Source organism: Nycticebus coucang, chromosome 3 (genome assembly GCF_027406575.1).
Source record: "Nycticebus coucang isolate mNycCou1 chromosome 3, mNycCou1.pri, whole genome shotgun sequence".
In the NCBI taxonomy this organism is placed as follows: domain Eukaryota; kingdom Metazoa; phylum Chordata; class Mammalia; order Primates; family Lorisidae; genus Nycticebus; species Nycticebus coucang.
This window is the reverse complement of record NC_069782.1, coordinates 46,046,579-46,118,667: the sequence shown is the minus strand read 5'-3', so window position 1 is coordinate 46,118,667 and position 72,089 is coordinate 46,046,579. Positions and strand designations below refer to the sequence as shown.

General features: G+C 39.2%; 1 protein-coding gene across 4 annotated transcripts; it reads right to left on the bottom strand.

The window, feature by feature from the left end:
- Window positions 1-11,772: 11,772 nt before the first annotated feature.
- On the bottom strand, window positions 11,773-47,060 carry NAP1L1 (nucleosome assembly protein 1 like 1). 4 transcript variants are annotated; one of them, XM_053586543.1, is made up of 16 exons: window positions 46,760-47,060; window positions 36,328-36,365; window positions 30,209-30,294; window positions 28,752-28,854; window positions 22,026-22,167; window positions 21,580-21,660; window positions 20,547-20,675; window positions 19,023-19,094; window positions 17,835-17,974; window positions 17,134-17,279; window positions 17,018-17,037; window positions 14,722-14,844; window positions 14,198-14,227; window positions 13,642-13,692; window positions 12,563-12,634; window positions 11,773-11,901 (listed from the first exon to the last, which is right to left on the bottom strand). In XM_053586543.1, exons 2-15 carry the CDS (start codon window positions 36,342-36,344, stop codon window positions 12,599-12,601), a joined length of 1,176 nt encoding a protein of 391 aa, XP_053442518.1. In that variant the 5' UTR covers window positions 36,345-36,365; window positions 46,760-47,060; the 3' UTR covers window positions 11,773-11,901; window positions 12,563-12,598. The 4 variants fall into 4 exon arrangements, with proteins under 4 accessions (XP_053442518.1, XP_053442519.1, XP_053442521.1 ...); XM_053586544.1 differs by having other exon boundaries at window positions 12,591-12,634; window positions 46,760-46,969; XM_053586546.1 differs by lacking the exons at window positions 28,752-28,854; window positions 30,209-30,294 and having other exon boundaries at window positions 46,760-46,915.
- Window positions 47,061-72,089: the final 25,029 nt, after the last annotated feature.

The following is a 72,089-nucleotide window of genomic DNA, read 5'->3' as shown; positions in this document are numbered from 1 at the left end:
ATTCCACTTACAGTCCGAGAATGATGGCTCACTCCTGTAATCCTAGCACTCTGGGAGGCCAAGGCAGGTGGATCCCTTGAACTCAGGCATTCTCAAGACCAGTCTGAGCAAGAGTGAGACCCCATCTCTACTAAAAACAGAAAAACTAGCTGGGCTTTGTGGCGGGCACTTGTAGTCCCACCTACTTGGGAGGCTGAGGCAGGAGGATCTCTTGAGCCCAAGTGTTTGAGGTTGCTGTTAAGTTGTGATAACACAGGGTGGGAGGCCAAAGCCAGTGGAATGTCTGAGCTCAGGAGTTCAAGACCAGCCTGATCAAGAGTGAGACCCCATCTCTAAAAAATAGCCAGGAGTTGTGGTGGGCGCCTATAGTCCCAGCTACTTGGGCAGCTGAGGCAAGAGAATCACTTGAGCCCAAGAGTTCGAGGTTTCTGTGAGCTATGACACCATGGCTCTCTACCAAGGGCAACCAAGTTAAGACTCTGTCTCAAAAAAGAAAAAAAAAAAAAAAGATTCCACTTAAGTTTCTGCATAAGTTGTTGTCTAAACCTCATTTGTGCAGTCCTGAGATACTTAATACACAAGATTATTTTAAAAACCATGGTTGAAAGCTACGACTCTGACTGTAACTCATCTTTTTGGGTTGTATTCCTACAACTTTCTTAGGCTTTACTTATACCTGAAAGTTATTTGCCATGTTTCAGCATATCCTTAATCCAATAATCCTTTTCTAAATCTCAAGTTCTTCAATATAATGTACATGGAAGATATGGCTGGCATCCTAACTTTTGTTCTCCCCATTTCTAAAGAACTCTTTATTTTGAACGAGATGGCATGCATGCCCTGTTTTTACCAGTCTCCCCTTGATGCGGTTAAGCATCAATCATAGGCTCTGCTTTAACAGGTGGTTATCAGTGCACTTTGCGCATGCCTATAAGCTGGACATAATGGATAGACTCCAGGACCCATTTTGGGTGGTAAAGCCACTGAAAGCAGATAGATGAAATCCTATCTTTGAGAACCATGAAGCTCCCAGAATCTAAGTCTAAGCATAGTAGAAAAGTAAGCCACATTGTATTTGGGTTGCCCTATACAACCAATATGTATGTACAAGCTATGGAGGAGAGCAGGGAAGAGTATCTGAATGCAGTTTACAATGGAATCTATTCTAGATTAACTCTGGTTTCTAAAATACTTTACATTCTGAAAGATATAACCTATAGTAAGTGCCTATTTAACCACTAGTGCACCAAGAGTGCACTGGTGTGCCAGAGCAGGTAGAACTGAAGTGTTGGCTCCAAACCAAATCAAATGTGTCTTTTGTTAAATTATGTATAAAAGGGAAAGTTATGCTCAAACAAGTATGAAGATTCATTAAAGCATTATTTGTATTATCTAAGTGATTAAACTAGTAAGCATTTAGTCCTCAAAACTGCTGATTAAGATTTATAATGATATAAAACTAAGTCTCACAGCTTGGCACCCACAGCTCAGTGAGTAGGGCACCAGCCACATATACCGAGGCTGGCAGGTTCGGGCTTGAGCCCGGCCTGGGCCTGCTAAATAACGGCAACTTCAACTAAAAAATAGCCGGGTGTTGTGGCAGGTGCCTGTAGTCCCAGCTACTTGGGAGACTGAGGCAAGAAAATTGCTTAAGCCCAAGAGTTTGAGGTTGCTACAAACTGTGACGCCATGGCATCTTCCGAGGGCGACATAATAAGACTGTCTCAAAACGAAACAAACAAAAAAGAAACTAAGTCTCAGTTCAAAGAATTGCAGTGAAGTTTTTCTCTGAACCCCCACAGTAATTATACCCTACCTCTGAAAACAAACCTATACTTAACAGTTACTTTATACTTAGCATTTAAGGTTCCTTTAGCTATCAAGCTTGACATTCTTGCCTCAGAATGAGCATATTATGTATACATGAGAATCTTAACTGTCCAAAAATAATTCAAATAAAAGATTCCAATGTCATGAGTAACAGTAAACATTTTTTCTCATTAAGGTATGCATATAATACCTAATTTAATCTTCTTGATGTTTCGGGTCATTTTGGAAAACTGTCTATTGTGATAAACTGTATATTGCAGAAAAAGACAGTTTATGGCTACTAAAAGACTCCGATTCCTTTCAATTTTCCAAAATTTTACCCCTGCTTCAGCAAAAGTCCTTTCCCATTAAACTTGGGTGGGCTTATGACCAACTTAGCAGAGTACAGAAATGACTTGAGGATAGGTCATAAAATGGATAAAACTTCTGGCTGGCTAGTTCTTGGAACATGGCTACCAAGCTGTGAGACCACATACTGGACACACCCCAGCTGTTTCAGCCATTAACCACCCACCACCTATGCATTAAAAACCTTCAGATGATCCTACTTCTTATCCTTCAAGAACTCTAAGCACAATGAGCAAAATAAATCTTGATGTTTTAAATCAGGGATGTCTAACCTGTGGGCCGCGTGCAGCCCAACACAAAATCGTAAAACACTGTCATTTAAAAAAAATTTTTTTTTGGTGGAACTTGCATGGTTCTCAAGCATGTTATAGATGTTGAAACGTCATGCAAAATAAACATACATACACGCATGTGCAGCTTTAGTTTTATGGTGGTATGAGGCTTCTGGTGTTCTCTTCCAAGCACACAAATCGACATCATATGTTGCATGTTCTTGTGGGGACTTGGTGAGACAGTGATTATCAACATCCCAACTTTTAACACTTATAAGTCAGGTAAGCATTCTTACTTGAATATAGGCACTTTCACACCTCTGCAGAGCTTCACATATCACCTACCACTCTTCAGCCTCCGCCTTGCCCTGCATTGGCGGCGGGTCCAAACCTTGCTTTCTATTTTCCTGTCAATTTTCATAATAAAAATATAGTCCCTTAACTATTTTTTTATCCCAGCATGGCTTCTATGTCTTAAAAGAAAACAGAATCCCCCAAAAGAAAAACTACAAGTGAAGACAGATTGTTCACTGAGAAATGAACAGATGACTACTTCTTTGTCAAGGCAAATAGTATAGGCACTCTGCGGAATTTGTAGGGAGTTTGTGTATGTTTTCGAACATTATCATTTGAAAAGGCACTATATGCAAAAACACTATCATTTGGCACTATATGGCCAAATTCAGTGCCTGTGAAGGACTGTGCCACAAGGACAAAATAGAACTGTAAAGTCTGCTTCAACAAATAACTTTATAAAGCCACAATGCCGACGAATTCCATCGTAAAACCTATAGTTATGTAATAGCATGTTTAATAGCAAAAAAATCAAAACCTCTGATGATTTAAGCAATGTGGAAAGCACGGCAGATATAATTTGCCCTGCAAAAAGGAGAGGTATTTCTAAAATCAGTTTATCTCACCAAACTATAACCAGCAAACTGAATTAGAAAAGTTTTGTAAGTTTGAAGAAAACTGCTAATTTTAAACTTTATACTTTGGTGATGGATGACAGCACTGAAGGACAAATACAGCTCAACTTGCTGTTTTTATTAGAGGTATTGATGACAAATACAATGTCACTAAAGAAATGGCTTCTTCAGTGCCATTAAAATACACAACAAAATCAAGAGATTTATACAAAGCATTAAAAAATGTCAGAGCGATTTTGTCCATTGTCAACATACCTGGTATAGTTACTGATAGTGCTCCTGCAATGGTAAGAGGGACTTGAAAAATTAAAGGAGATGACGCAATTGGTGCCCAAAACTCACATTTAAGTATCATTGCAAAGTACATCAAGAAAAATTTATGTGCAAAAACTGTAAAAATGAATCATCTCATGCAAATCAACACTCTGAATTTCAGAAGGGCCAAAAGGGAATGAATCATCACCTGTTCCAGGAATGTATTAAAAGTGTCAGTGCTGAGGGCGGTGCCTGTAGTTCAGTGGGTAGGGCGCTGGTTCCATACACAAAGGGTGGTGGGTTCAAACCTGGCCCGGGCCAAATTGCGACAAAAAAATAGCAGGGCACTGTGGTGGGCGCCTGTAGTCCCAGCTACTTGGGAGTCTGAGGCAAGAGAACTGCCTAAGCCTAAAGAGCTGGAGGTTGCTGTGAGCTGTGATGTCACAGCACTCTACCGAGGGTGACAAAGTAAGACTGTCCCTAAAAAAAAAAAAAGTATTAATGCTGACTATGGCAACATCAATTATTTTTCAGAAGATGGCTAATCAAGGCCAAATGTCAAAGATTTTTTTTACATATTATCAAGTCATTTATAGTACCCAAAACCAATTTTGTGCCAGAACTTGATTGAAAATGGAGTGGACTTATCTGTTCATTTAAATGAGTTAAACATGCATCTTATAAACTTACTATGTCTCAAACCATAACAGCATTCCAAATGAAACTGAAATTATGGCAAGCTCAAATTAAGGGAAACAATTTTACCCATTTCAACATGTTGACTACACAAAGAACTGCAAAAAACATACAGCCCTGCTTTTTGATTCAAGAACTTAAAATAAATTTCAAGATTTCCAGGAAAGCCAGTAATGGTGGCTCACGCCTGTAATCCTAGCACTATGGGAGGCTGAGGTGGGGCAATTGCTTGAGAACAGCCTGAGCAAGAATTGAGACATCATCTCTACTAGAAAGTCACGAAATTAGTTGGTTATTGTGACAAGTGCCTGTGGTCCCAGCTGAGGAGGCTGAGGCAGAGGATCACTTGAGCCCAGGAGTTTGAGATTGCTGAGCTGTGACACCATAATACTCTAGATAAGTCCAGACAACAGACTGTCTCAAAGGTCCAGGAAAATATTTTGGTGCATTTGTGACTCCACTTTCAGTCAACATAAATGTTACCTGCCAATTTTCAAATGGAATATAGAGAGCTGCAAGCTGAAAAGAAAAAATTTGATTACGTCTTTTCACTGAAGTTTTATACGTCCTATCTTCCCAGAGACAAGTATTCCTCACTTCACAATCACACTTTATTCATGTCATTGCTTTCTGCCAGCACATACACTGTGAGCAACTGTTTTCAAGAATGAAGGATGTTGGCTTGGAGCCTGTAGCTCAGGGCTCCAGCCACATAACACTGGAGCTGGTGGGTTTGAATCCAGCCAGGCCTGCCAAACAATTACAACTATAACCAAAAAACAGCCAGGTGCTGTGGCAGGCGCCTGTAGTCCCAGCTACTTAGGAGGCTGAGGCAAGAGAGTCACTTAAGCTGAAGAGTTTGAGGTTGCTGTGAGCTATGATGCCACAGCACTCTACCCAGGGCAACAGCTTAAGACTCTGTGAGACTTCTCAAAAAAAAAAAAGATGTTAAGCTTAAAATTAGAACCAAACTATTTGATAAGCACCTTGAGAACTGAGAATTCCAACCACTTCCATTAAGCCAGATATTGATGCATTAGGTTTCTCAAATTCCATGTCAAATATCCCACTATATGTTATCCACTTCTTTTATAACAAAAAAAAATCAAAGACATTTTATTAGATACACAAATTTTCTATATTAGGGATCACAAACGTAGGACCTACTTGACGATTTTAAGACTCTCTGAACAGGCCGCTGTTTAATTGGTAATACGTGATAACTGTTTTTGCTTGTATGGTGGTGGTGAATACAAAAATTGTGCATAGACCCTTTTTTCACCCTCATGTGCCCAAGACGACTCTTCTTTTTCCAGTGTGGCTCAGAGAAGCCAAAAGGTCGGACATCTGCTGTTTTAAACCATGAAGTTTTATAGATGGGTTTGTTATGCAGGGCTACAAGACCTATTGATATGCTCTATACATTCTTAGATACATTGATTTTAGGACAGTTGACTCTTGAATAACATGGGTTTCAACAGTACCAAGTACACTTATGCAGATTTTTGTCTTTGCCACCCACAACAGCAAGCTCAATCTCTCCTCTTCTTCCTCAGGGTACTCAAATGTAAAAATAAAGATGAAGACCTTTATGATGATCCACTTAATAGTATGTTTTCTCTTCTTTATGATTTTCTGTAACTTCTCCAGTTTACTTTAAGAACAGTGATAAGATACATGTAACATATAATAGTTACAGTGAGTTCAGTTAAGGCTTCCCGTCAATATTAGTCTAAGTTTTGGGAAGTTGTATGCAGATTTTCAGCTGAGTAGAATCTCCTACACCACTGTACTGTTTCAGTCAACTATATATACAATCCAGCTTTGTTTTCATTGGTTTTCTCAATATGTAGAATATGACAACTACAAAGGACCATGGAGTATCTTGGTTCATTTAGAAGACTGACCTACTGAGAATCACTCAGCTTGCTGCATGTTCCCATATGGTTATTATGACTGATAGGATTTCCTAACTGATCTACAAACACAAAAATGAACTGTACATCATGTTCCAAGCCTAGTGCTAGTTACTTCTTGAACTGGCACAGCCTGTTCAAACTGAAGAACCCAAAACAGTAGGTATTATCTCAATGAAAGAGATTCTATGCTTGACTGATGAAACATGCACAAAAGCCCAGTGGCAGAAAGTGAAAGGCAGGTGACATAGTACAAATCCAGGTTAAGACAGATTAACCTGGATTTGCAGATCCACTCATCAAGCCAAATGAACAGTAAAGACAACAGTTCTGGCCTGTAGTTTAAAAACTTGTTAAACTAATTTTAAGTCTAAAATCTATGACCTCAAGACAGACACCTGTTTCACTGCCCACAGGTGTCTGAAAATAGCCCCCATGTCTAGAGTGCCAAGTAAATCTTAGGGATGGAGAGGAGTAATGAATGACTTGGGTGTTCTAAAGCATGAGAAATCTAGTTAAGATTTTAATTTTACCTTAGATCATTTCTGAATTCTGCCAAAGGCCCCCCCAAAATAAATTAGCATGTGAAAATACATGTTGCTTTTTTAAAGGAATGAGATCCTCTAAATCTAGCTGACTTTTGGTTAAGAGATATTTTAATTTTAATAGATACATATATTAATTTTTTTTACAACACGAAAAACATTTCAAAATAGGACATATTATCCTGACTTCTTATGTACATCAAGACACCTTTTATCTGGGGGGAATTTTGCCAACAAAAAGCCTCAACTACTTTCAAAACTGTCAAAATCAATTCTAAAAGTGATCCTACTCACAAATTCTAAGTTTTCTTATCTTTAGGAAGCACATTTACTTAATGCCCATTTAGTGGCCTTTTTTTTTTTTTTTTTTGCAGTTTTTGGCCAGTGCTGGGTTTGAACCCGCCACCTCCGGCATATGGGGCAGACACTCTACTCCTTTGAACCACAGGCGCCGCCCTTAGCAGCCTACTTTTTCTCATACATACACATTGCAATTTGATGGTGGAGACATTTATTTAGAGGCCACAGAGTTTTAATCTAAAATTACCTATTTTCCATTTGTATCCGTATTTTCTTATTCTGACAAAACCCCTCACCTGTAAGTCCTAGTTGAACAGATAATTCCTTTTATTGGAATTGTTCCAGCCATAAACTGGCATTAGCTCAGGTAATCACAGAGATAAAATATATTAAAGGAAAAAAATAATACAAACTGGAATTAAGACTAGGAAAAATCCTGTTAGATTCAACTTCAAAGTATTCACTGTATATTCAGTTAACATACTTGTACAGATTTTCTACATGAAAGCCCCTAGAAATACCCCAGAACAAGCATACCCAGCATCCAGACTTGAGTTTCTAAATGCTAATCCCCATTATAAGGATCCCCATTATAAGGATCTTTGGGAAAGGCTGCTCCAGAGCTGGGAGAGAAAAGGCCTCTGATAAGCCAAAAGGTTATGATGATCAAAATAATCAGGAATTCTTCCAGCTATTATAATCGCAGAGTTAAAGCTGCAAAGCTGCAATAGAAACACCAATCTGAAATTGACTGAGGGATTCCTTACAGATAAATGTGAACCTATTTCCTTGTTTTGTTCTTGGTTAAGTAAAAGGAAATTCTCTTAGCTCTCTAACACCATCTTTTCTGCCCCTTACACCAGTCTCTTAACCTATGGGACCCTTATTAGCCTCTAGCATGTCATGGGGCCTGCTTACCTCAAACATTCTTTCCTTCAAATAAATGGGTAACTCCATTTATCATGTCTTATTTTAAAAATTAACTTCATGGAAAGGTCACCCTTACTTGAGATACTCTGAAAAAGTGGTTTTCTGTATTGTAAGCCTTTTTTTAAAAGGTCTTCCGTAGCTAAGTCTTCTATGGATTGGCCCCTTTTAGTCCAATTCCTTGAATATGCTCTGGATTACTCCATTCTGGGACCTCCACCTGTATTTCCTCCTGTTCCTCTACCTAACTATTCAGAGGCTCCTCCATTCACTTCACAAATTCCTACTTGTTCTTGAAATATCAACCCAAAACTCTCTTCCAAGTATTGAGTATCCTGGCAGACCTATTTTACAACCTCATTTAGTTTATCAGAGCCACAAATGCTCTGTAAAATTATGAATACCACCACTGATTCTGCCAACTTCTGGCACTTGTAAGTTTGATCAGTCCCTTCAATTTTAAGTTTAAAACATACAAGAAACTAAAAAGCACTGCTTTTGAAGCACAATTTTTCCTTCGTGTCAAAATAATAAAATTCAAAAATAATGGAGTAAGTCTACAAAAGCTATAAACTCTTAGTTCCTAATATCAAAATTAAACAAATGATTAACTTATTCCCTGCTGGCAATCCATTATTTCTAAATTAATACTCCCCATTTTTTTATACAGATGATCTTAGACTTACAATGGGATCACATCCCCATCGCAAGTCACAAATATAATTAAATGCATTAACACCCCAAAAAACTCATCATAAAGTTGAAAAATCTTTGATTAAGCCACCTTAAATCAAGGACCGTCTGTACTTCATGTCAATCAATAGCTTATTTTTTTGTTAACTGAAAACCTAAGAGCACATTATGTCAATGGAAACAAACACAAGGTACACAGTATAGTGTATTTTTAAAAAATATAATTAACTGAATACATGAATTAAAATTTCTTGTGGATAGCGCTTATCCTTAAGTAATTCATACACCAACCAATTTCATTTCCCTGAAGTCATATATGTAATCCTTAATCAGTCCAAGAACTTGGCTTTTTATCCAGGTTATATTTTAATATCTGGATTTTTAAACCAGTATACATAAATCACCATTATACATCTATTAAGTTAATTTCAGTATTATTTCACCATTATCATTTACATTTACTTTTCAGGTACCAGAGGTTTTAGTGCTTTAAATAGCAAATTACCTAAATTAAGAACACATTTTCTAAACAAAAATTTAGCTCACAATTACCAAGTATATATACAGTGCAGAAGCTTAAAAAACTGAAATAGTATATATATTTTTCTTCTCTGAAGTTCCTACAAAGAACTCTTGTTCTTCTTAACCATCTATTCTGTACATTTAAACAGCTCTCTACATTTAAAATAACATTTGGCTTGATTTAAATAGTTAAAAATATAAAGGCTAAAATTCTTTTAAGACTAATCTGTAAAAATGGACTCAAATTTTAAACCAAGCCCTGAAACCAAAGCATCCAAAGAATAATTGAACATTAGTTTATTTCCGCATAGTGTGGTAAGGTTTTCACTAATAGTAACTCAAAGTTTTGTTTTTATTTTTAATAATGGGAATGGCCTAAAACTCAGATAAAAATTCATACTGTCTTATAAGTAGCAGTAATATAAACTGTTAGTTCAGTTATCTTAGGGGCATTACCATACACAATCACTTATTAGCCTAGTCACAGAATAAGAGAACATTTCTACGAATGCTAACATACCCTTTTCATGTTTGTCTGTTAATGAGCTAAAAAGGGTATAGGTAGAATCCCATTTTTCTTAAGTACCACTCTGTAAACCAATGCCACACAAAATATTTTAAGGATCTAAAATAGTAATGTTAATAATGCTACAGTAAGCTAGACAAAAGAATTATAAGATTTGTATAGATGTGACTTTCAGGCATGTATTAAACTATTAATGATCAATTTGTGAGAGTACTGTTCTCTACTCACTCACCGTTATCTGAATGACCATAAAGTAACAGGCCTGAAATTTCTTTTATCCAAGTTTTTCTTTATAGGTGTCTATATGTGACTATATGACATTTTACCATTTCAAAAGGGGAAAAAAGAGAGAACTTAGTGGTCCAGTAGTACTACAGACTGAGAGTGTAAAGGCAAATTTTTGAAGTGTCTCAAAAATGTTTGTAGGTAACTCAGAATATAAAACCTGTCAAACTATGAACTCCTTTCTTGTCTTCCAATAACAAAATCTTACATTAGCAGGGCTGGGAAGGCTGCTCTTAAAATTATACAGATTTTATAGGTCATAGACAGTGGACAAAGGACAAAATAGCCTATTCTACACATCTCTACTCTTCAAAAAAAATTTTCATTTTTACCAAAAGCACCCAAAATATCACCAATACATTTCATAAAATTAAATTCAAATTTTATTAAGGATTTCAAATTACATATTTCAGACTTCTAGAATGAATAGTACTATTTTAGAATTGGAGACATGGCATAAACACTGACATCCCCTGAAACTCCAATTATAATGAAAAGACCACTGCAAACCCTATCCCCATTAGGTAACAAGACTCAGTATTTATTATCTACCCCTTCCTTCACTTTGGCAATAGCTATTTCCTAAAGAAATGAAAAAAATAGTGATTTTGCTACTTTAAGTTCAGTAAAAATGGGATTCTATCTTTAGATAAAAAAATTTTCAAGTTCAGAAAAAGCTGTGTTTAGATGAGCTATGGTTACAAAAACAAAAACCAGTACAGAATGTCTAATCAAAGCAACCAAAAATCATTATGAAAATAAAGAGAAAAAAACCTATGATAATTGGTTAAGGATTTCCAGTAGTAAGTTAAAAATCTCAGGAGAGGAACGGATAGCACTACACAAATAACAACGTGTTCACATTCTAAGACCTTGTATCACCTCTAAAGAGGAATTCAGTATTTTATTAAGAGAAGGAACTCTATCTAGACTTCCTCTAATTATGGTCCGATTAGTTCACTGTCAAAAAAAAGTCCACCCCAAAAAAATTAACAGTAATTAGCCTGAGGTATTTTAAATGTGGCTCTACAGACTCAAATTTAATGGCTCCCCACCCCCCAAAATGGTCTCATTTCCACTTTAATTCCCATGATCCCTACAGTATGATCACCAAAAATACCTGAAAAAGATCCTTGGACCTTTTGACATAAATAAGAGCCACACAAAGATCTGAAAGAGTGTTGCCTGCACAAATCCAGAATAGAGGTACTTAACCTTTGTTTTCCAGTTTAATTATCAAAGCACGGTATGAGTAAAATGCTGAATATCACACTATGTTATACAAAAAGGCCTAAAATTTCGAGCTTTTTATTTTGAGAAACGTTTCATAAGATTTAACTTAATAAGCCTTAACGTATCTGTGAGGTAGTTAAGTAAAACAGTACTACCCATTTTAATAGAGTAAACAGATGCATGGGTAAATATATACTTTAAGCACTAAGAATTAGTATATACCACAGGCTTGGGGCCTTCTCCCTAGTTCTAAAATCAAAGAAAATGAAATTTAACTTTATAATTTTCTTTTTAAAAAAGCATCACATCATTTAAGATTTTGTCTTTTTATTTTTTAACACTTGCTTATTAATAGATGTAATAGTACCCCTCCCAAAGTTGATACCTTTTTCCTTCAGTAATATAAAACTGGGTACAACCCCTTAATTCAACCTAGGCCTTTGCTTCTACCTGAATTAATACAAAATTAAGACATTATCTTGTAAGAACTAAAAGTGTATTTGACATTTTTATTGTAGACTGCAAAAACAAAAACAAGCAAACAAACAAACAAGAACAAAAAACTTGAAATAGGCTTGTCAAAAGATGTAAATTCATCCTTTCCAGGGAAGCAGAAGGCAGACCCTACCACAAAAAAAAGATACTTAGTTAATGGAAATAAAATTTATAAGTACAGTTAAATATTACCAGGCTAACTTTCGAAAAGCCTAGGTTTTATTCTTCTCCCTGTGGTTTCGGTAACTGCATTTAGTTGCTTTATACTTCTTGTCAACTAAAATACAAAATTCAATAATAATCTAACAGTTATCGGGTATGGTCATACTGGAAATTCTTAACCATAGAGTGGATTCATCAATTTTTTTTTTAAATAATGAATTATCTTAGTTTATGTCACTGTATTTCTGTAACAAAATAATGAAAGGCACAGCTAATACAAGTGGACTTAACCCCATTCAACTAACAGCTGAAGAAATACTTTGGTTCTTTAAGGACAAAAATTAGGGGGAAACTATGCTTCATTTAACAGTTAATTCCACAGCTGTGTTCCAATAGCTACAAAATGAAAATAATCCAAAGGAACCAAACTATGTTGCAATGAAGGAACATGCTGAAAGAATTTGTGCATTCAACATATATGGCAAAAAAAACAGTTAAAATGCTAGGTAGAACAAACTGGTTTTTAAAATATTAGTTCCTATTCTTTAAAAAAAAATTACCTAAGTCTACCAAGAAAATACAAAAACATAAGGCTGTAAGTAAATAATAGTTGTGTTTAGGCTATTACAGTGCAGATTATCCTCAAGGCCACATACATCCTGCTTCACTGCTGCTTGCACTCTGCTGGATTTTGATCCTTCTGTTAAAGGAAAACAACAAGTCAATCTATCTTCTTCTACCTGCTTCAGTGAATTTTTCAACAGTAATTAACTACCTTAATTATCACAGTATCTCATTGTTTTGTCAAAGATTTTACCAAATTAAAAAAATGGTACAGGTCATAGGACAAGGATGGTATATTATTTATTCAATATTAGCAAGTCACTGAAATCCTAAAATAAACTCCAAATTTTACTTACATTGTTGAATTAACTCCATAAAATGAGACACACTGTAACAATCTTTAAAACACAAAATTACTAAGCAATTTATGTTAGTCATATTATCAATTAGTTTTGCCTTTTTATAGATCATTGTATTCAAAGACACTAATTCCATTCATATTTAGATGGTAGTAGTATTTCATACCTGCTGGAATATTTAACTTGATTTTACTTATTTTTTCCTACTTGCTAAGGTAAATCATCAAATTTTATAGCATTAAGCAAATGAATGAATGCACTAAGAGAAAGCTGATGTTTCAAATGAATCCTATGATATACTATATACTTTGTGGAAGATAAAGACCTTTACCAACCCTGTAAACAGTAGACTGGGATTCTATAAAGGACCCAGGAAGAGAGATGATTCCCAACCCCTCTTGCATTCAGGTCTTTTAAAAACTGACGTCTGTTTATAAGCTTTCCTTGGAGGAAAAACAAAGAACACAAGCGATGAACTTTTAATGCTTAAAAACTGTTTGAAAAAAATGCCCAAGACAATGTGCCATTAAAATAGAATCCAAGGTTTACTTAGCCTGAAACTATAAAAAATAGAGTCAGAACTAAAAAAATGTTTCTTAGGAAAGGTCCATTGAAATTATGTGTACTGTTCAAAATGCCAGTGGGATTGGGGGGAAAAATTATGTTACCCAGTCAGGGGGCTTTATTAAAGATTTTAATGGAAAAAAATAAATAAATAAATTTTTACCAACTTTTACATTAGCCTGCCTTAAATTTAATAGAAAGCAGCACTAATTTTGCTCACCTTCGGGTCATAGTCTGGATCATTTTCCTCATCTCCTTCTTCTTCCCCTTCCTATATTAAAGTTCAAAATGCATCCATGAAGTAGGTACACAGTTGGAAAAATTGGCTTATATTGTATGGAAAGTTTAATACAAATTACTCTAACGGGTCAACAGATTTTTCATGATTACAGAGTTCGGTGATAAGAATTTAATCTGAAAGCTTCTAATATGAAAAATTTCCCAACACAACTTGAGACATCCAAACAGCTTTTATTGAAAATATTTACTGCAGCCAACGTTGAAAAAGTTTACTGCAGCTTTTGACTTCTTCAAAGAGCTGATAACCCTGCAGCAGAACAAAATTATTTGAAATAAAAAAAAGTTGCTGAGTTTTGCAATTTATTTATTGAAACCTCATACATACATTGTTTGGCTGTAGAATTCTAAAATCATAGTTTCCAAAATGTTTTTATCCCAAATCACAGAATGATTATAGCAAATATGTAAGTCATTCAATTCACTTCTCAAATGGTGTTTAAACACAGAGAATTATTTGCTCATTTGGTAAACATTACCTCATCTGCTTCTTCACCTTCTTCATCATACTGAAAGGAAAAATAGCAAAAAGTTATGAGTGAATATAACACACACTTGAGAATAGCATTCTCCACTGTATAAACTAATATCTAAAAAGAGAAAATGTTTTCCCGTAAAGTGACTGATTATCTAACTGCCATTTAGCATAAGGATATCTAAAACATTTTTAAGGACAGCCTAAGTTTTCCTTAATCATGATTTAATATTCGCTTGGATGTTCCCTATGCCTCCTAATAAAGGTTAAAGCACTAAAAAATGCTCTAGCTCTGTGTAGTCAAAGATAAGAGCATCATAGACCTGCGACACTAACTCAGAGAAATCTTCCTATTGGAAGTTTAAAACTAAGAAGAAATCAATCCAAAGATCCTTAAAGTCCCACTTAATAACTCGGAAAAGCTGATTAGCCTAATTTTGAATTACTCTATGCCCTACTTTTTAGAAATTAAATCTAACTTCTTACCAATTCTGACTACCATACCCTCACCAAATTATTTTCACTCACATCATCGTCATCATCTTCAATAGCTTCTCCAGTAAAGTATAACACTGATCTTGGGATTATACGCTCACGTAAAAAGTGACCAATTTCAAAGTCTGCAGCAAGAATAGCTTCAGCATCATCGTCCTGTTTTAAGAAGGAAGACAAAAAACATAAAACTTATTAATAACTTATTTAATTTGGCGTCTGTGAGACTCTTTGGTGTAATCAAGAAGTTACCTATAAGTCCTAGTTTATTAAGTTTTTAATAAACAGCAAGTCAGCAGCTTGGAGTCTGTAGCACAATGGTTACAGTGCCAGCCACATACAAGACTGGCAGGTTCCAGCCCTGCCCGGGCCAGCTGAACAACGGTAACAACTGCAACAAAAAAATAGCTGGGTGTTGCAGCAGGCATCTGCAGTCCCAGCTACTTGGGAGGCTGAGGCAAGAGAATCGCTTAAGCCCAAGAGTTTGAGGTTGATGTGAGTGATACCACAGTACTCTACCAAGGGCAACAAAGTGAGACTCTGTCTCAGAAAACAATAATACATAGTGAGTCAGCAGGCCAGCGTACATAAAAATGTAGGAAATAAAACTTAGAATTGGTTGCCTAGTTTTTTCTGGTTTAAACAACAATGGGTGGGGGGAGGAAGGGGGGAGACAGAGTCTCACTTTCTTGCCCCCAGTAGAGTGCATGGCATCATAACTCATAGCAACCTCAAACTCTTGGGCTAAAGTGATTCTCTTGCCTCAGCTTTCCAAGTAGCTAGAACTATTGGTGCCTATCACAATGCTCAGCTACTTTTTTAGAGATGAGGTCTCACACTGGCTCAGGCCGGTCTCGAACTTGTGAGCTCAAGCAATCCACCCGCCTCGGCCGCCTAGAGTGCTAGGATTACAGGCCTGAGCCACCACACCTGCCCATCAACAATAAAATTAAAAAGCAAATTTGTCACATGACTGCAGTTTTCCTTTTAAATTATTATTGACAACACCAAATGGAATAATCCTTTGAATCATAGGACTGAGTGTACTAGGATGAACAAGAGGATCATTTGAGCACAGGAGTTTGGGGTTGCAATGAGCTATGATGACAACACTGCATGTCAACCCCGGCAATAGAAAGAAACTCTATCTAAAAAAAAAAAAAAACCAACACCTCCCCAAACCCGAGTCTTAGGTGTTCATAAATAACATTAAATATTTGCCAAATAAAAGGACATAAAAGACCACAGAGGATCACTTCATACTTCCTAAAGCATACCTGCAAGTAGCTTGCAGTTTTAAGTCTACTTAATGCCAAGTGATAAAGACAACAAGCTCAATCTACGATTTCCATCCAATAGCAAATACAACACAGAAATGGTTCTGACATCGTAATTAAAATAATTGTATTTAAGTTCTGTAATACTAAACAATGAGTACCACCATCTATGAATTCCATGAACATTTACTGTGTCATCAACATAATCTAACAAAAAATACAAAAAGGGGGAAGGTAAATGTTAAGGGAAGAAATTCAAATTACAGGGTGGAGGTTTTTACCTACCCATTGACATGAAAACAATGTGAAGCTCTACCTTAATACTTATAAAGTAATTCTTACTTAACTTCTACACATTGCTTTATACTTCCATTTTTTGTCTTATAAAAGGTATTCTGAACTAAACCTTAGTTATTACTCTCTTAAAAGACAGAAATACTCACCTTTTTCTCTAAGCCTTAGCCAAAATAATTCTAATTCAAAAGTATTCAAATTAACATAATTTCTAAATCTACATATGTATAAATCTAATTAAACACTTCAGTTAATTTAAACTCAAAAACCTGGCCAAGACCAAATTCAAAACATACCTACCCTACCTGTACAGACATTTTAAAGGTTGTTTGAAAGTACAGGGTATATGGTAGGTACAGTTCATAATTCTTTATTATATACCACAATCTAAACATATATAGCTACAAATATACAACCGTATCTCTAGTGAAATAACAAGCACAAGAAAGAGTTCTAACCATAATGTGGCTAAGAGTTTAATAAATGGTATAAAAGAACGCATTCTGGTTTCGTTAAGGAAAAAAACAATAGTTTTGACAAGTTAAATTCTTCAGAGAAATATTTACAAGTCTCAGAAGAAAAGAAAATGTTCAGCCTTTTATTTCACTGTCTTTTTCAGTGGAGGCACTAAAACCATTTTGAATGGAACAATTTTTCAGATCCATGCAGGTCAGTCGAATGCATAACAACTGTCCCTTCTCCAATTGAGGACTCGGTGCTTTTACACAGTGAATAATTCAATAAATAACAATTCAACTTACCAGATCTCCACTTTCAGGAACTATAAAAACACAGAAAAAGAAATTCAAATGAGTAAGAAATTAAACAAAGCTTATTACAAAACAACCATTAATACCCACACTAAAATAGTACTTACCTTCAGGAGGTGCAAAAAAATTAAAGAAGGAGTCATTGGAAACAGTTTTAGTCACAGTACGAACTGTCCCACGTCCCTTATGTTTCTGCTTTTTCTTAATGGTTTTCAAAGTGACATTCTTTCCTTTTTTCCAATCTATCTGGCACCTTGCAAATCAAAGGAGAAAATCTGCTATTACATTTAGCACATTTATAGTTGCTATATTTTTAGAAGTAAATGTTATATTTACGTTTCAAATTTTTAGAAAGGAAACTGGTTAAAAGGTTTTCTGTAGCAGTATAAAGGGAAAAACTATTTCTAAACAAGTTTTAAAAATGAATGTGTAACAAATTTAAAGAGACACTCCTTTGCAAAAATGTTATAATTATGGGCCCAAGGAGAATTGTAGGAAAATGGTTAAGCCCGTTTCAGAAAATAAAATGTCTAGAGATAAACTATGTACATGGGTTGGTCACTACGAACGTTTTGAGAAAGACTGTTACGGTCCATTATTTCACTTCCAAGAAACACAAGTCAACAGCATCCTTTCTGATCCACCCATGCAACTTGCCCAGCTTACTGGTATTGCTTGATTTTTGGGATCTCAAAACTATCCTAATGACCCATATATATAAGCAACTGCAAATACCAACTATCGCAACTCATAAGTACAAACAAAAACTGATGTAACTTTTTGTTTAAAGTAGTAACACTAAACTTACCCTGTACAACCCATAATTTCTGGTCCATCAAAAGAAAAGGGATCAGAATCATCCGGTTCTGACCTCATCCTATATGTCTTTGTCAACACTTCGTTTGTGAAATATTCATTGGGTTCAAAGTGAAATTCTAAGACAAAACTCTTTAAAACAAAATAAAGCATAAAAATTAGTTAAATTCCTAAACAATAAATGTTGCCAATGCTTTAAGTAAATAAAGCATACCCTGTGTTTTTTAAAAACATACATAAAATTCAGAACAACATTAAAAGAATGGAAACATTTCAAGAATGGAAAGACTGTCAGATAAACTCTAAATTACGTTAAAAGCAAAACAATGTTGAAATACAAATTAAGTTTTAACTAAAGGAACAGTAATTTGTAAAGTCAATTGTAAACATATTTACACAATAGGATGGGCACATCTTAACTAACCAACTCTCCTTTTCTCTCTACCTACCCCACAAAGGGGGTGTTTAAATAGTAAACTAGAACCTGAGCTGAACACAGAAAAAGCCCAATCATAAACATCTACAGCCTAGTTTAAGTATAGTAGCTTTGTACATAGCTGACTAGTAGTTTGGGGAGGAGTTTCATCATGGGGGAGTAGAGGCCCTCCAATACTCCAGGCACATGTCTTTTAATACAGAATAAGTATTTTTTCTTGTTCCCTTGCCATTATTTTTATCCACTTTAATCCAGGATCAAGGATTGTCTGAATTTTGAAAATAGTTTATTCAGAAAGAAGAAAAGGAATAAATACTATAAGTACTTATTTAATACAATGAAAACAGTACCAAGTATCAATTTCTTATCATCTCCATCCCTCATTCTTGCGTAATAGTCACTTTTTTATTTTTTTAAAAACAGAGCCTCAAGCTGTTGCCCTGGGTAGAGCGCTGTGGCATCACAGCTCACAGCAACCTCCAAACTCCTTGGCTTACGCGATCCTCTTGCCTCAGCCTCCCAAGTAGCTGGGACACAGGTGCCCGCCACAACGCCCTGCTATTTTTTGGGTGTAGTTGTCATCGTTGTTTGGCGGGCTGGGGCTAGATTCGAACCTGCCAGCTCTGGTGTATGTGGCTGCTTAAGCTGTAGGCACCAAGCCAACAGTCACTTCTTTTTAAAAAGGTCCATTGTCTACCTGTAAGCATCTATTATAATACTGTAAATATTTTTAAATTATTTTACCATAGGCTGGCCAGCATCTGAGAATTTGACTTTAATATCTTTCAAGTGCTTCAGGATAGGTTCATCGTGTTCCTTCAAATTAAAAAATAATAAAAATTAGTACCTAACATGACATTTTGGGGTTTGTATTACTACAGACACTAGCTGACTGAGATATATACATTTTTAGTGAAGTTTTATATAATTATGAACTTTAAGACTTAACTATACAGACTGTGGCTTATACTGAAGCTAGTTTTTACTGTGGGTCTGCTTTCACTAGTAGACAAAAAGTGACTAAGTGGAGAACTACACCGTTATATAGACTAAATGGGATGAAATATATAAAACCAAGTCTAAATTGGGCATATCTACTTTAAAAATATTTCCTAATTGTAAATGCTTTATTTTCCAGCTGCTGTTCCTTTCCTCCTGCTCAAGACTTTTCTACTTTGCTAAAACAGAAATGCAAAAAGAAGCAATTGTATTGAGGTCATTTCTTTTTCTTTTTTTTTTTTTTGTAGAGACAGAGTCTGACTTTATCGCCCTCAGTGGAGTGCCGTGGCCTCACACAGCTCACAGCAACCTCCAACTCCTGGGCTTAAGCGATTCTCTCTTGCCTCAGCCTCACAGGCGCCCGCCACAACGCCCAGCTATTTTTTTGTTGCAGTTCAGCCGGGGCCAGGTTTGAACCCGCCACCCTCAGTACACGGGGCCGGCGCCTTACCGACTGAGCCGCAGTGTAACTTTCAACAGTCACAAGATAAGGCAACGTGGATACAAGACAGATGGCAGTGGCTCAAGAAATATTTGAAAGGCAGTTTTCCAAAGAAGGTGACATGTGTGATGGTTTCAGAGAATGTTGACGACTGTGAGTTAAACATCTCTATAGTATTCTTTTAAAGTGTAAATTTCTTGTGGAATAGTTTTGGTTTCAGATGAAAAGGATTTTTTGAGGAGCCAAACAACTGAAAACTAAGATTGTCTTCCCTATCCTCAACATGTAAACACAGAAGACAGAGGGCTATTAAAAAAAATGCCGGTTAATAATGAATAATTAACAATGGAACCATTTTATTATGTAATTTTTGGAAATAACTGTAATTTATTTGATTGCATTAGTCAAAGCTATAATTGTTTTACTACAGATATTAGTTGTTTCAAAAGTAAGCAATCATTCTAGAAAGTTCAACACTGGAGAAAAGTCATCATAGCTTTTTGTTGATGCTGTTGTTGAGATATGTTGCCCTGGGTAGAGTGCCATGGCCTCAGCCTAGCTCATATAGCAACCTCAAACTCCTGAATTTAAGAGATCCTTCTGCTTCTCAGCCTCCCAAGTAACTGGGACGATAGGCATATGCCACCATACCCAGCTAGTTTTTGCTATTTTTAGTAGAGACAGGGGTCTCACTCTTGTTCAGGCTGGTCTCGAACTTCTGAGCTCAAGCATCCACCTACCTCAGACTCCCACCCAGTCCATCATAGCTATTTCTATTTCAGATGTTTACCCTTGACATAAACTAGTGTTTTTATGAATAAAATTACCTGAACCATATCACTGAGCAAGTCAACATTCTTAAAAACAGTCAACCAAAATTCAGGAATTCCCTTGGGATCTTCTTTTTCTTCATCCTTTTTCTCATCTTCAATCTTGGCCTTTTCTTTCAGCTCCTCCTTATAAGTGACAATTCACATTATTGAATACATGGATCAGACTTCTTGATAAACTCTTGTAATTCCCCTTAACCTACACGCAGTGGCAAAAGTATAGAAACCCCCAAATCCACGATCATCAATTATAACTTTCAGCCAGAGAAGTTTTAATCTGATTGTGCAAAGACTGCTGTTACCCATAGCAAAGCTAAATTTCATCAAAATTACTGCTGTGTCCCTCCAAAGAATCACTAGGACTATAGTGATTTTTCCTGTAGCTACAAGAAAAACGATTGTAGAGGTAAAAAAAAAAATGAAAACCTTCTTGAAAAACAAAGACTTAATTAAACAGGAAAAGCAAAAGGAAGATAACTTTGTTCGGTGCCTCACCCCAAGTTATTCTAAATCAAAATATTACATTCTCTTTAACAATCACCATTAAATACAATGCTACAGAGTTGTTACGGCTCTGCCATTTTTCTTTGTGGGCAAGTCAGTTAAAAGCCTCCATTTCCTCACTTGAAAAAAACAGGAAAAACTCTACACCTATCATCATGAGGTTCAAAGGAAAAGTTTGTATGAATTTATAAACCTTAAATACTATACAAATATAAGAAAAAAATGATACTGGGTACAGATGGTACCAGGTTGAGCAGTAGCTTAGCTACACAATCTTACAAAAAAGAAAACATTACTTGGGCGGCAACTGTGGCTCAAAGAAGTAGGGTACCGGCTCTATATGCCAGAGGTGGTGGGTTCAAAACCCAGCCCCACCAAAAAAAAAGAAAAGAAACCATTTCTTAGGTATAATAACACCGCTCATTATATAATACATGTATTATACTCCATCACCAAATACTAACTTTTCAGACAACTTGTAAGATTATATCATCAAAAAACACATTAAAATAAAGTTGATACTAACCGAAATTTCATCTTCTTCATCTGCTTTCCATTCACATTCTTCTTCCGTAGGTTCGTAAATCGCATTAATAATCTCAAATCGCTAAAATGATTTTTAAAAAAGGCTTGTATGACACTGGCATCCACACTAGTCATATTTCATTAAGCACTCCTATAGATTTAATTACAACCTTAATTGCTATTGATAACTTTCCCAAGTACCTCCAATAACCATTTCAGTGATAGGTCTAAAGACTAAACACTTGCAAGCTTTTTTTTTGTTTTTGTTTTTGTTTTTGTGGTTTTTGGCCGGGGCTAGGTTTGAACCCGCCACCTCTGGCATATGGGACCGGCGCCCTACTCCTTGAGCCACAGGCGCCGCCCCACTTGCAAGCTTTTTTATATGATGTATTTCCAGAGCTTGTCTTCCAGAATGTCAGATAAATTAAAGCAGTAGAAAGCATTTACCTTGTCAAATAGAGGTTGATAGAGAACAGCATACTTCCTCTCAAGATCATGAACTTCCTCATAGAATTTGGCTTCTATCTGTGCACATTTAACTTGAAGATTTTTCAGAGCATTCACTCGTCTTTTAACTACCCTAGGCAAGCTGAAAGGTCAGAAATCAGTTACACAGCATCACAGGGAAACAAGTCCTACTTCCTTTGTCATACTGAAATTGAAGCATACAAGTTAGTGAATGACAGATTTCCTATCTGAAACAAAAGTTATATTCAAAGTAATTAAAACTCAATAGATATAAATATATTGATCTCTTAACCATAAAATATTTCAGAAATGGAAAGTTAACTAGGTAAACGCATAAGAAAATGTAAATAATACTGTCAACCTTCAATCTTTAAAGTGTAATAAATTTCAGTGTTAAACCTGTTATTGCTGGCATCTCAACAGTAAAATACAAATAGCTATGACATTAAAAGTCACGGACAAACCACCTTAACAGAATAACAATGTTTGCTTGAATTTTTCTTTTAATACCTGTATCTCACCTGTACCAGTTATTACAAAAAAGCAGGGGAGCATACATGTATTAAGGAAAATGGTGATGTCCTACACAATTATTTTCTATTTGAGTTTTCCTCTTTAACTTATAATTTGAAAATACATTAAATAGGAATGTACTATATTATGAAGAAAGGACATGGATCTTTAAAATAACAGCTTTCTTGAGATATAATCCATATATCATACTCACTACGGGGCACTGATTTTTAAAAGGTTATACATTCTAGGTTATGAGTCCCTTGAAGAATGAATCCCTCTACCATCCAAAAAATATTCAGACTCAAAATTTACCTAACTTTAGGAAACTGATACATCAGATACAAACTCCAGGATTAAAATATGCTGCCACAGACAAATTTTTGTAAACCAAATAATTTTTACTATGATTATTGGAAAGAAATAACAAACACCTAAAGACTTTATCTTCTACTTCCCATAAAAGTAAAAAACAATGCTCTGTCAAAGTTAACTAGCATGAGCTTGACTTTCTTTGCCACCCTGTCCCAAAACTAACCCTAGAAACTTTAGAATTGAGAAGGAAACAAGTATTTCTAGACTCACACACACACACACACACACACCCCCGCATAAGAAAAGTAAGACTGAAAGCTGTCTTTGGTACACGTAAATGGCAACCAAGAAGCAGAGGGTATGACCAGAGTAGGTAGCAGTGAGGACAAGCTGGAAGAAGGCATTGTTCCAAAAATGCTTTCTGAGTTCTGCTGTGGCCCTGCAACAATCATTGTCTCCTTCACTCATCACAAGAGCTCAAAGTCAGGGTTCCTAGAATAACATGAAGAGTTGATGAAACTTGGATTGCCTTGGAGTCCTCAAGTAGTCACGCCTCTACCTTGTCCACTCAGTTACGTATAATGCATTAGGACAACCAAAGGGACCAGGAAAACTGCCTGGAACTGAGTTGTACTTAGCCTCATCCTGCCCTTTTCTCCTTAAACTCACTAACTCAGACTGACCTTCATTTCTTCCCTAAATACTCATCATTATGCTTAACTGATATATTGCCCAGTGTGCCTGAACGCAAAGGCCAAAATAACTAGACATTCAAGAGTATAATTTCTATGAAAGAATGAAATAATTATCAACTGAAGAAGCATTTAGACAGATTAAAAATTTAAACAAGAATGCAAGATTTAGAAATGAGGAAAAATATTAATATGAAACAAGACCAAGAAATCTAAAACAAAGTAGGAATGTTAAGTATGAAAAATACAGCAATTAAGATAATCGACAAATAAGATAAACAGGATAGATTCAACTGAAGAAAAAGTCCATGAGGTTGAAAAGTTCTCCCAGAAGATAGCATGAAAGACAGAAAATAGAAAATCTCTGATATGAATGACAAAAGTAGCAATAGCTAATAAACAGAGAAGGGGGAGATTATCTTAAGAATTGAGAATGACAAATTTCTCAGATTTAAAGCAATACGAAAATCTTTACTCTATCCTCAAATATATTAATTAAATTTATAAATAGCAAAGATAAAAGAAAATTTTAAAGAGGTTCAGTGAAACAGCAAAGAACCTACAAAGAAAAACAAAAACAGACTAACATCGTTTCAAAAACAAGAAAAAAATAAATTATATATTTTAAAGTTAATTAAGAAATTTCAATTTATGATTTCATAGCCAGTTAAATTCTTAGTTATATATGAAACCAAGATAAAAACTGTATCAGGTATACCAGGATTCAGAAGGCATGCCACAAATACTTGTTATATTATTAAAACCAACTTTTGAAAAGGAGGGGGGAAAACCCACAAATCTAGGAGATTATATAGAATTATAAAGGTATGGGTGTGATCAAATATCTTGGTAAATTTCACTGTTGCCTTGAAAGAAAAAATAGAGGACCAGAATAAATACATTTATGAACAATACAGATATTAGCAAATTTAAGAAATCAATAGAAGTAAATAAACTTAGGTATTAGGTTATGTGCCACTACCATAATAACAAAAACCAGAATACAGTAACTTTAGTATTGTTGGCATCACTGCCATTTTTTTTTTTTTTTTTTTTTTGTGTAGAGACAGAGTCTCACTTTACTGCCCTCAGTAGAGTGCCATGATGTCACACGGCTCACAGCAACCTCCAGCTCTTGGGCTTATGCGATTCTCTTGCCTCAGCCTCCCGAACAGCCGGGACTACAGGCGCCCGCCACAACGCCGGGCTATTTTTTTTTGTTGCAGTTTGGCCAGGGCTGGGTTTGAACCCACCACCCTTGGCATATGGGGCTGGCGCCCTACTCACTGAGCCACAGGCACCGCCCAGAACACAGTAACTTTAGAACTAGAAGATAATCTGATCTATCCAATGGAAAGCAGAAAAGGACTAAAAATAGGGGCAAAGCAAAATAAACTTAAAAATAGAGAAAAGATGGCATACAACCAGTATGACATACAACTTTCAAGAAATGTGAAGAAGCTGAAGTTACTAATAAAGAAGCCAACATTCATTCATACTAGGAGATAAAAGAATTTATGCCCACAATACTCCATAAAATACAGAGCAAGACATTAAACATCAGTAAAATGAACAAGAGAACAAGGTATGTACATCACACATCATATACCTGACAATATGGCTTCAAAATGTTATCAATCCACAATTAATAAAAAAGGGAGAAACTAGTGATTTTTAACATACTATTCCCAGAAACTATAAGATGAGACCATCAGTAAGCAGAAATAAAGGGAACCTGAATTAATAATTAGTAAGCTTGAGCTATCAACTTCCATATATAGATCTTCACACACATTTATAAAAACCAAAGTATTAAGTAACACAGATAAAAAAATAAAAATCAAATGAACCACTCAATTTTTATTAGAAACAGGAATAGGGCAAATCTAAAGAGAGGAAATAACATTAAAGCCAGAAATCATTAAGTTAGAGCAACAAAAAATACAAAGAAAATCAAAAGCAAAATTAATGTTCCAAGAAACAATAAGATCCAAAATAACAAAAACTAGTTATACTAGATATATAAAACAAATTTAAAAAAAAAATCAGATTTTTTGAAATATCATAAACTGTAACCAATCTTAGATCTAAATAAAATGCATGCATGTTTAAGAATATAGAACTACAAAACCAGGTGGTGGCTGTGGCTCAGTGGGTAGGGCACCGGCCCCATATGCCAAGGGTAGCAGGTTCGAACCCGGCTCCGGCCAAACTGCAACAACAAAAAAAAATAGTTGGGCATTGTGGTAGGCGCCCGTAGTCCCAGCTACTCAGGAAGCTGAGGCAAGAGAATCAAGCCCAGGAGTTGGAGGTTGCTCTGAGCTGTAACGCCACAGCACTCTACGGAGGGTGATAAAGTTAAGACTCTGTCTCTAAAAAACAAACTGCAAAACTGACACAAGACAGAACTTGAATAGACCAGTAAGTATGTTTGGGGCGGGGTGGGGGGGGTGGGGGGTGGGGCGGAATTCTATAGCCAGGACCTCTAATTCCGAAACTCCAAAGAACCAAGTAAATTCAGTAGAGTCCACCAACCATCCAAAGAATCATTAATTCCTACCTTACTATGCACAAATTGCTGAAGAAAGGCTGGGGGGAGGCACTGTAAAAGCAGCTCAATTCATTTCATGAGGCACTTCAAACCTTGACTCTAGAACCAATTATTACCATACCTCGAAAAGTACACACGAGCTCACTTCACTAAGGAATAAAGACTCTAAAATATTAACTACTCAATTGTGTAACAATAACACGTCCTGATCAAGTTTATTTTAGGACTGCAAGGCTAATTTGATATCCAAATACTTCCAAAACATACACTATTTGCTTAATAGGAAAAAGTTCAAAAGAGCACCTTAATTAATACAGAAAAATCAGATTAAATAATAGTAAATAGGCATAGAATTTAATAGAGATTTTATATTCATTTGCAATACTAATGGAAATAAGACAAAGATGCCAATTTTTAACTGGCTATGGTGTAATAAGTATAAGACCTAGACAATGTTATAAATGAAGTATGTGGTGTAATGTGGAAGATGAGAGCTAAAATTGCTATTATTTGCTGATGAGATCTTGGGGAGGGAGGGTCAAACAAATTGCTTAAATAAATTTAGCAAGGTTACTGGATTCAAGATCAACTTCATCAACTTAAAAAAAAAAACATCAAAAGTACTCCTCTATATATTGGGAACAGCCAACCAGAAGATAATAAGAAAGATACTATGCAAGATACTAACACAAATAAAATACACAGAAATTAACAAGAAAATGCTTAAACTATAATAAAAGACACAGAATGTGATCTGAATAAATACAAGTATATGGATCAGGCAGTTTTATAGATATAATTTTCTGTCAATCTAAAAATTCAGTGTATTCTTATTAAAAGTTTAGAGGTTTCCTTGTTTTGTTTAATGAAACTTAGCTGTCAAATATGTGCGATGACGGTCTACCTATAATTAGGTCAATCTTAAGATCATGGTTTGGGGTGAGGGGTGGGGAAACATGAACAGAAGCAAGTTGTCCTGGCAAATATTGACATACTTTAAAGTCAATTTTAGTAATTAAATGTGACAATGACAAAAGAGACAAAAAGACCAATAAAAAAAGAAAAACAACAACAACAAAAGACCAATGAAACGAAGAGCTCTGCTCAATGACAATCACAGCTGTTTGTAAGAACTTGATATGCAATGAAGTGGCACACTACTAAATGGGGAAGAATTGGCCAGCCCCATATACCTGAGTGGCAGGTTCAAGCATGGCCCCCACCAAAAAAAAAAACTGCAAAAGAAGGGGGGGGAGGAAGAATTAAGGAGGGGGAAAAGGGGAACTAGATGCTTCCCTATACATACAAATACAAACATGGACTCCAGAGGCTTAAAGTACTAAATATGAAAGGCAAAACTAGGCAAAAGGAAATACAGAAGGAACTAGGAAGAACTTAAACTTGAAAAGCACGATCCACAGGGCAAAATATTTCGCTAAAATAAAAATTAAGAATTTCTGTTTATCAGAGGACTCAATGGATAACAGAGAAATGACACAATATATTATTTACAATGTCTTAACGTGATAATGGAATTAAGATAAAACATTAAAAATATATAAGAAAATGGACAAAAAGTAAAAATGGGAGGCCAGGCCCAGTAGCTCCTACCTATAATCTTAGCACTCTGGGAGGCAGAGGCAGGTGGATAGCCTGAGCTCAGGAGTTCAAGACCAACCTGAGCAAAGTGAGGCCCTGTCTCTACTATAAATAGAAAATACAGCTAAGCATTACGAGGGGCACCTATAGTCCCAGCTACTTGGGAAGCTGAGGAAAGAGGATCACTTGAAGCTGCTGTGAGCTATGACGCCACAGCACTCTCTTTACCCAGAGTAACAAAGTGAGACTCTGTCTCAAAAAAAAAAAAAAAAAGGGAAAAACAGGCAACCTAAAAGGCTCACAAGCTGAAAACTCATGAGAAATCAGCAAATACAAATAAAATGAGCCCCTAACTTTTAGATTGTTTTAAAAATAAAAAACAATGAAACAACAACACTGGGTTGATGCCAACTGTTGGTAGAGATGCCCTTGGTACAATATTTCTGGAAATTGTGCTAAGAGTATTGAAGGTTTGTACATCCTATAAACAGCAATCCCACTGCTGAGTACATTCTTCAAAGAAATTCTTACAGTTCCTTAAGAGGACACACACGAGGATATCCGTCACAATGGAATTTACATTGACAAAGATCAGAGTCCATTAAGGGAAAAGCAGATACTAGAACATAGTGAAAACAATGCATAGAATCTGGCAAACATTTAGAAACTACTAACTAGATATAGACAGAAACCTGAATGAACCTTAAAATCACAAAGCTAAGTTTTAAAAATAAATTGTGTAAGCTGAATAAGGCTATTAATGATTTTATAGCATCAATGAAATTACATAAGGAATCTGAATTTCTTCTAATTTTGTGCTTTTATGACAAACCTCTAAACAAATTTCAGAAATGGTTAAGATCAGTAAACTTCCCATAGATTTGAATAAAAATCAACTTTAAAGACCAGTGTAAACAGGTAGATGCTAATTAATAGACATTAGGTTTCCACTACTATGTATACAAATTCTAGATGGTCTTAAAAACAGATAACACCGGCAATGTTGATCACAGAAAGATAAATAAGGACTTGTACCTTTCAATGTATCCTGTTGGTGTTTCTACCAGACCATCAAGTCTTTCTTGAAGGGCTGCAAGAATCTGAGGATTTTGCATCATCTGAACAGTCAGCTGACGCGCTTTAAAAAAAAATAAAAGGGCATCGAAAGAAGGATTTTATGAAAATGTAATGCTTTTTTAATAGGACAATCCAATCTCATGAAGTTTTCCCTAACTAACCTACAAATTGCTGCTATATATGAGTAGAGGTGGGCAGAGCAAGCTAAATACACTCTAGGTCAGGAAAACCCAATGTTCAGGAATAGTTCAGATTCCTAATGATTTGTAAAGCTCGGCATTTCTCAAAGCCACTTACGAACAATATCCTTTGTCTTCCTAATATCTTGTGTTCCCCCACCTTGCATTTTGGAAAGCTCAAAGCTTCACCCAGATGCCTATCTAATAACCGCTGGCAGTCTTTTGAAGGCAGATAATACATATTAGAAAATTGTAAATACAGTGACAGTTTTAAGCTTGGGGAAAAGACCAAATAAGTGACTTGAATTTTTATGTTTAATGCTTATGTAGTACATTTATAGGCGTATGAATGTTAATTGTTGAGATGGTCCAAAAAAACTTAGTTATCAATGGCCTTTCAATACTCAATACAAATATAATCTTAAATTTACACAAAGGAAAATTTATGTTGCTATCTTCTCTAAGCTATTACACAAAATTGCTATTAATTTTCTCAATTATGTTGTTGAGGACTAATTTACTCCTGATATTAATTCAATTATAATGATGTACAACCATGATAATTAAAACAAGCATTTGGAATATCAATATTGGTCACTGAGGACATAGTCCTGTATCTGTTAAGAAATGTTGCAAAATAAAAGCTAAATCTACAAGTTCAAAATGTTTTCACAATTAACTTCCATCTGGCTTAAAAATTAGTTGAGTCATCTGGTACCTTAACATTCTTGACTCGTATCTACAGGGAATAACCTAAAGCAATAAGATTCCCCACCACCACTACCACTCTTTTTATAAATTATCTGCTAAATTTTCAATGATTTTTGCCTACATTTAATAAATGAGTTTTTCCTTTGGATGACTGAAAAGTTTATTTTTTAAAAGACAGACTACATGTTGTCTATAAACACAAAACATACTGTTTAAAAGCAAAACTCATGGGTAGCTGTGTGACACTGCTACACCATGTCACTCCAGCAGTAGAGAATGCAAACAGTGACTTTGGTGATTCACTGAAGGTTCGAAATCCATACCTTCCTCCCTTATTACCACTCCCTCTCTTCCCACCCACCAGACACACATAGACACACACATACTGGTACTAAACTGGAGGTATGAACCAGTGGATAAAGTGGACAATGAACAAGGGTCCAAACAAAAGGAATGGTACTTATTACTACCCGCTAGAAGATAGTGCCAGCAGCCACTGGCTCCTGAAGTAATTTAAAATAATACCTTTGATTTTTGTTTCTTCACCAGTTTCTTCTTCTTCTACTTCTTCAACATCATCCAAATCTTGATCAAGTTCACACTGTTCTTTGCTACAATATCATAGTATCACACCAAGGTTCAAATGTACCAATAACCAAAAGGAAGTTATAAAAAAACTTAAATTCATTTTCTAAATTAGTATGCCTCTTTCAAAGGTATGAAATACAAAATTCAAAAGGTTAACTGTTTTCTAACTTCATATGTAACAAATTTCAAGTACTTAAAACTTTCATTGAAAGTATCTGGTCAAATAAGTTCATACTTTTTAAGATTTAAAAATTGTGCTTTGTGCGTTTTGGAGGAATCTGACATCAGAAAGTATGTGTTTTCTACCTAATATCCACTGATTCCACTATTCCTTCTTAGTAATAACATCCTTATTTTATACGGGATTAGCAATACAGTAAGCTAAAAGTCTGTATTTCCTAGTCTACTTTTTATTAATTTATTTTTAATTCATTCATTTATTTATTTATTTTTTAGAGACAGAATCTCACTTTGTCAGCCTTGGTAGAGTGCTGTGGCATCACAGCAACCTCCAGCTCTTGGGCTTAGGCGATTTTCTTGTCTCAGCCTCCCAAGTAGCTGGGATTACAGATGCCCACCACAACACCGGGCTATTTTTTTGTTGTTGTTGCAGTTTGGCTGGGGCTGGGTTCGAGCCTGCCACCCTCAGTATATGGGGCCGGCACCCTGCTCACTGAGCCACAGGCACCGCCCTAGTCTACTTTTTAGCTAGATCTGGCTATATCCTAAGTTTTGGCAGCAAGATAAAAAAGCAGTAGTACAGAACTTTTATAATAGCCTTACAATATCGCTAGGAAGCCTTTTTGATCTTTTTTTTTTTTTTGTAGAGACAGCGTCTCACTTTACTGTCCTTGGTATGCCGTTGCGTCACACGCGGCTCACAGCAACCTCCAGCTCTTGGGCTTACGTGATGCTCTTGCCTCAGCCTACCAAGCAGCTGGGACTACAGGCGCCCGCCACAACACCCGGCTGTTTTTTTGTTGCAGTTTGGCCGGGGCTGGGTTTGAACCCACCACCCTCGGTATATGGGGCCAGCGCCCTACTCACTGAGCCACAGGCGCTGCCCAGCCTTTTTGATCTTAATCTCTCCTCTCCCTCTAGAATATAAAAGTGCTGGCTAGAGCTCCAGCAAACACAATGGACCAAGGGTCAGCTTAGAGCAGTGATTTTCAACTGGTGTGCCATAATTTTTTTTTTTTTTTTTTAGAGACAGAGTCTCACTGTACCGCCCTCGGGTAGAGTGCCGTGGCGTCACACAGCTCACAGCAACCTCCAACTCCTGGGCTTAAGCGATTCTCTTGCCTCAGCCTCCCGAGTAGCTGGGACTACAGGCGCCCGCCACAACGCCCGGCTATTTTTTGGTTGCAGTTTGGCCGGGGCTGGGTTTGAACCCGCCACCCTCGGCATATGGGGCCGGCGCCCTACTCACTGAGCCACAGGCGCATGAAACAGAGTCTCACTTTGTCACCCTTGGTAGGGTAGAGTGCTGTGGTATCATAGCTCACCACAACCTCAAAATCTTGGGCTCAAGTGACTCTGTCTCAGCCTTCGGAGTAACTAGGACTACAGATGCCCACCACAACACCTGGCTATTTTCATTTTTTTTTTGTTTTAAGCAGGCCTGGGCCAGGTTTGAACCCACCAGCCCCAGAGCATGCGGCCAGCACCCTAACCACTGAGCGAAGGGCGCCCCCATGAGGGGGTAAATGAAAGACAAAATTTTTAAAGATCATTAATTAAGGGCTGCACCTGTGGTTCAGTGGGTAGGGTGCTGGCCCCATATACCAAAGGTGGTAGGTTCGAACTCAGCCCTGGCTAAACTGCAACAAAAAAATAGCCAGGCATTGTGGCGGGCGCCTGTAGTCCCAGCTACTTGGGAGGTTGAGGCAAGAGAATTGCTTAAGCTTAGGAGTTGGAGGTTGCTGTGAGCTGTGACTTCACAGCACTCTACCAAGGGCGATAAAGTGAGACTGTCTCTTAAAAAAAAAAAAAAAAATTAGATTAAAAAAATAAAAATCATTAATTAAATTATTTTCAAAAGAAATTCAAAGCACAGTAAGTATATTTTTTTTTGATCATTATAATTTAAGAGGGCTTCAGAAGTTTAACTACAGGTTCAAGTGTGCGGTGAGATAAAGAAGGTTGAAAACACTGGTCTAGAGAATGAAAGTCACCAACTAAGAATAAAAGAGTTAGGAAAAACAAAAGGATGGGTTTCAAGCAACCATTATCAGGCTATACTGTCTTTCTCCTTTTTCAGTACTTCATTGTAGAGATAAGAAAGAAGAGTTAAAGAAAAGACCTCTGAGTCTACTTCTTGCTTAAGAGCAAAGCCAAGGAAGCAGTAGCAAGATAAGCATCCTTCCCATCTTAAAAAAATCGCCAAAAATTTCACTGTTGAACATGAGATTATATTTAGCATTAGAAAGTAGATGGGCTAGATGTGGTGGCTCTTGCCTATAATCCTGACACTGTGGGAGGCCAAGGGAGGACAACTGCTAGAGCTCAGGAGTTCAAGACTAGTGAGATCCTGTCTCTACAAAAAATAGAAAAATTAGCCAGGCATGGTGGCTTGGGTCTCTAGTCCTAGCTACTTGTAAGGCTGAGGCAGGAGAACCACTTGAGCCCAGAAGTTTAAGACTGCAGTGAATTATGATGCCACTGCACAGGAAAGGAAGGTCAAGAGGAGGATAAAGACACCTAAGTCCATATATAGGGTCATCATTTTACATTAACATTTAGATTAGCGAATTAGTTGCTTGTGTCTAAGCAGCATTTTAAAAATGAATTTTCACATAAAGACAAATACTAATTAATGTTCACACAGGAACAAGTACCCATGTGGCATTGGTTCCAGGAAACTCTAAGGATACCAAAATCCTCAGATACTCAGTGTAGTACATGAGTATATATAACCTAAGCATATCTGCCCACACACTTCGAATCATCTCTAGATTACTTACAATGTAAATGCTATGTAAATAGTTGTAACACTCTATTTTTAGTTTGTAATTTTCATTGTATTATTTTGTATTGCTTTTTTATCTGCAGTTGAATTCATAGATATAGAATCCATGGATGAAGAACCCACAGATGTGGACTACTAACTGTAGTTACAGTGCCTTTAGATTGCCTAAAATGTTTACTATCAAGCCATTTATAGAGAAAATGTACTGACTCCAATTTAAAAAATAAGAATCCCCTCTTTCCCTCACGTTCCCAGGGTTAACAATCAACCAAAATTAAGTAAGGGAGGGGAAAAAAAAAAAAATCAGTTGTTGTCACAACTAATTCATCCTTTAAAAAAAAAGAAAATAAAGATTCTGAGGTTAAGACGCCAGATCACACGAACTCGTCTGATCTTAATCCTTCCAAAATCCCCAAAAAAATTATATTGAAAAAGTTTTTATAACAGGCAAACACTAAAGGGCAAGAAGACAGAGTGGCAAACTTTTCAAAGCTGGAAAACAAATGAGTGATAGTCAACTTCATTGAGAGAAGTAAAATCTAAGTTAGCAGTGGGGAAAACTGAGAACCAGCCCAAACACAGTCTTCAAAAAAATAAAAACTGGAAGCAGCGGGTATATCTATAGAACTAGGGCTAAAGGGTAAAGGTGGTTAAAATAGGAAGGACTAAGTAAAAAGTGACAAGCAGTTAAATCCTTAGATCTCTTCCACACCCTAACAATATGGTGGTTTCTTTTCTAGAAAGGGTAAAACTTGGAACTTAGTCTAGTCTAGGGCACCACAGACATTTAAGACTATCACAGATATAGAACGGGCTATGTACACATTACAATACTAAACACAGAGATCTCTTCCTACTTATCTTCTCCCAATCTGGCGCCCATGATACTGGAAGTCAGATCTTTACCCAGACGCTGTTCACTGGAGAATACCAGCCAAGAAAAAAAATACCATTCTGACAATGAGGGCTTCCGTAACAAATGCCCATTCTGATGAGTCTACACTAAAACCCCAAATTAACAAACCTCCCCCTTCAACACTCAGATTTTCTAATCAACTTTTTAAAAACATCCCTCAATTGCCTTTAATCCCATCCCAGACAATCTTAGTGAGCAGACAACCAAGTATTGCCTCATACTTGAGGAAAGCCTTTTACAGAGACTAAAACACAAAAAAGGATAAGAAAATTTCAGAGCAAAAAAGACTACACAAGAGGAAGAAACATCCAGAGAAAACACATTACAATCAATGAAACAAGAACAGGATGCTATAAAAAAAAAAAAAACAGTAACAGAGAACAAAGGAACTCTTGGAAATTAAAACAATGGAAATTTAAAAACTCAATTTAAGAGTTGAAAAAGATTCTTCAGCTCTGAGCAGAAAGAGGAGCAAAGAAACAAAGATGAAAAATAGAACAAAAGAAAATTAGAAGACCATTCTAACATACAGTATCTTAACAGAGATTGCTCCAGAAAGAGAAACAGAACAAAGCAATCATCAAAATTAAGTCAAGAACATTCCCCTGGAACTAAACTGAACTGCTTGACTGAAAAAGTCTACCTCTGAATGCCTAACACAAGAGCTAAAAAAAGATAGGCAATATAATGTAAAAATTTCAGAAGTCTGAAGCCAGACTAGGTTCCAGAAATATATATACTATATATTAAAAAGAATAAATGATCACAATTATGACTTGGCAACTTCAACATAGCAGCACTAGAAAGGAAAGTGACAATGGAGCAATGCCTTCAAAATTCTGAAGAAAAATCATTCCATTCCCACCCTCAGAATTCTGTACCCCAACTATAAAGCAGAATAGTCATTTTCAGTCATGCCATATCTCAAAATAATTTACTTCACTTATACTCTTCCCAAAAGGCACTAAAAAAACAAGAGAAAACAATGTGGGATATAGCAAACAAAAAAACCCCAGAGGAGAAACAAAAGGAAACCTCAAGAAGTTAAGTTCCCTGCACTCCCACCTCCATGCCCAGATTCCTACCACAGCTGTGGATAATCATAACATCCTCCTCACTTCCACGTGTTTTATTTTTAAAAAGGCTACTACTGTGGCTTGGCACCTACAGCTCAAACGGTTAAGGCGCCAGCCACAATAAACCAGTTGGTGGGTTCAAATCCAGCTTGGGCCCGCCAAACAACAATGACAACTATAAACAACAACGCCCACTTGGGAGGCTGAGGCAAGAGGATCACTTAAATCCAAGAGTTGGAAGTTGCTGTGAACAGTGACACCACAGCACTCTACCCAGGGTGTCAGCTTGAGACTCTGACTCAAAAAAAAAGCTACTGTAAAAATACAAGTAACAAATATTGTTCAGCTCATCCCATTCTCCTGGACCATATTTCAGCAAGACCACCCACCTAAACTAGAACCCTGTCAAATGTCAACTTGACTAAACCTGCATTTCCCAGGATGCATGATTTTGTTCAATGACTTCCCTTGAATAGGTCCTTGTAAAAATTAGGAAAGTTGAAGCCAGACTATGACTGAGATGGTCTCTTCCTTTTTATTACCCTGTCTTGGAACTTTCAACTAACAGCTGTAGTATTGCTTTGCAGTTAAGTTTATGACTGCTATTCAGACTTCAAAATTAAATACAGACTGAGAATTTATAGGTGGTAAAACTCTAAAGACAAAAGTCAACATAGAGCTTACACCCCTGGAGAGGAAAAGTGGAAGATGCAACTGAGAATGGGCACACAGGGCTTCTGATAGTAATGTTCTATTAATTGTATAAAAGTTATCTTACATATAGATGTGCATAATACAGTGTAAGCAGTAAAATATTTGGAAAATACTATATATAGTAAAAATGATCCATTATTGTGCTCAGCACTTTTCTATGTTTTAAACAATTCCTAAGAATAAATAATGGCAATAAATAATTTACTATATTTATGACAATTACACACATATATATATTTGACCTTGGTTACACTGTACCCAACTTTTATAGTAGGTACTAAGTATTAGTTATTACCATTACAGTCTCATAATGCATTATTTGTACACCTGCTAAGGCTGTTAAATACATCACAGTACAAAATGTCAAATCTCTGCCACTTACTTGTCAACGTCTGCCATGTTGTTAAGATCTCCAAATACCTACGGAGAAAAACATCCACATTAAAAAAAAACCATTTACCTAACAATCGCAATCAGTGTAACCTAATTCTTTGTACCCTCAATGAATCCCAAACAATAAAAAAATAAAAAATAGCTGTTTTAAAAAAAGCTATTATGACTTATTATTTAAAACCTGTAAAAACTTTTAAAGCCAAAACCCTTCGAATCGATACCTCGTTGAAAACTACGGAAGTAGAAATATGTATTTCCTTTAAAAGAACATCAGTGTTAAAAATTAAAAAATTTGGGCAGTGCCTGTGGCTCAGTGAGTAGGGTGCCGGGCCCATTTACCGAGGGTGGCGGGTTCAAACCCGGACCCAGCCAAACTGCAACAAAAAAATAGCCAGGCATTGTGTTGGGCCCCTGTGGTCCCAGCTACTCAGGAGGCTGAGGCAAGAGAATCGCCTAAGCCCAGGAGTTGGAGGTTGCTGTAAGCTGTGACACCACAGCACTCTACCAAGGACAATAAACTGAGACTCTGTTTCCAAAAAAAAAAAAAAAAAGAATTAAAAAACTCACAGAACATACAAAGACTTATTCTTTTATCACGAATGTTTTTTAAAGGATACTGCTTAAGGCTCAGTGTCTGCGGCTCAGCAGCTAGGACACCTGCCATACATACCGCAACTGGCAGGTTCAAATCCAGCTCAGGCCTGCCAAACAGCAATAACTACAATCAAAACATAACCGGGTACTGTGGCGGGCACCTGTAGTCCCAGCTACCTGGGAGGCTGAGGGAAGAGACTCGTTTAAGCCCAACAGTTTGAGGTTGCTGTGAGCTGTAACACTACCGCACTCTACAGAGGGTGACATAGACTCTGTCTCAAAAAAAAAAAAAAGACACCGTTTTCTTTCTTTTTATTTGAGACAGTCTAACTTACTAACCACTGGTAGAGTGCCGTAGTGTCACAGTTCACAGCAACCTCCAAATCCTTGGGCTTAGGCGATTCTCTTGCCTCAGTCCCAAGTAGCTGTTTTGTTGCAGTTTTAGCCGGGGCTGGCTTTGAACCCATCACACTCAGTATATGCAGCCGGCACCTTACCCACGGAACCACAGGCACCGCCCACCACTAGGCTTTTCAAATCTATTGTATTAGGACTATGATAACAGCACCATTGCTATATAAAAAGAACAGTACATAAAAGAGTTTTTATTCAAATTATTTTAACAATCACGAACGGTCAGTTTTTGCTTAAATTTTTAGACTATTTAGCCTCTCAGAAAAAATCTACTTCATAACAGTATTCATTTTTATCAAATTCATGTTAAAAATCTACTGCATACTATACTAATTATGGCCCTTGGAGATCTTTTTTAAAAAGGTGTAAGAATCGCTGCATCGAATATCAGCCATTTAAACTATTTCATAACAGTTTAAAGCTCTGGCCCAACCTATACCAACTAGGTCTTCCCTATCTGTTCAAAACTACCTGTACCTCTTGTCACTTCACTGATAACACCAGCCTCCCCAGCCCTCTCTATTACCAGACTTCAATAAATTTACTATTAGGTCTGATGGAAGCATATCCTAAATTCTTTCCCACTAAAAGGTTAGTATTAACTTAGAGAACATTGCTTTTAGAAAAACAAAACTTAAGGTGAACTTGTCAATACTCAGGCAGAAAAATGGCTGAATGCCATAATTAATCTACAGACAATGAGAAAAATAGGTTAGAACAGAATTCCACATTATAATCTCTATCTTTTAAAAATTAAAACCTTAGTACATGTTTAACCCACAAAAGCATACAAGATGTGATTACTATCATACCAACATGCTTAATAATCTCTATTAGAGGTAAGAATGTAAAAGATATTATCAGTCAAGTGTTAATATTTGAGGGAAATGTTATTAGTGATTCAACTTCTATCCGTAAGAGAAATCAAAAAGAAATTTTTACAGTATATCCCGATTTGTAAATATTTTCTATTTTTTTTTTTTAACAATTCCTACTAGTACTGAATTTCTCTAGTGTCTTATTTTAAGGTGTGCTCCCAAAGATGCGCTAGGTCTTATTTTCAGGGGACGTCTTATCTTTCCTGTAAGTAGTCTTATTTTCGGAGGATGTCTTATTTTCAGGGAAACAGGGTAATTTAAAAATAAGAAAATATAGGCTTGGCACTTGTAGCTCAGCGGCGAGGGCACCAGCCACATACACTGGGGCTGGTTGGTTCGAAGCTGGCCCAGGCCTGCCAAACAACAACAACAACAACGACCACAATAAAAAATAGCCAGGCATTGTGTAGTCCCAGCTACTTGGAAGGCTGAGGCAAGAGACTCACTTACACCCCCAAGTGTTTGAGGTCACTGTGGGCTGTGACACCATGGCACTCAACTGAGAATGACAACGACTCTGTTTCAAAAAAAAAAAAAAAAGAAAGAAAGAAAGAAAAATACTGAATCTTAGTCATCAAGGAAATCCAAGTGGAGCAGGATTCCAATTTGTCAGATCATCAAGGGTTTTGTTTTTTTTTTTTTTTTTCTATTTCTGAGACAGAGTCACTCTGCAGCCCAGTGCCATGGTCTAATCTCAAACTCCTGGGTTCAAATGATCCTCACACCTCAGTCTCCCAAGTAACTGGGACTACAGGAACCCACCACAATGCCCAACTAATTTTTTCTATTTTTATTCTTTTTTTTATTTTTTTTTTTTTGAGACAGAGTCTCATTCTTTTGCCCTGGGTAGTAGAGTGCTGTCGTGTCATCATAGCTCACAGCAACCTCAAATTCTTAGGCTCAAGTGATCATCCTGCCTCAGCCTCCCAAATAGCTGGCCTACAGGTACCCGCCACAATGGCCAGCTAGTTTTCTATTTTTAGTAGAGACAGCCTCCCCCTCCTTCTCAGGCTGGCCTCCAACGCCCAAGCTCAAGAGATCCTCCCACTTCAGCCTCCCAGAGAGAGGGTTTTCTTTTAATATGGAGAAATGGTTTATATATGGCCAGTATTCCTACAGACTATTAACTTCCTGGAGAACAATCTGGCCATGCCATAGGAACATTAAAGCCATAAATATGTCCATCTCCAGCCTTATTCACTTATGCTATTAAAAAAAAAAAATTTACAAAGAATCCAAGGACTTTGCCTTTCATATTCACGTAGAGGGTTCTTCCAAAATACTGGAGAACAAGTCTTGCACCTCTTTTAGCTCTCAGCTTAAAGTTTTACTTTTTCAGATGCTTTCTCTAAGCTACACATTCCACCTAAGTAAGATTTCTTGGTCATATACACTCCTATAAAACTATTTTTTCCATCATAATAAATTATAAATTAGTGTGGCCTAAGATCTGTAGCTCCCAAATGACCAAACAATAAGATTCACAATTACAGAATTATACCTACTTTTACCAATCATGGCATGGGGTTCTCCAGGGAAGTAGACGAAGTTTATGCATTATAAACTCAGTACTATTATGCAACGTACATACACTAGAATGCTTTGTTGTCATGAAGCAGATCTCTAGAGTTGATACAGAAAGAACACCAAAGTACAGAATGTATGGCAAAATGCCATTTAGATATAAAAATATATATAAATACGTATACTCATATATGTGCACGCTTCCATGTACATAAAACCTTTCTGTAAAGATATACCAAAAACCTAACACAGTTACCTATACAAGGTATTGAGAAGAAATGAGAACTTATTTTTCATTCTGCATTATATTTATGGATGGGTTAACAATAAGGATATGGTCTGAGAAACGTGTCATTAGACAATTTCATTATTGTGCAAACATTATACAGTGTGTACTTAACCAAATCCTAGATGGTATAACCTACTGCACACCTCGGCCTATTGCTCTAGGCTATAAACCTGTTCAGCGTGTTACTGAAAACGGTAGGCATCATGACACAATGTAAGTATTTATATGGTATTATAATCTTAAGGGCTCATCATCTTATATGTGGTCTAATGTTAACCAAAATGTCAAAATAGTTATGCAGTACATGACTATACTTGGGTTTTCCCAATACACAAAAACTTATTAAATAACAATGTGGAACTTGCTGGACTGAAGACAGTGCCTATTAAACTCAGCAATTGTCAAAAATAAGAAAGAGGCTGGGCATGGTAGCTCATGCCTATAACCTAGCACTTGGGATCAGAAGAGTTCAATACCAGCCTGAGAAACATAAAAAGAGTACCCCCCTTCCTCTATAAAAAAAAGAAAAACTTTAGGCTCTGTGCCTGTGGCTCAAGCGACTAAGGCACCAGCCACATACACCTGAGCTGGCGGGTTTGAATCCAGCCAGGGGCCTGCCAACAATGATGGCTGCAACCAAAAAATAGCTGGGCGTTGTGGCGGGTGCCTGTAGTCCCAGCTACATGGGAGGCAGAGGCAGGAGACTTGCTTGAGCCCAGGAGTTGGAGGTTGCTGTGAGCTGTGATGCCACAGCGCTCTACCCAGGGCAACAGCTTGAGGCTATCTCAAAAAAAAAAAAAAAAAAAATTTTAAAAACTAGCTAGGTGTGGTAGGTGTCTATAGTTCCAGCTACTCCAGAGGTGAAGAAGGAGAATCGTTTGAGCTCAGATGTCAGAGGTCACAGGAAGCTATGATTAGGCCACTACACTCTGGCCTGGGCGGCAGAGCAAAGACCCCATCTCAAAAAAATAAACAAAACTGGCTCAGGCCTGTAATCCCAGCACTGTGGGAGGCCGAGGTGGGCAGATGACCTAAGCGCACGAGTTCTACATCAAGTCTGAGCTAGAGTGAGACCCCCTCTCTAAAAATAGCCAGGCATAGTGGCAGGCGCCTGTAGTCCCAGCTACTCGGGAGGCTGAGGCAAGAGAATTGCTTGAGGGCAGTGCTCGTAGCTCAGTGGATAGGATGCTGGCCACATACACCCAGGTTGGCAGGTACCAACCAGGTCTGGACCAGCTCAAACAACAATGACAACTGCAACCAAAAAATAGCCAGGCGTTGTGGCGGGCACCTGTAGTCCCAGATACTCCTGAGACTGAGGCAAGAGAATTGCTTAAGCCCAAGAATTTGAGGTTGCTGTGAGCTGTGACACCATGACACTCTACTGAGGATGACAAGTAAGACTCTGTCTCCAAAAAAAAGAATTGCTTGAGCCCAAGAGTCTGAGGTTGCTGTGAGCTATGGAGGAGACAAAGCAAGACTCTGTCTCAAATAAGTAAATAAACAAACAAAACCTCAAAACTTCTTAATTCAAATTGTCTTTGTAACATTTTAACATGTTCACAGAATGGTTACACTATTATCCTGTGTCCATTCTGTGGGGTTATAATTAGAGTTGAAACTTTGCCTTGTTGCCCAGGCTAGAGTACAGTGGCACAATTATAGCTTACTGTGATCTCAAACTCCTGAGCTTAAGCCATCCTCCTACCTCCCGAGTAACTGAGACTACAGGAATACACCACCTTGCCAGGCTAACTCTTTTACTTGTAGAGATGAGGTCTTGCTAATAATACTGTGCAAACTGGTCTTGTACAACACCTGGGCTCAAATGATCCTCCCAAGTTCGCTTCTCAAGGTGCTGGGACTACAGGAGTGAGCCAGCATACCCGGTCCTAAAGCTGAAACTTTAAAAATGGAATTATTCGTCTTTATTAAAGATGATGCAAGAGAGAACAGGATAGCATTTCTCTCTCCAGTAATGCCTACTATATATGACCTGTCCATCCACTATACTGGATTTCTTGGTCGCACACTAGGCATCATTTTATAGTCAGATCACTCAGGTTTACATCAGCTTTACAGAAATCTAACTCAGACAAGCACCTTCTGACTGTTTCATCATGTGTAAGAAGGAGAAAACAAAATTTCCCTCACTGGATGCACTTAAGATTCAAGAAGCAACTCTGTACAAAAAAATTTAACCAGTGTTTGATATCTAGAGTAAGTACTCAATGAACATAAGTTATGTTTTCACGTGGTATATTCTGAATTGTCCTTAAATTTGGAGTCAAGGTTCTGACAAAATAATTAGCTGGATGATTATTTTAATCATTAACAGATCATTTCTGACAAACATACCATTGCAATGCAAGATGTCAACATTAGGAGAAACTGAGTAAGGAACATGCCAACTTGCTGAACAATCTCTACAACTTTTCTGTAAATCTAAAATTAAAAATAGAAGTTAAATTAAACAAGATTCCTTGCCTAATAGTAACAAGCTAGATTAAGTATATGTTTACCAAGGGAAAATTATTATTATGGTGTAAAATATTTGTTGAAATCTTAAAAGAAAAAAAAATCTTGAAAGCACTGAAATGCAGGAATTACCACTGTTGAAATCTTAAAAGAAAAAAAAATCTTGAAAGCAATGAAAAACAAGATAGTAAGGAATTACCACTAGTCCAAAATTGAAGGCAAAATGGGAAACAGGTGGAAAGCAATTCTGCCTGAAGACCAATTACAGCAAACAAACTTTTTACCATCTTGCACTAAAATCAAAATCCTGGCCTGTCCAACATGAGGAATCTCTACAGCAAGATTCTTAAATTAAGCAGGAACCCCAACGCACTATATCCTCAGGGTGTAATAGGCTATACCACATAGCCTAGATATATACCTAGGTATTCTAGTAGGCTACACCATCTAGATCTATGTTAAGTATACTGTATGATGCTTGCACAATGAAATCGCCTAATAATGCCATGTCTCAAAAGATATCCCCATCATTAACCCACACAACTGTTACATGTAAATAGATTCCAGATTGGAATGACAAGACCATTAAGTGCTGTAGCTTTTCCCTAGAGCACAATGGAACCCAAGATAAAGTGCTTTTGAATTTCATGCTACTGTAGTTTGAATATTTGTCCCCTCCAAAATTCATGATGAATAATCCCCAATGTGGCAGTATCTGGAGGTGGAACTTTTAAGAGGTAATTGGATCATGAGGGCTCTGCCTCCTTCAGAATCCCCACCAACAAGGCCCTTGGACTTCTCAGCCTCCAGAACTAATTCCTTTACTTTATAAATCACCCAGTTTCAGGTATTGTTATATGCAACAGAAAATGAACTAATATATGTTCACTTATAGCAGAACAGTTTAAGTCACCAGAACATCCTTTAAAAACCAATACAAGAATTACCTCATAAGTTTACCTCTGCAGTTATATAAGCCTGGACAACCACTCTATACTTGTTTCCTTGTTAAAATGTTGACATTATCCACCCCTAAGACTGTTAAATAATACACATAGAACATTCAAAAGAATGCCTGAATAATCACCGATTAAGTGTTGAATTATAATTCAAAGGTGCTTCAAAATTATAGCCTTCTCAATAAAATTCAAAATTCTGAGTTTTCTCAATAAAACTACAAAACTTCTGAAAGAATAAAAATGTACCCAAATATGTTTAACAGTAAAAAAGCAGGGTTGGTAACCAGAAATGGAGAGGCCATTTTCTATGGGAAGCCTAGTATGCACTCTAATGGTCTGTTGTCAATGGGCTGAACAATTTAATGAAGACCGGAACAGCTCCTATCTCCTAATCCCTTCTCTGCTCAACAGGTAAAGAACTTATTCAAATGAAACTAGTCTGAAACAGAACTTAATATCATCATTAATTACAACAGGTTCTTTCAGGCAAAGAATGTTATAAATACTATTCTATGCCCCCCTCCATTTCCCTTTACACCTTTTTTCTTCATAGCATTCATCATAACATTTTACATCTAGGCAACCAATGAGCCTGTTTTGCTCATAAATAGGTGCTACGACATTTACGCAAAGAATAAATTAAGAACAAAATTACTGGTCTTATTAATCTTGAGGATCTGAATAAACTGATCATTAGTATTCATTGATGACAATTCATTCTAATCCCTTCCTTATATTCCAAATTCATAACCAAGAAAAAAGTTACCAAAGTCAGTATTTTGGCAATACCTTCAGACCTCCAAATCAAGCTGATTCTGCCTTTTTAAGCCCCTTCTATTAAAAGACCCTTTGTTTGAACAATTTGGGGGAGTTTAGAATAAAATCAACCACCTGGAGCCAAAAGAGGTAAGTTGGAACAATAAAATGGAGGACAGTATTAGAATTTAGTTCTGAGACAGGTGTTTTTTCCAGAAATCTTACTAAAGAACAGGAGCAGTCATTTACTACATTTAGTATTAGCTTAAACATCCTGTCAATTAATGGCCCCAATACAAAAATAGGTACCTTGAGCAGATAAAATTTACAATGATTTTTCAAGTTGTTACAGTGAAAACTTTATTAACATAAACTATGCTAGCTTGAAATGAGCATCTCTGAAAGTCCAGGTCTTATAATGACAGATGTACAAGTCTACCTATCAATGTTTAGTCCCACATACTCTCCAAAGGACTAATCATCTTAGCACAGAACTATACATTTTAGATTTGGGCCCTTCCTTGAACTACTTTTTGAACTCCTGCAACTTCAAACAAATTTGAGACACAAGAGTCCCTGAATATAACTGTAAACCGGCTCAGCGCCTGTAGCTCAAGCAGCTAAGGCACCAGGCACATACACCAGCGCCCATGGGTTAGAATCCAGACCAGGCCCACCAAACAATGACAACTACAACCAAAAAATAGCCAGGCAGGAGGAGTAGAAGGTAGTCTGTAGTCCCAGCTACTTGGGAGGCCGAGGCAAGAGAATCGCTTAAGCCCAGGAGTTGGAGGTTGCTATGAGCTGTGATGCCATGGCGCCCTACCCAGGGCTACAGCTTGAGGCTCTGCTTAAAAAAAAAAAGATCAACTGTAAACCTGATTTACTTCCCTTCAGTTTTAAATAAGTTACTCTATACATACATGATTTTTCTTTTATCTGATCAAAGGTAATGTGTATTACTCAGTAAAATAAGAATAAAAGAATTTAAGAACATAAGGCCCCAATACTAGTTTCAAAGGATGGTTTGAATCTACTGATTTTAAAAAATGGCAAATTTCACTTTATGGCTCTTCTGAAACCAAGCAGTGTATAAGACTTTAAAGTGTAGTCATTTCAGAACTGATCAGACCAGTGATGGTCTAAAATAGGGGCTCCTTCAGGACATCCTGTGCCTGGTTCATCGTCTCTGCACTCTGCAGGCTTAGCACTCCCCAATAGAATCTCAGTCCTAGATTCCCTTCACTGTGGTTCCCCACATTTTTAAGTGGTATTGACGGGGCAGCAGGCTACAAGCTCGGCTCCCTAAGTTTGTATTAATAATATTAATGCCTCCACCCAGTACTTCTTACATCCCAACTTAAACAGTAAACAGCTATTCACTGATCTTATTCTGGGAACGTCAACAAAGAAATTAATTTTTAAGAAAGCAATGGAAAACCTATAACAATTAAAGCCATTATAGGCCAAACTCTGTTATTTTTATCTTAAAACCGTTGAGAGGTTTAGATCGATACGAATCCATCCTCCCCAAATAAAACACACAGGTAAAGACAGGCATCTGGCTCCAAGCCGTATTTGGGACACACAAAACAATCTTCGGTGAATAAGAGATAACATAAACACTTTACGCACGTTAATTCTTTAAAATCCTAGCAATGGAGGCCCTTCCCCATCATCTATCTACCAGCTAACATTCATACTTCTTTCAGGTACCAGTATAAAGGTTACGACTCAAGAGGAGCAGGGAAGTTTGAAAGTGGGGGCCGGGCTTATTAGGTCTATTCCTTTGCACATCCCAGCCATCTCTATAACTTTCAGTAAAGGACAGCCCCCATAAAGGGGTCGCCCGGGAGGCCCAGGCGGTGGCCAGCAGCCCATCACCTCGCGCCGAGGGCAGCCACCCGGGGGTTTCCCTCCCGCAAGGCCGCCGCCTCCGGTGGGCGGAGAGCCCGGGAGCCTCGCGGCCTCGCTGCCTCCCCCGCCCCCTCCCCGCCTCGGGGCCTCGTCCCTCCACAGCCCCTCCTCCCCTCGGAATTCGCAGCCTCCGCGTTTCTTTCCATCCCCTAGCGGCCTCCCCAGGGAGTTATTTTTGAGGGAGAAGCAGGGGCTTCGCGGAGGCGGCGAGTTCTACACGCGGGCCCGGACCACACTCCCGGCCCCTCGAGGCGCGGCCGCCGACTCTCAGCGCGCCCGGGCGTCGCCGCGGCCTCGCTCCCTCCCGACCGCGCGGAGGAGACGGTGGGGCTTAGGTAACTCGGGCCTCCAGGCCGCGCCGGCACCCGCGGCGCCTCAGCCGTCCCAGAAAACAGGGCCGGCCGACCCCAGAGCTCCTCTCAGGCCGCGAGATCCGGACTCCGTGGACGGCTCCAGCCTCACAAGGCGCCCCAGGAGGCCCCGGAGCCAGCGGTCCCGGCTTCGGCTTCTCCATCCCTCCATCCCCCCGTCTGTCCCTCTGTCCTCAAAAGGCTCGTAGGCCGCCCAGCCAGCTCCTCGTGTCCCCTTCCCTTCCAGGTCCCCATCCGTTACCGGAGGCTAGTTCGGGGAGCCAGGCGGCCGAAGCTGCGCAGGCAGTGACTCAGGCCGGCAGCGGCAGCGGGAGGAGCGGGAGGCGGCGCCGCGAACAGATGGCGCTAAAAAGACCCGAGAGCCCGCCGCTCGCGCTCATATACAATTAGCGTCAGCACGTACGGCCCGCTCCGCCGCCCTCCCCCTGGCCTCGTCGTCTCCTAGCAACGCGAGCGGGGGGCGGGCCCAGGCTGGGTTGCCCATCAACAAAACCGTCCTTCACCTCCGGCGACCTCCATTTCTTCACCGAGGGCTTCTGCCGGTGTCTGGCTTCCTTCCCCCTACTACGCACCTGGCCTTCTCTTCTCTTCGCTGCGCTGGAAAATAAAGCTTAACCCCATCAGTTGTGGAGAAAGGCCTGACTCCGGGCCTCGCCCTGGGCCCGCCTTGCCCACTTCGGCGCGGTGCTGGGCGGGCCCAGGGCGGGGGCCAGTCGGGTCCCAGAAGTCGAGCGCGCCTTAGTTCTCCTCCCTGCCGGGGCCTAATTCTTGCGCCTCCCGGGTTAACAATTTTCCCTCCCCGCCTAAGAACAACAGTTCTTTGCTGGTGTGTATCTGTCCGTGTCTGCTGCAGATTTTGCTTCCCCTACATCTTGGGTCTCCACGTTTTCCCGGGATGCGTCTCATTCCTGCTCCTCCACCATCCTCCTGACCTGCAATCCCTCATTGCTGCTTTCAGTTTTTGGGGAGATAAAAATGGCACAATTGTGCATTCTCGCCCTGCATAATGAGAACACGCTATACCCATTGTTTCCTCTTTCTGAAAAAGTAAATCCTATTAAATCCTCAGGCTGTGGAACCTCATGGCTACTTTTCAATTGATGCTGAGTTAGCAACTAACAGTAACTCTTACAACAAAGTGTGGTCCCAGAGTCCCCTGACCTTTTCAAGGAGAAATTCAAAACTATTTCACAACAAAACGAAGCCTTTGGTTTTTGAATTCTCATTCTCTCACAGAAGTACAGTGACGTTTTCCCAAAGCTGTATTACACGTGATGAGACAAACTGAAAATAGAAGCAGATAGGGGAATCCAGTCATCTGTGGCTGAACCAGAGGTTAAAAGAGATTTGCAAAAACTTGTTTGGGGGAGGGGAATTAGTTATGTTTCATTTAGAAAGACATTTTATGTAAACAATTGCTTTATTGTTTTTAAATAAAATAAATGCTCAAAAATTGTGTTTTAATTTTTAATATGACAAATATCAGTATCTCCAATGCATATAGACGTTCTTGAGGGTTGTCAACTTTTAGGAGCATATGGGAGTCCCAAGACCTAAAAGTTTGAGAGTAAATGTCGCATTTCTTGAATCCTCAAACTGCTTAAAATCCTCTCTTGTAATCCTCAAGTTTAGCACCTATCTCTTCCACTTTAGAGCAGGGTCCCTAATCTTTCTGGCACCAAAGACTGGTTTCATGGAAGACAATTTTTCCATGGACTTCAAGGAAAGGTGGATATGAATTGGCAGGCAATTAATTTATCATGGTCTATGTATGGTCAACCCCTCTGCTAATGATAATCTGTATTTGCAGCTGCTCCCCAGCACTAGCATCACTGCCTCAGCTCCACCTCAGATCATCAGGCATTCCATTCTCATAAGGAGCAGGCAACCTAGGTCTCTCACGGGCAATTTACAGTAGGATTTATGCGTACACCTGTGAAAATGGAATACCTGGGCTGACTCTACAGGAGGTGGAGCTCAGTTAGAAGCTGATGGGGAGCAACTATAGATACAGATGAAGCTTTGCTCACTCTCTTAACACTCATCTCTTGCTGTGCAGCCTGGTTCCCAACAGGCCACAGACCATCACTAGTGCACAGCCTAAAGCCACAGCTTTAAAGGATACAATTTCTTCCTTGGCATTCCCCAACCTGATGGAAATTAATTGCCTTTCCAACACTAATGACGTCTCAGCTACTCATTCATTTTGGTTTTTGATATGTGATTCTTTTGTTTTTCTCAGACTTCTTTCTTCAAATATATCCAAGTCACCAATGATGTAATGCTAACAAGGATTAGAATAGCATCAATAATGACTCCTCAAGAAAAGGGGTAGTGGCCCATACCTGTAATTCCAGCTGCTGTGGAGGCTGAGTTGGGAGGATGCTTGAGGTCAGGAGTTAAAGTCTATCTCTGGCAACACAGCAAAAATATGTTTATTTTATATATACTCATATGTACACATGCACACATATATAAAAAAATTAAATTATGGGTCTTCAGGAAGAACCCACTGTACATGAACAAGGGAGACCAGTGCTCAATATATACATAAACTGGGCTCTGCCTTTTCAAGAGTGTTGCATTCTAATCAAAGCTTATGCACAATGTAAGATAATTAGCATATTAAAATTGGAACTAAATAACTTTCAACTCCTTTCCATAAATATTTATGGTAGTAGAACTGATAAAATTGAAAGTTGGTTTGCAAGATGGTTTTTATCTTAACTGTAGAGAGCCTCATCAATTTCAAGCACTTCATAGCCATAATGCTCTGAATGTCTTAGGTTTAATCTCCCCCCCCACTCCCATAATTAATGGCTTGTCATTACTAGTTGATATGCTCTTTCTCCCTTCTCTCCAGCTTCCTGCTCTCCTTTCAGTTTGTCCCAGACAATCTGAGAGACTAAACAATGAAAAATTGCTAATAATGCATGCCTTTGTAATATGGTCTTTTGAACCCAATTTGTAAATCTAAATCTTTGCCATTTAAGTCTGAGGAAGACCAATCATTTATGCATTCACTCAACAAAAACTCGTATTCGACATAACTTGAAACGCTGGAAATACAGCATTAAATGAGGAAGACAAAGCTCTTGATTTTATTAAACATATATTCTAGTGAGATGAGACAATGGTAAGTAAGGAAACAATATCCAATATTGGTAACTGAAAGAGCTATAAAGAAAAAAAAAATGAGACAAATGGGAAGAAGGTGACTGACCTGAAAATACCTTTCATCTTTTTTCACATTGACCTGTTTGTTTGTTTTGGAGACAGAGTTTCACTCTGTCATGTCAGATCAACCCATCATCACAGCTCACAGCAATCTCAAACTCTCGGCCTCAAGTGCTCCTTATTCATTAGCCTCTCAAGTAGCTGGGACTATAGGTGCCTGCCACAATGACCAGCTGTTTTTTTTATTTTTAGTGGAGATGGGGTCTTCCTCTTGCTCAGGTTGGTCTCAAACTCTTCAGTTCAGCCTCCCAGAGTTCTAGGATTACAAGTGTGAGCCACCTGGCCTAGCTCATTAACCTTCTTATGCGCCCCCAAAATCATACAATGTAGTTAACTCATCTAATTTAATTATAATAAATGGTGGCCCCTAATAAATGGTGGTCACTATTCTTGGACCATAGTAAACTTTCAGTTGAAGCTCCTTTTTTCATGCTCACTTTGCAAACACATATTCTAAAACTGAAGCTTCTTTTTTCTTTATCCCATGTTTAGTCCTAGATTTTCATTTAGTAGTCATTTATAGCACTGTAGCCTAGAGGTATAGAGATATGGCCTGGTGTTAGTGTCAAACAGCTTAAGTTTTGTCCTTATTATACCACTTAATAGTTATCTAACTTTGAATAAGTCACTTAACGACCCGAAGTTTCAGTTTCCACATCCCTAAAGTAAAAAACATAAATGTGCATTCTTCATAGGGGTTCTTGTGACATTCTAAATAACATGAGTAAGTTGCTTAACATAGTGCCCAAAACTTAGTAAACACTCAATAAAAGTAACCATTATCAGCTTCTTACTAAAGTTTTGTATTTTGTTTTTTTGTTTTATTTAAAGGTTGAAGGAACTCCTGCGAAGTCCTCTGATACTACCTGGCGCTGTTTTTGTGAAACATTTTTTTTAAAAGCTATCGAGTCACAAATAGTAAAACAATTTTTTTTTTGAGACAGAGCCTCAAGCGGTCACACTGGGTAGAGTGCCATGGCATTACAGCTCACAGCAACCTCCAACTACTCCTAGGCTTAAATGATTCTCTTGCCTCAGCCTCCCAAGTAGCTGGGACAACGCTAGGCTATTTTTTGGTTGTAGTTGTCATTGTTGTTTGGCGGGCCCAGGCTGGATTAGAACCCACCAGCTCTGGTGTATGTGGCTGCTTGGCTACAGGCGCCGAGCCGTAAAACACATTTTTAACTGAAAAAATCCACACCAATGCCAGAAAAATATTAGATTCAGTATTTCTGTATACTGGATACAGGTATTATAGGGACCAACGAGACAAGTCAACAACAGAGATGGTATCTTAAACATGCTTATGTCTGAATTCCAGCCCCTAATAGCATAGAAAAGCACAGGCTTTAAAATCAGACAGGCATAGCAGTTACAAACAACATTCTTACCTTGCAAAAGTACTTACCCCTCTACCCCTCAGGCTTCCCATCTGAAAAATACATTAGAGAGTCTTATAAAACCTGCCTCTTTATTAGCAGGAAGTAGAAGAATGACTTGCAGTTGAGGTACACAATAAGTATTTATTTTCTCATCTGTTAATCTGTAAGTAAAACATCTAAGGGAACCAATAATAATTATTATCTAGAAGCTGCACAAGATACATTTAAATAACTACCTTAGTTCTGGGTTTTCTTTTCTTTCCATTTTTCCCCAATTAACTTATAAATACAATGTAAAATTAATCAGATTCCAATGGAGAATTAAGAACAAGATGCCTCAGTTGGGCTCAGTGGCTCACACTTGTAATCCTAGCACTGTGGGAGGCGAAAGCAGATGGATTGCTCAGGAGTTTGAGACCAGCCTGAGCAAGAATGAGACTCTGTCTCTAATAAAAATAGAACAATTAGGTGGCGCCTGTGGCTCAAAGGAGTAGGGCACCGGCCCCATATACCAGAGGCGGTGGGTTCAAACCTGGCCCTGGCCAAAAACTGCGAAAGAAAGAAAAGACAGAAAAAGAATAGCTGGACCTGGTGGTGCATGCCTATAGTCCCAGCTACTCAGGGGGCTGAGGCAAGACGATCCCTTGAGAACAAGAGTTTGAGGTTGCTGTGAGCTTTAACACCATACAACTCTACCCAGGGATGACAGAGTGAGGCTCTGTCTCAAAAAAAATGAATAAGATGCCACAGATTTCTGCCTTTACCTCCAGAAATGGATTAATAGGGGCTTTCTTTATTTACAAATATCTTTATTTTGCTATCATTATTTAATTTTTTACTTTTTGAGACAGTCGCTCTTGGTAGAGTGCCATGGCATCACAGCTCACAGCAACCTGAAATTCTTGGGCTTAAGCTATTCTCTTGCCTTGGCCTCCCAAGTAGCTGGGACTACAGGTGCTTGCTGTAATGCTTGGCTATGTTTTTAGAGACAGGGGCTCCCTCTGGTTCAGGCTGGTCTTGAACTCTAACTGTATTATAAACATAGAATATAATCTCACTGGCTTGGTGCCCACAGCATAGTGGTTTTGGTGCCAGCCACATACACCAAGGCTGGCAGGTTCGAACCCAGCCCGGGCCAGCTAAGCATCAATGACAACTGCAACAGAAAAATAGCCAGGCATTGTGGAGGGTGCCTGAAGTCCCAGCTGCTTGGGAGGCTGAGGCAAGAGAATCACTTAAGCCCAAGAGTTTGAGGTTGCTGTGAGCTGTGAAGCCACAGGGCGACATAGTGAGACTCTGTCTCAAAAATAAATAAATAATAGAATCTCACTGAGGGGTAAGTAAAAATGTAGTGGATTTTGGAAAAGAATGTTTTGACTAGACTAAAGGTAAAAATAACTACGCATAAACATTGTGCTATTATTGGTAAATTTGTTTCTAATAGGGCTGGGCATTAGCAGTTCTGAGCTAATATACCTATGCACTGGAAAATCTGTATTAGTTTGCTAAAGCTGCCATGACAAAGTGCCAAACAGGATGGCTTTAGAAAAACCATTTTTTTTCATGGTTCTGGAAGCCAGAAATCTGAAATCAAGTTGTTGGCAGAGGTGGTCCCGTCTGAGGGCTGTGAGAGACAGTCTGTTCAGATGGCCGTCTTCTCCTGTGCCGTCCCTCTATGCCCATCTGTGTTCAGATTACCCCTTTTAATAAGGACATCAGTCAGATGAGGGCCCGCCCTAATGAACTCATTTTAACTTCATGATCTCTGTGAAGATTCTATCTCTAAGTAAGATCACATTATTAGGGCCTCAGGGTTAGGATTTCAACATGGGAATTGTAGGGTGACACAACCAAATTCATCATTTGCGTTGAGCAAATAAGTAAATAATTGTTGATAATGGGAGCCATGTCTCTTACTATCAGAGAAAAAGTCACAAATAAGCTAGGGGAAGAGTCTGGAATGAAGCATGTGGTGCTAGATTAGGGTCAGAGATATCAATATAAATTCACCTTTTTAGGTAGACAGATGTTAGGTGGATGACAGGTAGATGGATGATATAGAGAGATGTGTGTATACATAAGTTAACACGTACACACATTTCCTAGGTTTGTCCACTGAGCAGTCCCAGAAGTAATGACACCCCAGTAGCAACATGCATGACCAGCACACAAATCTTAGGTTCTAAATACCATTTTCCAGTTAAAGGAGGGAAGATACAAGATGATTCTGGAGTATCTCACAGTGCCAGAAAAGAAAAAAGTTTGAAAATATAAAAAACAAAAACAGGAGAAAGAGGTCAAAAGGACAACAGGAACCAATCTGAGAGAGCCACCACTGGCCAAAGCTGGAATAATTTCAGCAACAAAATAATGATAGTATTGGATTATAACCCAAAGAATAAAATAAATATCCATTGCTCTTCCCCTAAGCAGCCTGAGGTGATCTGAAAAAATGGTTTGCTGTTCACTGTCCAGAAACAGATTAGAATGATGGTGTAAGGAGGTGTCCCAAGCCAAACAGTGGCAGGGTTGGTGGCCGAAAGTAGTGCTGAATTTTTCCTGCACAAGCTTAGAAATGCATAGTAATGCTGAGCTTTGAGGTTTAGATACAGAGCATTTCCAGGTGAACAAAGCACCCAAGATGTTTACAGACCTCATGGACAGATTGACCCTGCCACATTGAAATGATCCTTACTGAGAAATTGTTCCAAAACTGGAAGAGAAAGTTTTACAGAAGAAAAAAGGCATCCCAGAAGAAACAAAAACTTACGGCATGGGAATAGACTCAGCATAAAATAAATGCAAATGACAGTAAAATAAATAAATATCCATGAGTCTATGTAATATAAAAACTACTAAATAAGTAAATACATGGTAAAGAGAAAAAGATCTTTCTGTTTTTTGTTTTTTTTTTTAAGGTTTAATCTTTTTTTTTTTTGCAGTTTTTGACCAGGGCTGGGTTTGAAACCGCTACCTCCGGCATATGGGGCTGGTGCCCTACTCCTTTGAGCTACAGGCGTTGCCCCAGAAAGAGATCTTTCTTATGGAATTCTAAAGGATATATGTAGACACTCTTCTCTTCAGGAGGTAGGCATTAATTCTTTGTGTTGGAGGTTACAGTGAGCTACCATCACACCACTGCATTCCAGCCTGGGTGTCAGAGATCCTATCTTAAAAAAAAAAAATTCTCTCTCCATGGCTTTGGTATAGACTTAATGACTAACTCACTTCAAAATAAAGGAGTATAGAAGATGAGCAAGAGAGAGAGTCCATCTCTACAAAAAAAATACAAAAGTTAGCCAGGTGCAATAGCATGTGCCTATGGTCCCAGCTACTCAGGAGGCTGAGGCAGGAGGATCACTAGAGCCCATTAGAGGATCACTGAGGCTCCAGTGAGCTATTGTGAGACCATTGTACTTCAGTCTGGGCGACAGAACAAAACTCTGTCTCAAAAAAAAAAAAAAATGAGTATGGAAAGGGCAAACTTCATAGTGAAGAAACATGGCAGACACCACCTTAATTATTAATGAAAAATCAAAGTTTACATCATGAATTATAAGCCATGTTGATACCAAGTACCCGGTGATGTAATGGGATGAGATGAACATCTTTACTAATTAAATACAAACAGATATATATTACACATTATAGTGGGAGTAGGTAAAAGGGAATGGGTGTGGAGTACAGAAATGAAAGGGAATCAATATTGATCAAGGGTGGTCTTAGGCCAGGCATGGTAGCTCACACTGCAATCCTAGCCCTCTGGGAGGCCAAGGTAGGCGGATTGCTTGAGGTCAGGCGTCAGGACCAGCCTGAGCAGGAGTGAGACCCTGTCTCTGTAAAAACTAACCAGACATTGTGGTGGGTGCCTATAGTCCAGCTACTTGGGAAGCTGAGGCAAGAGGGTCTCTTAAGCCCAAGGGTCTTAGGTTGCTGTGAGGTATGCTGTCACAGCACTCTACCCAGGATGAGAGACTGAGACTCTGTCAAAAAAGAAAGAAAGAAAGAGAGAGAAAGAAAAAAAGAAAGGAAGGAAAGGAGGGAGGGAAGGAAGGAGGGAGGGAGGGAAAAGGGTGGTCTTGCCAAGGAGTATTAAAGAGTCACAGGGTAAGTCTAAAAAAAATTCAAAATGGAGGGTGGCACCTATGGCTCAAGGAGTAGGGTGCCGGTCCCATATGCCAGAGGTGGCGGGTTCAAACCCAGCCCTGGCCAAAAACCAAAAAAAAAAAAAAAAAAATTCAAAATGGGGCTAGGCACCTTTTGCCAATACTAGATATTTAGCATCTCATTTCTCAGTGATCTATCTCTGCAGGATCAGATTGTGATTCTTACATGTCGAAAGGTTACATTTTTTTTTAACCTTTAGTAGAGTACAGTGGCATCATCATTATTCACAGCCACCTTAAACTCTTGGGTACAAGCAATCCTGCAGCCTCAGTCTCCCCAGTAGCTGGGACTACAGGTGTCCACCATGACCCCTGGCTAGTTTTTCTATTTTTAGTAGAGACAGGGGTCTGCTCAGGCTGGTCTCGAACTCCAGACCTCAAGCAATCCTCCCACTCTGGCCTCCTGGAGTCTAGAATTACAGGTATGAGCCACCACGCCGGACCAGAAAGCTTAATTCTTGAAACTAGAAGAAACAAAGAGCAGCAATATGAGATTTGTCATTAATTGTAATACCAAGTAAATAGAGCAGTTAGAGGAAAAGGGAGATACAATCTGAAAATAAAGAAAAATCAAGTCAGTAACATTAACAATAATAATCACTGCCATTTATGAAATGTCTTCCATGTGTCAGACACAGTTCTGAAGAGTTTTAGAAACCTTAACTCATTTAATCCTGACAATGACCGTGTGGCGTACTATTATCTCTATGCTGTAGATGAGGAAATTGTGGTTCAAAGAGACCCAGTACCTGTGGCCAGGCCACACATCACACCAGTGGCCGACTCAGGATTTGGAAGCAGGAGGTGCAGCGTCAGAGCCAGAGGTGGAGGGACACCCTCTCTAGTTAATGCCTACAGGGTCATCCCAGAACGGATGGAGTTCACTGCAAAAGAAACAGACTCATAACTGTTCCAAATCAGTGCAAGTGCCAGCAACAGAGAAGAGGGCGTCAGAGAAGACCTCACAGAAGTGACACTGAAAATAAATCTGGAAAGGGAAGTAAGAAGGCGTTTTGTTACATGTGGCATGTCACCATCAATAGTGACAAACCCTATATATACTATGTGTTTTTCCTTATACCTACATACTTAGGATAAAGTTGACCATCCCATAGTTGCAGTAAATGGCTTGGTGTCATTTGTTCCGGGGTATCTCTTGTCAATGCTTTCTGCCAGAACACATTGCTATAAATTGGAACGTGTTTCTGTTTATGTCTTCTGCCCACAAATTAACGCCTTTTCTGTCTTAATCAAGCACTCACTATGCACCGTGGCAGTGATTTTTGTAGTTTGAGGTGCAAGAACAAAACTAGTATGAATTTCTTTTTCCATCTTCACAATTTCATGGATAGGAGAGTCTTTGCGCAGATCTTAGCAACTTTAACATATACTTTCTTTTTCCTTTCCTTATTAAGTTGAGAACTTTCATCTTTTCACTTAAAGGAAACACTTTACAACCTCTCTGGGGCATACTCCTCTTGCCAGCATCACTACTCTTATGCTTCAGGGCCGTGATTGAGTGAAATAAGGGGAACTTGAACACAGCACTGTTACATTGCAACTGTCAATCTGTCTGTCTTAAGCTACTAAGAGACTATAATGAGTGGGTGGTGTCTACAGTGTGGCTGTCCTGGGCAGGACAAAGTGAGGCAGTGTAAAATTCCATCACCTAATTCAGACAGTGCACAATTTAAAGCTTATGAGTAATTTCAGTTCTGGAATTTTCTCTTTAATATTCTTACACTGTTGTTGACCAGAGTTAACTTCAGATAAAGGGGACACTAATGTATTGTTATCACATTTCTGCAGATGAGGTAACTGAGGTACAGAGAACTAACAGGCACAAAGTTGAAGTCAGTTTAGTATTGGTGAAGCCGGGATTCAATAAAATCAGGCAACTCCAGCTTAACATAAAAGAGCGATGCTCTTTCTTCTTTAAGTAATCTGGTATGGCCTAGATCAATGACCACAAACTGGAACATCAACAGGGGCCAGAAACACATTGTGTGAGATCAGCCAGAGGCAAGACAGTGAGGGGCAGTGAGGGTTGTGGACACCAGACGATCAAAGGTGGAGCTTTGAGAGGCGGAGGCGGGTGGATTGCTGGAGCTCGGGAGCTCGAGACCAGCCTGAGCAAGGGTGAGACTCCCATCTCCCATCTTCTAAAAATAGAAAAACTACCTGGGCATTATGGTGGGCACCTGTAGTTCCAGCTACCTGGGAGACTGAGACAAGGAGAGTCTCTTGAGCCCCAGAGTTTGAAGTTGCTGTGAGCTATGATGACGCCACAGCACTCTACCCAGGGCAACGGAGTAAGACCCTGTCTCAAAAAAAAAAAAGGTGGCAGCTGCTCCTCAGCTCCACGCTCAGTTGTTGACATATGATTTCAGTATCATCAGATTTTCCAATTTTTTTAAGGTGCTGGGAAAACAGGTATTTATAGGAAATCATCCAATTTGCCAGAGAGTTCAGTTCAGGACATGCTCCATTTGCAATAACTGTGGAGGATCCAGCAGGTAGAAATTCGTGTGTGTGGTTCAGGAAAATAATTCAAGGGGTGAGTACATATTTAGAAATCTTTAAAATGGATATAACAAGGAGTGTTAATGAGGCTTCCCATGGAAAAGGCATAAAGAAAGAAGAAAATACCCAGTTGGCCTTTAACAAGTTGACAACAATTAACGGCCCCAAGGAAGACCTAAAGCAGGAGGAGAGAGCAGGGGGTGAGGCAGCCAGGCCAGTTCCACTAGTCTCTTCTCAGTAAAAGTTGACGAGCTGTTTCCCAGACCTCAGCAGGAAGAGATATTCAAAGAATAATGTTTTATGACTTTCTGGTTTCAAAAATTTAGCATCGGGGGAGGATTCTAGCACTTTCCTACTGCTAATCACTTTGATGCCTCTAATTTTAAAAGCAGAAATATTTTAATTCCATTTTTCCAATTTTAGTGTTATTTTATTAGCATAATAATTGTTATTCCATTTCTTTTGTGTATGTGTATCTGTGTTTGGTTTGCTCTTGGGACATTTCGAAACTTCTGAAATTCTTAGATTTCATCAGAATCATCAATAACAAAAACTGTGATGTCTGGTGGGGGGAGGGAGTGAGGGAAGCAAAACCCCTTTAGGTTTATACACTACATAGAATTCTTCACCTCTGCAAGTTAAAACTTGGTTCACCTATCAAAAGTTATTTATAACTTAGCTCAGACAGAATTTTATAGTGAATTTTGGACACTTTTATGAGCAAGGAAGGGAGAAGAACCTACCTATTTGTTGAGTTTTAGAAAAAAACACTTTCCCTGCCTGTGTTTGAAACCCCTGGGAGAGAGATTCAGGAGGTTGGCCCATGGAGATAAAAATAACACCTTTCTTGCAGCTAAGGCAGGTTGAGGAACTTGGACTTGTGGGCTTCACTGCTGACTGACAAAGTCCTTCCCAGTGGGCATGGTCCCTCCCTGCCCTCCAGCCAGGCAGAACGCAGAGCTGAGCACCCAAGAGCTGGTGAAAAGGGAACCCAAGAAGAGACTGGGCTTTACTCACCCAGCTTTCTTTCCCAAACACTTCGTAATCAGATACATTTCCAGGGATAAACAATCAAGAGGAGAATAGGGGAGCAGGCTTTCTGGCAGTCCTGGGGGCCAGGGAAGTGGAGGAGCCTGTGTAATACTCCGACTGCCTTATCTCCCTTCATGCTCAGCCCCACCAGGCAGTTTCTGTTATCCTCATGGTCAGGTTCTCAATGCTAGGAAAGTACTAAACCTGAATTCAGGTCTGGGCCTTGGGACTTTAGAACACTAACCTGGGAGGCTATGCCCCAGAGGTCTGTGGTTAAATCAAATAATCCCATTTCAACTAACTGCCTGGGCAGTTAGGGAAAGACGACTCACTGGGATTCAGGAGGCCCGGAACACAGGGTCAAGTGACTACATTCTTTATATTTGAGCTTCCTTATCTGTACAGCTCAAGCAAGTCCTGCCTTTCATCACTCAGTGCAGTGGTCCTTTCTGGCACAGAGGACAATTTTTCCATGGATGGGGAGGTAGTGGTTGCAGAATGATTCAAGAGCATTACATTTATTATATACTTTATTTCAATTATATCACATCATAATATGTAATGAAATAATTACACAACTCGCCATAATGCAGAATCAGCAGGAGCCCTCTGCTTGTTTTGCTGCAACCAGATGGTTCAGTGCTGGCATCATCAGCTCAGCTCCACCTCAGATCATCAGGCATTAGATTCTTATAACTCACAGGAGCACACAGCCTAGATCCCTCGCATGTTCAGTTTACAGCAGAGTTTATGCTCCTGTGAGAATCTAATGCTCCCACTGATTTGATACAAGGCAGAGCTCAGGCAGTGATGGGAGCCATGAGGAATGGCTATAAATACAGATGAAGCGTCTCTCTCTCCCCTGCCGCTCCCCTCCTGCTGTGTGGCCCAGTTCCTAACAGGCCATGCTGACCTGACCCGTACCCATCTGCTGCCCAGGGACTGGGGACCGCAGACCTAGAGGGTCAAATGAGGTATCTCATAATATAACTTTGATCCAGCACCATGTTGTAGTAAAAGATACAGTTATTATTTGGGGTGAAACTGTTGTTTCAATAATCTTAAAATTGGGAAATCAGCTTTTTTGTCTGGATGTTTACATTTTTATTGCAAGAGGGACTTTACCTAACAAATGCAGTCAGTGTAACCTGGCTTATTGTACCCTCAATGAATCCCCAACAATTAAAAAACAAAACAAACAAACAAAAAAAACACTTTGAAGGTCAGCAGAGGTGGTTTGAAATACCAGAGTCCTCCATTCTCTACCTGAGTAAACCTGACCATGTAATTTAATCTTTCTGAACTGCCTTCTGAACATGTGAGTAATTTTATGCTATTTACCCATGTTTTGTGAGGGGTAAAGAGCCTATCACACAACACACTCAGTGTATGTTTTCTTGCTGACCCTACCTGCAGAAGCGTTTACTGAACCGTTCAAAAGTTAACTTTGCTGAGGTCAGTGCAGTGGCTCACCTCTAATCCTAGCACTTTGGGAACGTGGGAGGATGATTTGCCAGGAGGTGGAGACCAGCCTGATAAGAGTGAGACCTCATCTTCTACAAAAATTAGAAAAACTAATTGAACGTGGTGGCACAATTCTATAGCCCCAGCGACTCAGGAGGCTGAGGCAGGAGGGAGGGTCTTCTTGATCCCGAGAGTTGGAGGTTGCAGTGAGCTTTGACAGTGCCGCTACACTCTAGCCCAGCCAACAAAAAAAGGTAGCTTTTTTTTTAAAACCAGTTTCACTTAAAGGAAATGCTGAATTGATCACCCAATTAAATAAGAATTATTCCATGACTCAGCATTGTAGACCACAGTAGCAGTCATTCTTGATCCCCCTTGTTATATTGTGATTTATAGCAAGAAATAGACAGTGTAGGCTTCTTCCCCAGTTCCTGGCACAGAGCTCCTAAATCTCTTGACATTTCCTAAGCAGTAGAGGTGCTAGGAATCACTGGGTCTTTGACTCCAGTTCCTGACACAGAGCTCCCTGAAATTTCCTGGGTTACAGCAGAGTCTTTTCTTCTAAAGAGGCCACTCTTTGTGGGTTACTGGATGGGGACTGGTCAGCAGAAAGACTAAGTCATGATTAGAAGCTAGGAACTTCCAGCTCCACCTCCTGCCATCTTCTGGGAACGGGAATCCAGCTGAAGATTGAATCAACACTTGAAAGACTCCAAAAAAATCTCCCCAAACTATAGGGCTTGAAGGTCTGCTGAATCCAGGGAGGTGCCTGGAAGGTGGATGGAGGCCCTGTTCCCCTTCTCACACCTCAGTCTATGTATCTCTTCATCTGTGTCCTCTTGTGCCCAGATCTTGAAATCCCCCACAAAGACCACCAAGGAGCAGAGTCCAATGCAAAAGCAAAAGAGCCGTTTTATTGCAAGCTCGAGCTTAGGCACCCGGGGTCTCTGCTACAACAGATCTGAGCCAGGAGCCCCGAGCTCTGGAGCAGGGGGTTCTTATGTCCCCGGCAGCGAGTAGGCGTGCACAGCTTGAAACAAAGGGGGCGCTTCTGGATTGGTTAGGTGGGGGGGTCCCTGATTGGTGGGCGGTTGTCTCATGATTTCGGGGAATTGCCTCCACTTGCCTGGAAAGTAAACTTACTGAGTGAAATGGTGGGGGGGAGCGAAACTTAACTCCTAAGATGGCGCTGGTCTGGTTCTTTTAGTCCTTATCACATCCTTTATTGTATAATAAAGCAGCGCATGTAAGTAAGTGTTTCCCTGAGTTCTGTGAGCTGTCCTAGCCAATCAATCAAATCTGAGGAGGGGGCTAAGCAGACCCTGCTTTATAGCTGTTTGGTGAGAAGCACAGGTGACAATCTATGTCTGAGTAAGGGCAGTCTTGTGAAACTGAGCCTTTAACCGTGAGAGCTGACTCTAACGCCAGGTAGTCAGTGTCAGAATTGAATTGAGTTTACAGGGCACTCACTTGGCATCCTCTGGAGAATTGCTTGTTATGTAGGGGGAAAACTTCGCACATCTGATGCCAGAAGTATTGAGTGTGAGAGCAGCAAAAATTGTTTTTTTCCTATCTCTTACCATCCTTAATAGTTGCCCTGAGTGCCTCATTCTTATTAGAATAATTAGTTCTTATTAGAATAATTTACCTAAATGTAGCAAGAAGTCTGCTTCTATCAGTTTCTAGCATCAGCACACAACTATATGTTCATCATTTATTCACTTGCTCACGTGGAAAAATGTCGTTAAGCAATTGCTAAATGTAGATGCTGAGTTTTGTAATGTTCGGGACACAATTGTACAATCTAGGTGAGGATGTTTTCCAAATAAATAGAATATTCTGGCCAGGTGGGGTGGCTCATGCCAGTAATCCTAGTATTTTGGGAGGTCAATGTTGAAAGATAGCTCGTGACTAGGAGTTTGAGACCAGCCTGAGCAAGATCGAGACCCTCATCTCTACAAAAAAACAGAAAACAAAAGTAGCTGGCTGTAGTGGCACCTGCGTGTAGTCCCAGCTGCTGGTGAGGCAGGAAGATCACTTGAGCCATGGAGTTGGAGGTTGCAGTGAGCTATAATGACACCACTGCACTCCAGTTCGGGCAACAGAGACCCTGCTTCAAAAACAAACAAACAAACAACAACAAAAAAACTGCAATGAAAAGAAGAATGTACCATAAAAAGAAAGAAACAATATTATATAAAAGTTATATAACTTAGTGCCTCAATTCTCTCATTTATAAGATGGAAATAATAGTTTCTATTCTATAGAATTATTAAAATAATTAAATAAGACGATGATGCTGAAATTGGAAGAATAATTTCCACACAACTAGAACCCAGCCAGTCTGGAAGAAGACTACCCCTTGGCAGAGACTATTATTTACCCACATCCTTCCTGAGTATGTGGTTGCCTTTCTAGACTGCTCCCCAACCTTCCACACTGTGAGTTGTGGCCGGGTTACCAAGTTCTTGCCGATATAGCAAGAACACATGAGCATGAGCAGAAATGACGTGTGCTGCTTCTAGGCTTGGGTTTTAACACATCTGATCTGCTTTCTCTGTGTTCTCACTGCTTTTTCTGCTATACATAGATACAGCCTTATGAATTATACGGCATTTAGGGAAAAAATGTTTCTCTTTCTACTTACAAACTTATTAGATATTACAGTCTTGAAGAACGAGTATTTTCTCTTTGTGTGTGTGTGACAGACAAGAATATTTTTATGTCTCTGAGTGCGTCTAAAAGAAAGAGATAGACAGACAGAAAAACAAACAGCCTGAGACAGAGAGAGAGGGAGAGAGAGAAGAGAGATAGGCATCAGACCCAATAGTCACACTCCAGATAATTAGAGAGGAGGAGAAGAGAGAAGGATTTAGAACTTATTCTGATGGGGAAACCTCAAAAGGCATTGGACTTGTCATGCACACACATGTTCCGTCTGCCCTTCAGCACTTGGCACGTGGGAACTCCTCTGGGGCACTCAACCTCACCCCACAGACGTCCACACTGTTCTGTGGGACTTGGAGGGATAAAGATCACCATGGCAGTCCTCAGGCAGCCCCCCCCCCCCCAATAACTGAATTGCAGGGGAATGAATAAGGATCCTGGAATAGGCCCTGTGGGCAGAGGGTGAATATGCAAGTGAGTAGAGATAAGAGGAAAACAAGAGAAATTAGAGGTACCAGCTGCCCTGTCCAGTACATAGTCACTACCCAAGTATACGCTGATGACTTGAAATGTGGCTAGTCTAAATTAAGATGTGCTGTGCATGTAAAATATGCATCCATTTTAAAGAGTGCAAAGAAATAATTTAAGGTAGTTCATTAATAATTTTAATATTAATTACTTGTTAAATTGATGATATTTTGACATATTGGGTTAAATAATATATTTTATTAAAATTAATTCACCTGTTTAACTTTGCTTACATTTGTGAGGCTGGGCACAATGGCCCACACCTATAATCTTAGCACTCTGGGAGGCTGAGGTGGGTAGATCCCTTGAACACAGGAGTTCGAGACCAGCCTGAGCAAGAGCAAGACCACATCTCTTAAAAAAAAAAAAGAACCCAGAAAAATTAGCTGAGCACTGACTGGGCACCTGTAGCTTAATGGTTAGAGCACCAGCCCCGTGTAGTGGGGCTGGTGAGTTCGAACCCAGCCAGGCCCTGTTAAAACAAAAAACAACAAAAAAAATTAGCTTGGCATGGTGGCATGTGCCAGCAGTCCCAGATACTTGGGAGGCTGAGGCAGGAGGATCTCTTGAGCCTGAGAGTCTGAGGTTGCTGTGAGCTATGATGCTATGGAACTCTACCCAGGGTAACAGAGAGAGACCGTGTCTCAGAAAATAAAAATAAAATAAAATTACATTATATCTGTGGCTTATGTTACATTTCTGTTGGACAGTGTAGGTCTAGACCAAGGGTCAGCACGATATAAACCACAGGCCAAACCCAGTTTACTGCCTGTTTTTGTAAATAAAATCTTATTGAAATACAACCACACCCATTTGTTTGCATATTGTCTGTGGCTTTTTTTCGCTGCAGTGGCAGAGTTGGCACAAAAAGACATTACAGATGCAAAGGCCAAGCTATTTACTCAATGGCCCTTTACAGAATAAGTTTGCCAGCCTCCGATCCAGACTATGAGAAAAGTTATATTTAGCATACAGTTTAAAATGGTTTTCCATCAAATCCTATAATTCCTTTTAGTAGCACTCACTTTAGGTAAAGCCTGAAATAACTATGTAGGCTTCAATGGGAGGTAAGGGAAAATGAAGTTAAGACAATAGAAAATGCTAGATCTCTGCATGCCCACCCCCAACCCCCATTCCTCTGCAGGCATTTGTATAAGAGGCAGCTGCTTCCTGTCAAGTAATTTTGGGTGGAGACCTATATCAAAGCCCATGTGTATGTCTGTGTGAAGGTGGGGAGAGTCCAGTTTGAACTGGAAATGGTAGGAAGAGACTCAGGCTGACCAGGAGATGAAAGAGAAAACCTCTCACTGCAAACTTTCTATTCCTTGTACAATAATACGTGCCTCAGGGTGGCTAGGAATTAGGCGAGGATTCGGTCTTTGTTAAAAGGTTACACGGCACCCAAAGGACAGATGGTATCCTGGATAAGAGGTGGAGAAATGTGGGTATATAATCCTGACTCCGCCACTGACTGGTGACCCTATTCAAGATTTCGAAGCTGAAATGAAATCAGGGAAGTGGCTTCAAAAGTACCTGGCACATACCAAGAGCTCAGAAACTTACTGTTTTCTTTCATGAACAAGGTAAATTTCAAAAAAAAGAAGTAGAAAAAGTCTTTTTTTTTTTTTTTTTGAGACAGAGTCTCACTCTGTCACCCTGGGTAGAGTGCCGTGGTGTTACAGCTCATAGCAATGTCAAACTCTTGGGCTCAAGTGATCCTTCTGCCTCAGCCTCCTAAGTAGCTGGGACTACAGGTGCCCACCTTGATGCCTGGCTAGTTTTTCTATATTTAGTAGAGATGGGGTCTTGCTCTTGTTCAGGCTGGTCCTGAACTCCTGAACTCATGTGATTCCTCTGCCTCAGCCTCCCACAGTGTTAGGATTATAGACATGAGCCACCATGCCTGGCCTGAGTCTTAATTTTTGAAAATAATAGGAGTTTCAGCTCAGTGCCTGTAGCTCAGTGGCTACAGCACCAGCCACATACACTGGAGCTGGCAGGTTTGAACCCAACTCGGGCCTGCCAAACAACAATGACAACTACTACCAAAAAATAGCCAGGCATTGCAGTGGGCACCTGTAGTCCTAGTTACTTGGGAGACTGAGGCAAGAGAATTGCTTAAGCCCAAGAGTTTGAGGTTGCTGTGAGCTGTGAGACCATGGCACTCTACTGAGGGTGACATAGTGAGACTCTGTCTCAAAATAATAATAATAATAACAAGAATAATAATAGGAGTTTAGACAAATATGGAAAAGCAGTAGAGAAGAAACATAATTTATTTTTATTCCTAAATCTTGCCTGACAATAAATTTAATGGAGCTGTATAATAATAAATGGTTCCTTTGCTTTTGGCAGAAGCTCTGGATCCTGTCTTCCTGTCCCCCTGCCTGCACACCTGCGTCTGCAGAAGAAATGACGTCATAAGGAGAGGCCTTAAATGAAAAGGAAATGTTACTTTAGATTTGCCAAAGGATTCCAACTTTTTGGGAAACTCTCCTCTACCAGTTTACTGTGGGAGACTATCCCATTTCTGATGAATCTGAAACTTATCACCCCCATTAGAATTATTCTAATCATTTTAGAGTTGGGCAATATAAAGGACTCTAGAAGGTGACTGCGATAGTACATCTAAGGAGAAGGGAAGAAGGAAGCCCAGATATTTATTTTCTTGTGTGTGTTTTAGGGGGTTTTGGTGGTTGTTTTCCTGCTATTGGAACTTGATATGATTCAGAGCTCTCTTCTCTGAGGCTTGGGCTACAGCTAGTGTTTGTGCATGTGGGTGTATGTGTGTGCATATGTGGGTGTATGTGCATATGTGGGTATACTGCGCATGTGTCTGGGAGCCACTGCAGCTCCTAACACTGTGTACTAGCGGGGTAGTTTGTTTCAACTTTTTTTCTAGGTATAAAATGCAGAATCCTTGTCCTTGGCTTTATCATAGTTAGAACAAAGTCATACCTCCCGAGATGCTTCCTTTGGTGCCCAGCTCTGATTCTCTCTGTTTCTCTACCACAGGTCATAAAAAATATTGCTCCAGAAACACATCAAGTTCCCGCTGTTTATGAATTTCTCATTTCCAAGGGCCCAGTGGGAAAAGCTCTCCTAGAGGCTGCTGAGATTCAGAACTGCAAAATTAATGATGACTAAGCAAGATCTGCATCCAACAGCAGCGCTCATGTGGCCCCTCATCTGACAATATTCTTTCCATCCAAACTTCTCAATCCTCTGTCCCTCTCTTGCATTCTCCAGAAAAAGAAGATTAAGTGAGATAGATATTCTCTACAAGCTCTGGAAAAATCTCCTGGGCTCCAGAGAGAGTGAGTATGTTGCCCAGATAGCACAGCTTCTAAATGGTATAGGTAGGATGCAAATCTAGATCTTTTTGACTGAAAGCTTAAGCAATTAAACACCAAAGTAGACACATCTTGGTTAACTGCTATCAGTGTACCTGGGCCATATATTCTGTTATCCGAAAATAATTCTCATTAGTTAAATGTAATAGAAACGTTTAGGGAGAGTCCATAACTATTGGAATAGCATTTGGTTGTCCATAACCACACATATGGTTATTTCTGTGACTTGGTGTCTTGAGTTTAGTTAAAGATAAGCTGCCTTCATGTTCACGTGGTCTTTATCATAGTTACAAGAAAGTCATACCTCCTGACGTGCTTCCTTTGGGCCTTAACTGCCTGGAAACTTTGCCAAATTCATTGCTCAGCTATACAATCTATCTTAGATGGCTGCTGATACCATTTGTATTCTCAACATGGAATAGTTGGGTTTATGAGGGAAAAGGATCCAGAATGTGGTGGTGAACACGACAGACCATACCTCAGGCAGCCTACAGTCTCACAGGGGAGAGAGGCTACATCAATAAGAACACGAATCATTAATCAAAATATGATGAGAGCCGCAAATGGCATATAAATGGTGGCATAATCTGGGCAGGCAGTAGGCCCAGTTTAATAAGTTAATTAAAAAGAAGAACCTCTCATAGCAAAGTTATGATTTATTCAGCAGTTCTATTATGCAGTTATATTTCATTGTATGTATTTTTTATAGTAAGTACATTTGAAAAAACATAAAAATAAGAGGCATAAACATCTCTTTTACTTATCAAAGAGTACCAAATAAGTTTTCTTGTACTAACTTTTTTCTTTCAGTAGAAGTCCAATGTTTAAAATTCCTCTGTAAAGCACATAAAGCAGTTTTACTTTTTGGGGTTTTGAGGTTTTTTTTTTGAGATGAAGTCTCACTTTGTCACCCTGAGTAGAGTGCTGGCCATGGCGTCATGATAGCTCACAGCAACCTCAAACTCAATCCTCTTGCCTCAGCTTCCCAAGTGGCTGAGACTACAGGCATGTGCCACCACTCCTGGCTAGTTTTTCTGTTTTCACTAGATACAGGGCCTCACTCTTGCTCAAGCTGGTCTCGAACTCCTCAGCTCAAGAGATCCTCCCTAGGCTTCTTAGAGTGCTCCACGGAGCCTGGCCTAAAGCAGTTTTACCGCAATAAAAATGGAAATGGACTTGAATGATGTCATTGTCCTTGGCATCTGCATTATTAATTTGGAGAAGACAAACACTAAAAGAGTCTTAGCCTGCTGTTTAGAAGTTCAGACTGACAAGCAAAGATCATGCCTTTGGGAATAATTAATTCTTACATCAGAAAGTTATACCCAAAAGATGACTAAGGAAAAGAAACCTTTCATGTCTTTGAAAGCTTTAGTCCATTGTGAAAAACAGAAAGACAGAAATAAAGCTGGTTGCAGTGGCTCATGCCTGTAGACCCAGCCACTTGGGAGTTTGAGGCAGGAGGATCACTCGAGCCCAGGAGTCTGAGGCTGCAGTGAGCTATGATTGTGCTACTGTACTCCAGCCTTGGTGACAGAATGAGAACCCAATCTCTAAAAAACAATAGAGATTTTAAAAGATATTATCAGGGGCTAAGAATTTGTAGAAATTAATTTTAAGACTTTCTTTTCTGCTTGGCGCTCCCTTAAAAAGGCGTAAATGTAAATTAATTTTCATATAGGTCAGTCAGTAATCAGCAGATACAGATGTTAGCATATTAACAACACAAAATGACTAAAAAGACTCCCAGTTCTTTCATGACATTGTCCCTGCCTTAAAATTCTATAGAATTTAAAAGAAGTTGAGCATGTTCATTTATCTTTGCTGGTACTTTCCCCTGGTGCTTCTCCTGTGTTCAGAAGTAGAGGAGGGAAGACGTTATAAAAATAGAAGTGGCTCTGAGGGGTGGCCTCCAAGGACTGACTCTTCAGAGGGCCAACCTGTCCACCCAGTAGGCAGGAACCCCCATTCTGCCCTTCTCTACCAGATCCACCTGCCTAAATGCCACCAGAAACACATTTGATTTATGTCATATCCTCTTTGAAAATAAAAACATCCCTGGAAAGTTTCTTCCTAGCACTTGAGATTAGCTACACAGAAGCAATGGGAGTTTTGATGTGTAGGGTTTGGAGAACAAGGAATTTGGGTCATGGAGCACCTTGGTGGGTAGTACCAGCCACGGCAAGGGCCAGAGAGGGGGCACAGGTCTGCATGTGTACCCTGGCAATTTGGGGAGAGATGCTAAAGTGTTGAGAAGGAGCACAGAAGAAAGATGAGTGACAGCACAAACCAAAATACAGACAGGGTGGACACAAAGTTTGTGCACAATTTAAATTAGTTTAACATAGTAAATTAAACATGAACTTTACGACACCCTGTATTTGATATGATTTTCTTTTTTTCTTTTTTTTTGGTTTTTGGCCAGGGCTGGGTTTGAACCCGCCACCTCCGGCATATGGGACCGGCGCCCTACTCCTTGAGCCACAGGCGCCACCCATGATTTTCTTTTATCGAGACAGAGTCTCACTATGTTGCCCTTGGTAGAGTGCTGTGGCGTTACAGCTCATAGCAACCTCCAGCTCTTGGGTTTAAGCGATTCTTTTGCTTCTGCCTCCCAAGTAGCTGGAACTACAGGCTCCTGCCACAACACCTGGCTGTTTCTTTTTTGTTGCAGTTGTCACTGTTGTTTAGCTGGCCTGGGCTGGGTTTGAACCCGCCAGCCTCAGTGTATGTGGCTGGTGTTGTAACCATGGTGCTGTAGGTGCTGAGCCAATATGTTTAAATAGTTGTTTTATGTAAAGCATTTATATTTGTACCTTTCCCTCAAATAAATATTCACTAAACCATTGGTCCTAGGGCTAGTAAGTTGCTACAACAGGGAAAGTTCTATTCTTTCTCCTTTTCTTATCATGTGGGCTGCTGTTTCCAAGGCTCACAGATAAGACTTTCACAATTGTGCTGTAGTTTAGTACCTCGAACCCAAATAATAGCCATTTTATTGTTTCAAGGGAAAAGTGTACAGTGGCTCCCAACAAACCTTTGTTTAAACAAAAATATGTTTAGTATTCCAAATAAGTCATGTATACTTTGGGAATGGGTCCCATTTATAGGTTGAACGCTTTCCATGTGTTGAAGGCATTTTCGTTTAGCTCTTCAGAATTGAGCAAGAAAGCTTTATGAGCACTTGCAAGTGGTAACTGTGCTGAGGTTTGTCATTTTATATGAATTAATTATACAGGAAAGTCTCCACAGTTGACCACCTCCCTACACTGATCACCTCCTTAAGTTGACCTAATTTTCGCAGACCAGACATGCACCACATGTACATATCAGCACAGCAGGCCTAGTTCCTTATGTTGACCACCTCTGTATGCTGACCAGTTTGGTACAATCCCTTAGGTGGTCAGCTTATTAAAGTTCTACTGTACTTTCTATTGGAAGTGAAGGAACTGAACACCTCTACTTTGGACAGCCTGGAGGAAGACATACCTTACTGAAAACCTGAGTCTGGCAGCCTTTTACAAGCAGCATTGGAAGTCTGAAGCTAAAACTGGGGACCAAGACTTAGAGGCTTGAATGAACTACATTTCTCTATGCACCTTTCTCTAAAAGGTGCCCATTGTTTTCATTGCTGCTGCTCCTCAGGGAGCAGAGAAGAAAGGGGATAGCAGAGAGCAGGCTGAGCAACAAGTTTAGATCCCAGACTGTAAAAGGACTTAACTTTTTTTTGTGACAGAGTCTCATTGTGTTGCCCTCGGTAGAGCGCTGTGGTGTCACAGCTCACAGCAACCTCAAAATCTTGGGCTTAAGCAATTCTCTTGCCTCAGCCTCCCAAGTAGCTGGGACTATAGGCTCCCTCCCACTCCTGCCTGGCTATTTTTTGGTTGTAGTTGTCATTGTTGTTTGGCAGGCCTGGGCTGGATTCGAACCCGTCAACTCCGGTGTATGTGGCTGGCGCTCTAGTCACTGAGCTACAGGTGCCGAGCCATCACTTCTTTATGATCCACCTATCTTGGGTAGAAAACAGGTGGTATCATTAAGCCTTCCAGTGATTAATAGATTAAGAGTGATGCTTCAGAGAACCCCAGAGAACCAGGGACAATTGAAAATCTCATAGGTAGAACATATTCTTGGCTTTGTAATCTATCACTGAGTCAGGGTCACGGAAATGTGATCAGGGGTAAAAAGAGGTAAATTCAGTCAAATCTAAGAAGCATTCCAAAAGCCCAGTAAATAATCATGGATTCATTACCCCAGAAGAGTTAGATGCTTGAGAATGTTGACCAGTGAGTGCTTTTATAATCTAAAATAAAGTGAGAGAAATGTGTTTACGAAGATACTAAAGGCAAAATTGTTAGAAACAAAGGACCCGTTCTTTTCTATTTTCAAAATAGCTAAAACTCTTCCATTAATAGGACTCTGAATTCATAAGACAAAGAACTTCCCAGCCATTATTTTCAAAGCCTGGTGTGAATTAGTCACTGCTTTTCTCATAAGGTCAATATATAGCTCCTCACATCATACCTAAGGAGCTTCCATATTAAAATATCTCCTTTGGTATTTGAATACTTTGTGTTTTTGTCCACAAAAATGTCTTCTCGAAAGTCTCTCTTCCTGAGGCCCTAGGCCGGCCGTCCCCACTGGTCCTCTCTGCATTTGTTCACGTGTGGTTTTGGCTCCTGTCTTCGGTTTTCCTCATTAGTAACTTCCCTGTTCCTACCTCCCAATGTGGTTTTTTAAGAAAAAATGCCCTCAAAATTTTTAAGTTCTGATTTTTTTTTTTTTTTTTTGAGACATAGTCTCAAGCTGTCGCCCTGGGTGCAGCTCACAGCAACCTGTAACTCCTGGGCTTAAGCCATTCTCTTGCTTGAGCCTCCCAAGTAGCTGGGACTACAGGTGCCCACCACAATGCCCGGCTATTTTTTGGTTGTAGTTGTCATTGTTGTTTGGCAGGCCCGGGCTGGATTGGAACCTGCCAGCTCTGGTGTATGTGGCTGGCACCTTAGCCACTTGAGCTACAGGTGCTGAGCCTGAATTTTTTTTTTTATTTGAGACAGAGTCTCACTTTGTTGCCTTCGGTAGAGTGCTGTTATGTCACAGGTCACAGCAACCTCCAACTCTTGGGCTTGAGTGATCCTCTTGCTCAGCTTCCCAAGTAGCTGGGACTAAAGGTGCCAGCCATAATGCCCGGCTATTTTTTTGTTGCATTTGTCATTGTT

Coding starts and splice junctions, on each gene's coding strand:
- NAP1L1 (XM_053586543.1), bottom strand. Junction 14,845..17,017: donor TTCCTGAAAGTGGAGATCTG/GTAAGTTGAATT, acceptor TTCTTAAAACAG/GACGATGATGCTGAAGCTAT. Junction 14,228..14,721: donor TTGAAGATGATGACGATGAT/GTGAGTGAAAAT, acceptor TTTTCCTTTCAG/TATGATGAAGAAGGTGAAGA.